Here is a 72,089-nt window from a genome sequence, read left to right as displayed (position 1 = left end):
GTACTTGGATGCAATCTCAAAAACGATGGAATGATCTCTGCTCATTTCCAAGGCAAACCATTCAATATCACAGTAATCCAAGCCTATGCCCCAACCAGTAAAGCAAAGAAGCTGAAGTCGAATGGTTCTATGAAGACCTACAAGACCTTCTAGGACTAACACCCAAAAAAGATGTCCTGTTCATCATAGGGGGCTGGAATGCAAAAGTAGGAAGTCAAGAAACACCTGGAGTAACAGGCAAAATAGGCCTTGGAGTACTGAATGAAGCAGGGCAAAAGCTAAGAGTTTTGCCAAGAGAACGCACTGGTCATAGCAAACACCCTCTTCTGACAATACAAGAGAAGACTACATATGGACATCACCAGATGATCAACACTGAAATCACATTGATTATATTTTTTGTAGCCAAAGATAGAGAAGCTCTATACAGTCAGCAAAAACAAGACCAGGAGTTGACTGTAGCTCAGATCACAAACTCCTTATTGCCAAATTCGAACTTAAATTGAAGAAAGTAGGGAAAACCACTAGACCATTCAGGTATGACCTAAATCAAATCCCTTATGATTATACAGTGGAAGTGAGAAATAGATTTAAGGGACTAGATCTGATAGAGTGCCTGATGAACTATGGACAGAGTTTGGTGATATTGTACAGGAGACAGAGATCAAGACCATCCCCATGGAAAAGAAACGCAAAAAAAAAAAAAGGCTGTCTGAGGAGGCCTTTCAAATAGCTGTGAAAAGAAGAAAAGCAAAAAGCAAAGGAGAAAAGGAAAGATATAAACATCTTAATGCATAGTTCCAAAGAATAGCAAGGAGAGATAAGAAAGTCTTCCTCAGTGTCAATGCAAGGAAATAAAGGAAAACAACAGAATGGGAAAGACTAGAGATCTCTTCAAGAAAATTAGAGATACCAAAGGAACATTTCATGCAAAGATGGGCTCGATAAAGGACAGAAATGGTATGGACCTAACAGAAGCAGAAGATATTAAGAAGAGGTGGCAAGAATACACAGAAGAACTGTACAAAATGATCTTCATGACCCAGATAATCACGATGGTGTGATCACTGACCTAGAGCCAGACATCCTGGAATGTGAAGTCAAGTGGGCCTTAGAAAGCATCACTATGAACAAAGCTAGTGGAGGTGATGGAATTCCAGTGGAGCTATTCCAAATCCTGAAAGATGATGCTGTGAAAGTGCTGCACTCAATATGCCAGCAAATTTGGAAAACTCAGCAGTGGCCACAGGACAGGAGAAGGTCAGTTTTCATTCCAATCCCAAAGAGAGGCAATGCCAAAGAATGCTCAAACTACTGCACAATTGCACTCATCTCGCACGCCAGTAAAGTAATCCTAAAATTCTCCAAGCCGGGCTTCAGCAATACATGAACCGTGAACTTACAGATTTTCAAACTGGTTTTAGAAAAGGCAGAGGAACCAGAGAACAAATTGCCAACATCCGCTGGATCATGGAAAATGCAAGAAAGTTCCAGAAAAACATCTATTTCTGATATATTGACTATGCCAAAACCTTCGACTGTGTGGATCACTATAAACTGTGGAAAATTCTGAAAGAGATGGAAATACCAAACCACTTGACCTGCCTCTTAAGAAACCTGTATGCAGCTCAGGAAGCAACAGTTAGAACTGGACATGGAACAACAGACTGGTTCCAAATCGGAAAAGGAGTACAGCAAGTACAGTATATTGTTACCCTGCTTATTTTACTTATATCTAGAGTACCTCATGAGAAACGCTGGGTTGGAGGTAGCACAAGCTGGAATCAAGATTGCTGGGAGAAATATCAGTAACCTCAGATATGCAGATGACACCCCCCTTATTGCAGAAAGTGAAGAAGAACTAAAAAGCCTCTTGATAAAAGTGAAAGAGGAGAGTTATAAAGTTGGCTTAAAGCTCAACATTCAGAAAACGAAGATCATGGCATCCGGTCCCATCACTTCTTGGGAAATAGATGGGGAAACAGTGTCAGACTTCATATTTGGGGCCTCCAAAATCACTGCAGATGGTAATTGCAGCCATGAAAGTAAAAGACGTTTACTCTTTGGAAGAAAAGTTATAACCAACCTAGATAGCATATTAAAAAGCAGAGACATTACTTTGCCAACAAAGGTCTGTCTAGTCAAGGCTATGGTTTTTCTAGTGGTCATGTATGGATGTGAGAGTTGGACTGTGAAGAAAGCTGAGCGCCAAAGAATTGATGCTTTTGAACTGTGGTGTTGGAGAAGACTCTTGAGAGTCCCTTGGACTGCAAGGAGATCCAACTAGTCCATCCTAAAGGAGTTCAGTCCTGAATATTCATTGGAAGGACTGATACTGCAGCTGAAACTCCAATACTTTGGCCACGTCATGCAAAGAGTTGAGTCATTGGAAAGGACCCTGGTGCTGGGAGGGATTGTGGGCAGGAGGAGAAGGTGACGACAGAGGATGAAATGGCTGGATGGCATCACGAACTCAATGGACATGAGCCTGGGTGAACTCTGGGAGTTGGTGATGGACAGGGAGGCCTGGTATGCTGCGATTCATGGGGTCACAAAGAGTCGTACATGACTGAGCGACTGAACTGAAGTGAGCATGACCCCATCCATCAGAATAAGACCCAGTTTCCCCTTTAGTCTTTCCCATCAGGAAGCTTCCATAAGCCCCTTATTCTCATCCATCTGAGGGCAGACAGAATGAAAATCACAATCACAGAAAACTAATCAAACTGATCACATGGACTACAGCCTTGTCTAATTTAATGATACTGGGGAAGGGAATGGCAAAGCACTTAAGTATTCCTGCTTTGAAAATCCCATAAACAATTTTTTAAAAAAGCAGAAAGATAGGATGCTGAAAGATGAACTCCCCAGGTCGTTAGGTGCCCAGTATGCTACTGGAGATCAGTGGACAAATAACTCCAGAAAGAATGAAGAGATGGAGCCAAAGCAAAAACAATACCCAGTTGTGAATGTGAGTGGTGATGGAAGTAAAGTCCAATACTGTAAAGAACAATGTTGAATAGGAACCTGGAATATTAGGTCCATGAATCAAGGCAAATTGGAAGTGGTCAAACAGGAGATGGCAAGAGTGAACATTGACATTTTAGGAATCAGTGAACTAAAATGCACTGCAATGCGTGAATTTAACTCAGATGACCATTGTATCTACTACTGTGGACAAGAATCCCTTAGAAGAAATTGAGTAGCCCTCATAGTCAACAAGAGAGTCCAAAATGCAGTACTTGGGTGCAATCTCAAAAACAACAGAACGATCTCTATTCGTTTCCAAGACAAATGATTCAATATCACAGTAATCCAAGTCTATGCCCTAACCAGTAATGCTGAAGAATCTGAAGTTGAATGGTTCTATGTAGACCTACATAAATATAGTACTAAATAAATAAATAAATGGTGCAGCCACTATGGAACATAGTATGCGTGCCAGTGTGCTCAGTTGTGTCCAACTCTGCAACCCCATGAGCTACAGACCACAAGGCTCTTCTGTCTATAGAATTTTACAGGCAAGGCTACTAGCATTGATTGTCATTTCCTACTCCAGGAAAGACTCCACTGAGCCACCAGGGAAGCCTCAGAGCAAAATTCAGAGGTTCCTTAAAAAAATTAAAAATAGAGCTACCATATGATCCTGCAACCCTACTCTTAGGCATATATCCAGAAGATGAAAACCCTAACTGAAAAAGATACATTCACGACAATGTTCATAGTAGCACTGCTTAAAATAGCCAAGACATGGAAACAACCTAAGTGTCCATCAACAGATGAATGGATAAAGATGACGTGGTACATATATACAATGGAATATTCAGTTCAGTTCAGTCTCTCAGTTGTGTCTGACTCTTTGCGATGCCATGAATTGCAGCATGCCAGGCCTCCCTGTCCATCACCAACTCCCAGAGTTCACTCAAGCTCGTGTCCATCGAGTTGGTGATGCCATCCAGCCATCTCATCCTCTGTCGTCCCCTTCTCCTCCTGCCCCCAATCCCTCCCAGCATCAGAGTCTTTTCCAGTGAGTCAACTCTTCACATGAGGTGGCCAAAGTATTGGAGTTTCAGCTTTAGCATGAGTCCTTCCAAAGAACATCCAGGACTGATCTCCTTCAGAATGGACTGGTTGGATCTCCTTGCAGTCCAAGGGACTCTCAAGAGTCTTCTCCAACACCACAGTTCAAAAGCATCAATGGAATATTAGCCATAAAAAGAATGAAATAATATCATTTGCAACAACATGAAAAGACTTAGAGATTATCATACTGAGGTTAGCTAGATAGATAGATAAAGACAAACACCATGTGATATCACTTATTTGTGGAATCTAAAAAATAATAATACAAATGAACTTACATACAAAACAGAAACAGATCCTCAGACACAGAAAGCAAACTTATGGCTACCAAAGGGGAGAGGGGTGGAGAGGGATAAATTTTTTTTGTATTAACATATACAGACTATTTTATATAAAATAGGTAACCAACAAGGACTTCCTGTATAGCACAAGGAACTATACTCATATTTTCAATATTTTAAATTAACCTATAATGGAAAAGAATCTGAAAAAGTATACATTGAGTTGGCAAAAAAGTTGGTTTGGGAATTCCACTGGATTATATATATGGTTCAGATGGTATAGAATCTGCCTGAAATTCAGGAAACACAAGTTCGATCCCTGGGTTAGGAATATCCCGTGGAGAAGGAAATGGTTACTCACTCCAGTATTCTTGCCTGGGGAATTTCATGGACAGAGGAGCCTGGCAGGCTATGGTCCATGGGGAAGCAAAGAGTCAGATACAACTGAGTGACTGGCACACCCACACAACAGAACAAATTGTGGTAAAGCCAAGTTACTCATTAACAGGAAGCATCTGAGACCTTCTCTATGAGTGCAGAAGGGAAAAGGCAGGCTGATGAATGCAGTTGAAGGGGAGATAACATAAGGTGGAGTGTAGACACATCTAACACAAGATCATAGCTGTCCATACACAGGACCCCATCAGAGAAAAAAGGTAGTGCATTCAAAGATATAATAGAAAATATTTTCCTGAACTTGAAAAAAAAAAAAGTCTGCAAACCTAAAGGGAAAGCTATTACACTCCAAAACTAGCGCAAAATTATCTACGTAGACACAGAAAACAGCTGAGATTAGTGTAAAGTAATTAACCTCCAATTAAAATAAATAAATTTATATTTAAAAAAAAGGAAACCATTCTTCATCCATTCTTGATGTAACGAAACAAATAACAGATAAGGACAGAGACAAGGCAACAACCTGCCTTGGATCTCCCTCAGAAAGCAACAAAAGCATTTTCATGTTATATGCTGCAGGAAAGAAACTTGGACACAGGAAATCACATAAAAGAGGCTGTAGCTTAAATATATGTCATGAGGTGGAAGAGCTCATGTTAGGAAATAGATCAGGAGTATATTAGCATAGCCCATTGTTGGTTAAAAAAAAAACACACACACACACAACAACTTGAATATGGATATCCAAATGATGAAAGAAATACCAGTAAATGGAGTGGCAGTAAAGAGGAAAATATTTCAGTAGAAGTTTAGACAATATTCTGAAGACAAATTGGTTCCAGAAGGTATATTTGAAGAACCTCAAAAAAGTAAAACTCACTCCAAAGTCAGCAGGATCAAAGCAGGAAGAAGACAATGTAAGGGCAGCCATTTCTTCATCTGTCACAGCACCGAGTGGGTAAGCCAAGAAAAGGAACCTCTGAGTTTTACTTGGAGTTGTGAAAGGAACCACCAAAAGGACTAAAAATAAGTGGAAAACCAAGAAAAGTCTGGAGGTGGAGGGAAGAGAGAGGAAGTGGGAGAGTGGTAATTTTCTTAGTCATAACAGAGGCAACAGATGCTCTGTAAGAGTTCTAAATTCAGGAGCAGAAGGCTAAGTGTGATATAAAGAATTAAAAAAAGAACCACTACAAAACCCAAAAGCAGAATCTATGAATTCCACATCGCTAACAGATGGACCCACACGTACACATATTCATACATAAAACAATCCTAAAATTACAAAGGTAAGGCTAAATAGCAAAAGATAGAAAAAAAAGGAAACAAAATCAGAAGAGATATTAAGACCATATATATGTTACATTAATATTGTAAAATAGGAAAATCTCATATATAAAAATATAACTAAATTCTAAGTTCAGATGTGTAGGTATGCTAGGTCATTTCAGTCATGTGTGACTCTGTGAAACCCTATGGACTTTAGCCCACTAGGCTCCTCTGTCCATGAGATTCTCCAGGCAACAGTACTGCAGTGGGGTGCTGTGCCCTCCTCCAGGGGATTTTCCCAACCCAGGGATCAAACCTGTGTTTCTTCTGTCTCCTGCATTGGCAAGCAGGTACTTTACCACTAGACAGCATATTAAAAAGCAGAGACATTACTTTACTGACAAGGGCCTGTCTAGTCAAAGCTATGTTTTTTCAGTAGTCATGTATGGATGTGAGAGTTGGACTATAAAGAAAGCTCAGCACTGAAGAATTGATGATTTTGAACTGTGGTGTTGGAGAAGACTCTTGAGAGTCCCTTGGACTGCAAGGAGATCAAACCAGTCACTCCTAGAGGAAATATACAGAAACATATAATGTTGCTGGAGACTCAAAAATAAGAAATGAACAAGAGGAAAGGATAAAAATTCTTTTCATAGACATACCAATTTTACAAAAACTAATACAAAATGAAGCTGAATTCTGAAGTAGAACTTCTAGTTTCTAAACATGGTAGACAAAGTCATTTAGAGTAATCATCCAATGGAAACCAATTTTTAAAAGTGGGTAAAATTTTTAATTTTTTTTTTTTTAGAAATGTTTAAATTTCCTAAGACTTTAGGAAATTGAAGGGGAAAAAGTGAAATATGGAATTCAGAGATGCCAGCACACAAATTCAGGAGACATGCAGAGGCTAAGTAAGATATGAATTTTGAAGTGGGTGTGCAGGGGACCAGGCGTGTAAATGCAGATATATTCACAAACACAGAAGTAAACAAGGATGATGTGTGTGTGAAGCATAGGGGAAATCAGAAGATAAACAGTACCTGTCATCATGGTTTCTCTGCATGAAAGAAGGGCCTGAACTGGAAGGAAGGGAAAGATCAGGGGAAGGGAAGAACCAGACCAAAAATGCAGAGGAGAGAATTAATGAATCACAGTTGTTCAAGAAGCTTGTTCCTGTGTGTAAAATTATGCCTGTATGTTTATATGTAAGGGAAGTAAAGTCAATTAATGCCACAGAGGAAATAAATCAATATCCAACAGTATGTTATTTCTTGCTGGCAGTTCTACCAAAGTTTATAAACAAAAGGATCTAGGAACACATAGTAGAAAATCCCAAGAAAAACAGAGGTAGGGTTTGTGATATTAAAATCTAATAAGCTTGGACTGAAGGCAGAAGCTGTTAAGACAAGGAATCATGACAAAAGTTATGCTCAGTAATAAAGTCACTCTTATAAAAATCCTCAGGGACAAGAAATGAAGGAGAGATGAATTTAAACACAACAGTAAGAGAGATGGGGAGATCGTTAACTGTCAGACTTTGTGTCCGACAGACACAAACAAGTGAGAAGACAGACATTCTGAAGAAACTAATGAGTGTGTTTCCAGCATTCATGAAATAGTGACAAAATTGAACCATGTAGATCACAAAGAAAAATCCAATAAAATCAAATGAAGGGAATCCTAACTATACAAATTACATTCTCTGATCTGTGAAATAACCAGAAAGCAATCACAAAAAATGAATAAAGAATGGTTAGGTATTTTTGAATAGGTAAAAGTCGAGTCAAGAAAGAGATAAAAATCTAGAAAACAATTATAAAGAAAATAAAATATTAAATCTTACAAGATATGCTAAAACTGTGCTCAGAAGAAAATTCTTAAAACACTTTTATAGCTAAGAACTTTCTTATGAGATGAAGGAGACTACTAAAATTCAACCTTAAATATAGCTCAAAATGTTTAACTAAACAAAAGAAACAGAAAGAAGTTAAGAAAAACAAAAGTTTTAAACTTATATATTGAAAAAGAGTAAAATACACAAGGCAAGGCCAAGCTTGATGGATTCATCTGATAAAGAAACAAGCCCTTTTTTAGGTTCAAGCTGTTTATTTCTCACATTGGCAGTGAAAGCAAAGGTGAGCCAGGTGCTGCTTCCTAGCCCTTGCACAGGGCTGCATGGAAACGAGTCAGATGACAGCAAGTGGATGAGAGTCTCTGTTGCTGAGGAACCAAAGACATGCTTTACTAGTCAGTTTTACAGCATGCAGCTGTAATCTGAGGTCAACAGGCAGAGACTGACCCTTGTCAGGACCCAGCTGGCAGTAAGAAACTATGTCATGCCAGCCTCTTCATAGACCAGGAAACATATGAGAAATGGTTTTATAGGAGCAACTTACAAGGCTCCCATCCTCTTACGTTCTCGTACGCTCACAAAATGTTCTGTCTGGACTCCTACCAACCGTGGGTCAATCTTTGCTTAAGTGGTCTTTGTGAATATACACCTGTAAGATCATCAAGGCACCAGCACAAAACTGTTTCCTCCAAATAACAGTGCAGTTCAGGACCTACATCCAGAAAAGAAAAAAATTTTAAGATAATCACAAGTTTGCTTAACTGAGGAGGCAAATATCACCAAATTTGAAAAAAAAAAAAAAAAACTGAGAAACCTCAGAAATAAAATTTAAGAATAATAAAAATTTAATGGGTAAATATAGGTGCAAGCACATTTAAAAATTTAGATAAATGGCTAAATTTCTGGGAGGAAATGTTAACATTATTGTCCTCAAAAGAGTCGTAAAATTCCAACAGAAAAAACCCAGAATTTAAAACCTTGATATCACTGTGAAAAAGCTACCCCATAATCTAGCAAAAAAACAATAACAAGGAGGTGTATATATGGAACTGATCCAGATAATTTCATTGAAGTCTCTCAATCTTTCAGGTTATAGGCACTTAGATTACAAGATATTAAAATCTTATTATTTTATAACAATACAAAGAAGAAAAAATCACAAAAACAAAGAAAGCATAAAATGTAACATGAAATAAACATAAACCTTAAAACAATGAATTTTTTACAAAGTAAATAATTTTCAAATAAATTTCCTTTATTTTTGGCCCTTTGTATTTTCATATAAACTTTACAATTATAACTTGTCAAGTTCCATGTGTGCATATATACACAGTCACACAAACTTTTGGAGTTTTTTAAGAGTATACCACATACATCAGCTTTGGAGAGAACAGACATCTTTACAACAGTGAGTCTTTCAATCCACTAATTCTGTACTTTCTTCCACATATATACCTTCTTCAGTTTCTCTCAAGAGTGCTTTAAATTTTTCAGGGGAGAGATCTTACATAACTTTTTTTTTAGATTTATTACTATGTATTTGATTATTTTGAAATCACAACAATGAAAAAATACTTATTAAAATTTGTTTTCAATTTGTTTATTGCTGATGTGAGAAAACATTTTTATATATGACCTTATATGCAGAGATTTTGCTTTGATATTATTTAATTATAATACTTTACTTATAGATCCTGTTGCATTTCTACTTAAAGGACAAAACTTACACTATTATTTATCAAGATCTTTTACAAAACCAATTAAATCTTACAAGGTTAATTAAAAGAAGTAACAATAATGTGGTATTATTGCAAGGATTACAAACTCACCAAAGGGAAAAACAGAGTTCAGAAGCAGATTCCTGTTTATGATACTGCAATGCAGTGAAGAAGAAGAGCCTTTCCAATAAATCATCCTGGGCCATGTAAGTACCAATATGAAAAATATTAAATCTTAATCCCTGCCTGACACATAAAGAAAAGCAATTAGAGATGGATTGCTGTTCTCAATATAAAAGGCAAAAAATAATTCATTTTAATGAACTTAGGTTAAGATTTCTTATTAAGGACACACACACAAAATAGTAACTCTAAGGAAAAAAATGACCAATTGAAATATCTTAATATCTTAAATTCAATGAAGGTCCGTCTAGTCAGGGCTATGGTTTTTCCAGTGGTCATGTATGGATGTGAGAGTTGGACTGTGAAGAAGGCTGAGAGCCTAAGAATTGATGCTTTTGAACTGTGGTGTTGGAGAAGACTCTTGAGAGTCCCTTGGACTGCAAGGAGATCCAACCAGTCCATTCTGAAGGAGATCAGCCCTGGGATTTCTTTGGAAGGAATGATGCTAAAGCTGAAACTCCAGTACTTTGGCCACCTCATTCGAAGAGTTGACTCATTGGAAAGGACTCTGATGCTGGGAGGGATTGGGGGCAGGAGGAGAAGGGGACGACAGAGGATGAGATGGCTGGATGGCATTACCGACTCGATGGACATGAGTCTGAGTGAACTCCAGGAGTTGGTGATGGACAGGGAGGCCTGGCGTGCTGAGATTCATGGGGTCGCAAAGAGTCGGACACAACTGAGCAATTGAACTGAACTGAACTGAAGTTCAAAAATTACGTCCAAAAAACCACTATAAGACAGAAAAAGATCAGGATACCAAATGGAAGAAGATATTTGCAATGCATATATCTGACAATGGAAAGAATATATAAATAATATAAGCAACTCCTAAATTCAGTTAGGGCTTCCCTGCTGGCTCAGTGGTAAAGAATCTGCCTGCAGTGCAGGAGACGTGGGTTCAATTCCCGGGTCTGGAAGATTCCCTGGAGAAGGAAATAGCAACTCACTCCTATATTCTTGCCTGGGAAATCCTATGGGCAGAGGAGCCTGGCAGGCTACAGTCCAAGGGATCACAAAAGTCAGACACAATTTAAGAACTAAACCACCACCATATTCAATAAGAAAAGACAGACAACCAAGTAAGACACAGGCAAGAAAATAAAGATATCTATATGGCAGAGAAACATATGAACTCTAAGAAAAACATGCACTCCCACTCGTCTCATCAAGAAAATTCAAATTAAAACCTCAATTTAGCCAGTAAAATCACTAAAATTGAAAAATCAATGATCTGAAGCATCTATGAGGATTTAGAATATTTGAAACTCAGGTACATTGACCAGTTCAGTTCAGTCGCTCAGTCACTTCGACTCTTTGAGACACCATGGACTGCAGCATGCCAGGCCTCCCTGTCCATCAACTCCTGGAGTTTACTCAAACTCATGTCCGTTGAGTCTGTGATGCCATCTAACCATTTCATCCTCTGTTGTCCCCTTCTCCTCCCACCTTCAATGTTTCCCAACATCAAGGTCTTTTACACTGAGTCAATTCTTTGCATCAGGTGGCCAAAGTGTTGGAGTTTCAGCTTCAGCATCAGTCTTTCCAATGAATATTCAGGACTGATTTCCTTTAGGATGGACTGGTTGGATTTCCTCACTGTTCAAGGGACTGTCAAGAGTGTTCTCCAACACCACAGTTCAAAAGCATCAATTCTTCAGTGCTCAGCTTTCTTTATAGTCCAACTCTCACATACATACATGACCACAGGAAAAACCATAGCTTTGACTAGATAGACTTTTGTTGGCAAAGCAATGTCTCTGCTTTTTAATATGCTGTCTAGGTTGTCATAACTTTTCTTCCAAGGAGGAAGCATCTTTTAATTTCATGGCTGCAGTCACCATCTGCAGTGATTTTGGAACCTAAAAAAATAAAGTCTGCCACTGTCTATTGCTTCCCATCTATTTGCCATCAAGTGATGGGACCAGATGCCATGATCTTAGTTTTCTGAATATTGAGTTTTAAGCCAACTTTGCACTCTCCTCTTTCACTTTTGTCAAGAGGCTTTTTAGTTCTTCTTCACTTTCTGTCATAAGGGTAGTGTCATCTGCATATCTGAGGTTATTGATATTTCTCCTGGCAATCTTGATTCCAGCTTGTGCTTCCTCCAGCCCAGCATTTCGCATGATGTACTCTGCATATAAGTTAAATAAGCAGGGTGACAATATATAGCCTTGATGTACTCCTTTCCCAATTTTAAACCAGTCTGTTGTTTCGTGTCCAGTTCTAACTGTTGCTTCCTGATCTGGATACAGATTTCTCAAGAGGCAGGCAGATGGTCTGCTATTGCCATCTCTTTAAGAATTTTCCACAGTTTGTTGTGATCCACATGGTCAAAGGCTTTGTCATAGTCAACAAAGCAGGCGCAGATGTTTTTCTGAAACTCTTGCTTTTCAAATGTTGGTACATTGATTGTTGGAGTATAAATTAGTACAATCTCATTGGAAAACTGAAAGTCTCTGTCTCTATTACAACCAATTGTATGCATAGCCAACAATTCCATGTTCAATAGGAATGTATGTGTAACCCCATGGCTGATTCATGTGAATGTATGGCAAAAACCACAATATTGTAAAGTAATTAGCCTCCAATTAAAAAAAAAAAAAAAAGAAATGCATGTGTAAGTTTAACAAAAGGCATTTACAAGAATGCTTATAATAGCACTGCTTATAATAGATATACACTGGAAACTGTCCAGATGCCCATCAACAGTAGGATGGATATACAAACTGTGGTGTATTCATGAGGTGGAATACTATGCAACTATGAGAACAGAAGCACTATAATGCACACAATATGATGGATGAATATCCAAACATGTCAAGTGAAAAATCCAGATACACAAGTGTATAATTTTCTCCAATTCTATTTGTATAAAGTTGACAGCTGGGGGGGAAGAAACAGTCTATAGTATTAGTAGTCAGAGTAGTGGTTGCCCTAAGGAAAAAAATATTTTGGAGAGGAGGGACAAGGATGTCTGAGGAACTGACAAAGGTAAGTTACTTACTTTGGACCTGGTTGCATAGATGTGTTCTTTTTGTAAAAATTCATTGAGTTGTATACTTATAACTGTGATCTTTGCCTACATATCTTTTCATGAGGAAGTTTTAAAATTTATAAATACAAATGAATGCATCAGAAGCATATATGATAAAGAAATGGGCTTCATGTCAGCCCAAAGGACCAATGTTTTGGAAAAAAAGATATAAAAATGAATCTCTACACCATGATTTATTTAAAAATAAATTATAAATAGATCAGCAATTTAAAGGTAACAGAAAAAAAAACATGATTGTTTTATCAGAAAGAATTGGTGATTTTATGTCTTAAGGTGAAGAAGGTCAAAAGGAAAATATTTCTAACATTGAAATTATGAAAATTTGAACATTTATATAGCTAAAGAATTTCCACATCTAAGTCAAATAATAAAAACAATGGAAAAATCTCACACGAGAGTTGAGAAGTTGTTTCCTAAACTTGCATGGGTAAAAATGCCCATGCATATTAATGTTTAAAAGACTGAAAACTCAATAAGAAAATGAGTAACAAAAATAAATAGGGAATTTATTTTTGAAAAGAAGACAGAAAAATATAATAGGTCCACACATACATATGGGATGGCTAGGATAGACTATAATTAAAGAAATAAAATTTAAAATAACTCTGCATAATTTTGACTTTGGTATAATAGGAAAATTTGTAAAAACATTATGCGATGCCCAATCTACCCCAAATAGCCAAAACAATCTTAAAGAACAATAGAAAAAAATCGGAAGGCTCATAATTTCTAATTTCAAAATAGTAATCAAGACAGTATGGTACTTCCAGGTGTACTTTTAGCTTCTAAACAATTGAGTAAAACTTAATTCCAGTGGTAGCGAGACAGAAGGTGTTCCAGGTGGTGCTAGTGAAAAAGAACCTGCCTGCCAATACTGGAGACATAAGAGACGAGGGATCAATCCCTGGGTCGGGAAGACACCCTGGAGGAGGGCATGGCAAACCACCCAATATTCTTGATTGGAGAATCCCAAGGACAGCGGATCCTGGTGGGCCACAGTCCATAGGGTCACAAAGAGTTGGACACAACTGAAGCAACTTAGCATGTATGCATGCATATACTTGCCTACAGAAATGAAGACGTCATAATGGTGACACTTGCCATGGCATGAAAAAGCAAGGAAGGGGGCAATGGAGCTGTTTCTTTTTCTTTTATTTTTCATAAATATCTTTTAAATATTAAAAAAAATACAGCATGTTACTGGCCTATGAATAGACATATTGATCCTTAGACTAGAATTGATAGCCAAGAAATAAACTAACCTGTTTGTAGTTAATTGATTTTTGACAAGGGGGCCAAGATGATTCAATGGAGAAAGAACAGTCTTTTCATCAAATGCTGGGAGAACTGAATGTCCACATGCAAAAAGAATGAATTTGGGCCTTTTCCTCACTGTGTATATAAAAATTAACACAAAGTAGATCAAAGACCTAAATATAAGAGCCCAAACTCTAAAATTCTTAAGAGAAAACTTAGCTGTAAATCATGACCTAAGATTTGACAATAGTTTCCTAGATATAATACCAAAAGTTTAAGTTACAAAGGAGAAAATTGGACTTAATCAAAAATTAAAAGTTGGAGTCATCAAAGGATACTATCAGAGAGTGAAGAGACAACCCACAGAGTGAAAGAAAATAATTTAAAATCACATATCTGATAAATGCCTAGTATCCAGAAAGTATGAAGAACTTTTAAAACTCAACAACTAAAGACAACCCAATTTTTAAAATATGAAAAGGACCTGGATAAACATTTCTCCAAAGAAGATACGCCAAGAAATACACAAATAGCCAAGAAACACACAAAAATGTTCACCATCACTAATCATTAGAGAAATACAAATAAAAATCACAATGACAAATCATTTCATACCCTCCTGGAGAATCCTACGGATGCGGGAGCCTGGTGGGCTGCCATCTATGGGGTCTCACAGAGTCGGACACGACTGAAGCGACTTAGCAGCAGCAGCAGCAGCAGCAGCAGCAGGATGACCATAATCTACAAAATGGAAAATAACAAATGTTGGTGAGGATATGAATAAATCAAAACCTTCATAAATTGCTGGTGGTAATATAAAATAGTACAGCCATCATAGAAAACATTTTGATGGCTCTTCAATAAAATAAACACACCGATTCCATTTCTAGCCATATTCCCAGAATATTTTGGTCAAACAGGAGTTAAAAACTTGTACACAACTGTTCCTAACAGCCCTATTCACAGTAACCAAAATGTAGAAACAACCCAGTGCCCATCAGCTGATGAATAAAGAATGTGTTCTACCCAAACAATAGAATATTTTTAGCCATAGAAAGAAGAGAGGTACTGATACATGCTATTAACAAATCATGGATGAACCTTGAAAACATGCTATGTAAAGGAAACTGATTCCATTTATATGCAATATGCGTAATAAATAAATCCAAAGATTAGAAAGCAGATTTGTGTTACCCAGGACCTGGAGGGAGAGAGGAATGGGGAGTGGCTGTTAATGGACAGGAATGGGGAGCGACTACTAATGGGCAAGTGACTGTTAACCATCACCCAACATTTTCCCTCTTGGATGACGAAAACTTTCTAACACTGGATAGTAGTGATGATTCCAAGTATCCTGAACTTACTTAATACTGCTGCTGCTGCTACTGCTACTAAGTCGCTTCAGTTGTGTCCAACTCTGTGCGACCCCATAGACGGCAGCTCACCAGGCTTCCCTGTCCCTGGGATTCTCTAGGCAAGAACACTGGAGTGGGTTGCCATTTCCTTCTCCAATGCATGAAAGTGAAAAGAGAAAGTGAAGTCTCTCAGTCATGTCCAACTCTTCCCAACCCCATAGACTGCAGCCTACCAGGCTCCTCTGTCCATGGGATTTTCCAGGCAAGAGTACTGGAGTGGGGTGCCATTGCCTTCTCCTTACTTAATACTACTAATTGTTAAATCATAAAATGGCTACAGTTGTAAATTTTATGTGATGTATATTTATATTTAGCATAATAAGATAATGTGGGGAGCTATGTTCCACAGTTAGCAAAAGCTTGCTTTCCTTAAAAGGAATTAGGCAAGGGGATCTCCTTGGCAGTCCAGTGGTTAAGAGTTTGCACTTCCAATGCAGGAGGCATGGCTTTGATCCCTGTTTGGGGAACTAAGATCCCACATGGTGAGCCCCTAAAAAATAAAAATTGAAATAAAAGGGCTATGAACTCTCAATATAAAAGAAATCAGGCAATGCTGTTATATTGTTATGTATACAAATACTTTCAGGTATCAACTTCACGTAGACATTTACCTTAAGATGTTTCTGGTATGGTATGAATTTAAGTTTTTTCATTGTTGTTAATTTAATTAAGCATTAAAAAGACGTCGATTACAAATGTACCATAAAGAACCTTATTTTTTTATTATTATGGTACAATGATATAATGATCACCATGTGTCCCATTAAAAATAACATGATAAACCTATCTGTGCTGCTATAGGGAAATTTTGTAAAATACGTTATTAAAGGAAAAACATGAAGAATATATAGTATAACCCCTTTGTGTAATTAAAAATCAAATATATATTTTAAAGTTTGTTTATTCCACAAAAACATTATTGAACACTTAGAGCAGAGCCGTTACTACTCTAGACCCTGACTGCATGTGTACTCAACTGTGTCTGACTCTTTGTGACCCCATGGACTGCAGGCCACCAGATTCCTCCCTCCATGGGATTTCCCAGGCAAGAATACTGGAGTGGATTGCCATTTCCTCCTCCTGGGGATCTTCCTGACCCAGGGATCAAACTTGCATCTCCTGTGTCTCCTGCATTGTGGTGGCTCAGTAGTTAAGATCCTGGCTATTCAGTGGTAAAAACCATCTACACCATTGCTGGTCAGGAGAGTTCAGTTCTTACAGGCAGCAGTGCAACAGAAAATACAACCAGTTCTCTCAACACCATTTTCATCCCCTGAAGTTGACCTTCCTTAGCAGAATCTAGGACATCAGTATCCACTTCGCAGACTCTCTTACAGCTAGGTTCTGCATCATGAAGACCTGGGAGGTGAAGTGAGTTTCAGGGGGCCAAGCCCTGTGTTTTTCATGATGAACAGGCCTGGATGTATTGTTTATCATTGCTGAGAATCTTAGGTTTGGTCTGTAGGTCTCTCAGTAACACATGACAGTGGCAGTGGGATCCATCTTATGGATGAGTAGTTTTCTACATAGGTTTCTTCTTGGTGTGTAACAACCAAACTTTGTTTCCTAAACCTCTCTGAGATTCTGTAAACCAAAGTATGCAAAGCAAACAAATAAAGCCAAAAAAAAAAAAAACCCCACTATTTTTGCTTAAAAATGGTAAAGTCATTGCCTACAGTGGAGACATAACCAATAAAGGAAACAAGTACCTAAACAATCTAATTTCAGATTGGAATCAGTGCTTAGAAAAAAAAATAAAATTTAGTATTGGAACAAGGCATAGTTGGAAAAAAAATGTTTTGGAGGAGGATGGGAGATGAGCTAAGACCTCAGTAAAAAGAGGGAGGTAGCAGAGAGAAGAATAGGAGTGTAGTTTCAGGTCAGAGGAAATATCAGCCTCGAATGTGATGCAAATTTTAATAAGGGGAAGAAGGTCAACTGGCTAGAGTTTGGATAAAAGAGACATAGGGAGATAGAAAGACACTAGGAATGGTGTCAGATGAATTATTCAGCGGGGTAACTGAGTAGAATTTATTAGACACTATTTGCAAAGGTATGGTCAAAGTCAAGGAAAACTAGAAAGTGGGAGTTTGAAATATCAGGGAACCAACCCCAACTGCAGGCTTCAGGGGCATGGGCAGGGAGAAGGAAATAGAAGAATGGACCCCACGTGGCACCGACAACCTCTCTCCTTGACTGAACTCTAGCAGGCCAGCTTAGCAATAGTGCCCCGCCCTTGATATTTACTCTTAGTCATCTTCCATCCACTGACCCTCAAGCTGCTCCTTGGCTATAAAGCCTTGCTCACACTTGATGTATTAGGAGTTGGGCCTCATTTCTGCTTCCCTACTGCAACACTCTTGACACCAACTGTGATAATCCTGAATGAAGTCTTTCTTACCATGTTCACAAGTGTCAGAACTTCTTCTTTAACAGCTTCTCTTTGGACAAATTTCTGGGGGAATCAATTTCCTGATTATTTGTCCTCCTTCCCCAAGTCTCCTGCCAGTCCTTCCCACTAAGGGGACACATACGGGAACCAGAGTGTGGGGACCCTGTTTACAGGTTCCTACAATCAGCTCCCAGAACACAGAGCAGGGTGGAAAGAAATGGTGGAATAAATACGAGGGGTGATTTGGAAAATATCTGACAAGATCTAGTTTATTTGCTACTGGTTTGCACCCTTGTTGTTTGGGGGAAAAGTCGGATGCAGGTGAGATCCCTGGGCTTACCTTACACAACTGGGGATGTTAGCCAGGACATCCTCATTAGTCACCCTGAGGATTCCCCAGTTGCATTAGTATAAAACACAGATAGCCCCATCTGACACTGGCCCTGAGGTCTAAATCCATAATCATGTTTCTCTTCTCCCATGACTGAGTCTATATACCCCTTATATTTTAAAGCCAAGGCTTTAAAAACCAGCTGATACAAAGTATGAACGCAGACAAACCTGTTCCATGGTGTTCAAAGTGGCTCTCTCTGGAAGGAGTAGTGAACAGAAGCAGAAATGTAGAAAGTGAGGGCTATAGGGGCTGCTCATGCTTTGCGTTTTTCCTTTGAAATTCTATGTATTAAATACAAACTCATAAATATTCCATTAGAAATTTAAAATGTTTCCAATTAAGGGCATTAGTAATGAGGCTAATAATAAAAATACTAGCAATTACAATAAACACTTAAAAATCATGCAGTCTACCAATGATCAGTAAGATTTGCTGTAAAGAGCAGTATTCCCAGAGATGAAAAGTTCCAGTGACTGAACTCGGTAGACTCTTTTGCATATTATTTGATTTCAATAAATTTCACAAAATTTGAATGAAGGCTGCATTTGTATCTTTGCCTGGGCAGAAGGAATCTCCTCTTCCAGAACTCTGACCCTAGAAATTTCACACATAAGACCACGATTTATCTTAGAAAAGCAGAGTTCTGAGTCTTAATAGACATTTCTGATATGAATTTAAGACTAAATATCTGTGTCATCTATTATAAATATATTACATATTTTACCATCCATTCACTTTTCTTAAAGTGACTAGTAAGTATATATTTAAACATTTAGTAGAATGCTATGTGTTAGATGCTTCTGTTTCTCTTTCTTAACACCAAAGCTATGAGCAAGTGTTCCTGCTTCCTCACAGCTGTTTTCTTAGTTCAATAGTTACGTTAATATCTTTGTTTACATTCGGCAGCCAAATACCCATTACGTCAAGGTGTTTTTCAAGAGGGCTTTTTTTTTTTCCTCTCTCTGGCATTATAAAAGGGAGCTGTTTTTCTCTGACTATTCTCACAATTTTTTTGAAAGATTAAATGTTAAAAGCTGAGGAAACAAAAGTCACTTAGATAAAAAATAGCCTCCTATGATACCCTCCGTGTCATAAGCTTACATGTGTTTATTTAGAGTAAATGAAAAAGAGGTTGATAATGTTGCCTCTTTAAAACTCGTATGCTGCTTTTGAAGGCCAATAATACATATATTTTAAAATTATTTATTCTCAAAACCTTGAACATGTGTTAAAATTCTCTATAAACTTTTTGATAATGCTAAGGAATTTTATGATGGCTTACTGCAATATCTATTCAGAAACCTATATCAGTGGTAACATTTCTGAATTAAATATTTATGTATGGAGTATATTTTAATAAGATATTTATTTAATTAATTGGGATAATAAGACAAAAAAGTAAAAAATTGGAACAACAAGTAAATATACAGATTAAGGGCTCCACAGGGGGCGCTAGTGGAAACGGCTCCATCTGCCCTTGCAGGAGACACAAAAGAGGCAGGTTGGATCTCTGGGTCGGGAAAATTCCCTGGAGTATTAAATGGCAACCTGCTCCAGTATTCTTTCCTGGAAAATATCATGTACAGAAGAACCTGGAGGGCTACGGTGTATGGGGCCATAGTGAGTCAGACACCCCTGAGCGACCAAGTACGTATAGTTTAAAGACTGAAATATTACAAGCTTGAATACCCAGGACTCTTTGGAGCTGCCTGAATTGCTTATTCTTTCCCCACAGTTTGCTAGTAGCGTAAACACTGTCCTCGGTCATAAGCAATCAGATGGGCTGCAAAACTTAACTCCTTTGAACTGACTAAGCCATAACCTGCATTCTTGGGAGAGATCATTGCCACAATTATACTTAACAGGTTTTCAAAAATATATATTCCTTTACATATCTGTGTTCACATTGAGTGTTGACTATTAACTAAGGTTCTTGACATATAGTATGCAATAGATTTAGCTATAAAATAGAATTAAACTATAAAATATAATAAATTACACTTTAATAACTTTGCCAAGGGAATCTGTTAAAAAGATATATCTGATGTCATGCTTTCATTTGCATAGAAGTATTTTATTGCTTCCCATTGCCTTTAGGAATCACTTTAAAATTTGAAATATTTCTTGTAGACCAAGCCCCAAAACTCCAATACCTTCCAGTCATGCTTGTTTTCTTTCTATGCCTCACATGAATCATGCTAATAACTCAAGGGGCTTCATTAGTAATCTATTTTAAGCACATGACATGTTTTATCTTATTCAACCTTCCTAACAGCCACATAAAGTATTGTTAGTTTCATTTTATAGAAAGAGAAACTTAAGAGGGAAAGAAGGTAAATAACTCATCCATTAGTCCCTCAGCTAGAAAATGGGATAGCCAGGATCCAAACACAGTTCCTGTCTAGGGCAAGTCTTCCCTCTTAAAATTCCTTCCTCCATTTTACAAAATAAATGTAATAGCAAAGCCAACAAATAGAAAATACACAAATGCTCAGAGAAAAGATTTTTAAACATTACATAATTCATTGCAAAAATACTTCTGGGTATGAAAGATTAAAACACTTAGAATTATTAATATATGGGGTTACACCCTTTTGCAATCCTCCAGTCTCACACTCTCCATCAAGAATATCTGACGCCAGGTGACAAGTGTATCCTTTCCATACATTCATCACTACACTGAAACACTGACTTTTATACATGCAACATAATATGTATAGCACGGTCTATAACGTGGTATACATACTCTGTGTGTGTGTGTGTACATATGTGTGTGTGTGTGTATGAATTCAGTTTGGCTCCCTGAATTATTAATTTGCTTTTATCTTGCTTTTTATCATTTTATTTTCTTACGTGTCTCATGATATGTGCTGAGCGAGCACTTCCATTTTTGTTTTCCCATAATTTATTTAGCTAATCTTCGATATTTTCTCCTTTCTATGAAGTTAAAAGTTAACTTGTCAAGTTGCATAAAAATGTCTTGAAATTTTTATTAGAATGACATTAAATTTATCAGTTTGGGGAGAATTGCCAGATCGAGTGTACCCTTTAGAAATATCATCATCTTGACTTGTTTATATCTTTTTTATATCCTCGGATAAGAATTTCCTTTTTTTTTTTTTCATTTAGTACAGATTAATTATCATAATTTGGCAAACTCAGACAACTGAGTTGGACAACTTTTCTTTCAATTTATAGACCTGCTTTATGACATAGGATATAGCTCTTTCTTAAAAAAGTCATAGTGCTCATCTTTTAAACTGGATCTGATTCATTTTCAGTAGAGTTCTTAGACTACTTTTACAATTTCACTTAATGTATTTTATCACTTGAGTTAATTTTGGCCATATTTTCTGAAGACAGTACCTACTTCATGGTTATCTTCTAACTCATTAGCCAAATCCTTTGCAGTAGTTTCGTACTTACAGCTCTGTAAAGAGAATGAAAGCTTTAATTCTTTACAGACTCTCTTCTGGCCAATTCTTGAAGCCCACTGACTTGATCACTGATTATCCCAGATGTGGCTGACTTCTGGGTACCAAGTATTAGGAGCTAACAACTGTTTGTTGCCATCACAGAAGGAATTGGCAGTGGGGACGTCTCAAGATGATTCCAAATGTCCACACTCATTTGACAAGTCTGTATACAGTCTACTCAGCCCTCTCTGGAAGCAGCTGAACTTCACTTAAGAGCTGTCCTCTTATCCCTTCTCTGTGAGCTACCAGTTACTCTTGGTAGGCTCTACGAAACACACCTCCATTTTTTGTGTGTCCCTTTTCATTTCACGGTCTCCCAACTGCCTAGAGGGTGGAGCTATACCAAAAGCCACAAACAGCATAAAGGCTGTGAGCAGCAAGGAGATGGTGGAGTGTGTATGGAGGAGCAGCTGCCCGCCCAACGGTGAGAGTCTGCAGGCATAAATCCACAAAGCTACTTGTACAGTTAACAATAGTGACTTCTAGCTTATCACTAATGTGCCCGGCACCAGTTACTGCTGCTGCTGCTGCTAAGTCACTTCAGTCGTGTCCAACTCTGTGCAACCCCAGAGACGGCAGCCCACTAGGCTCCCCCGTCCCTGGGATTCTCCAGGCAAGAACACTGGAGTCGGTTGCCATTTCCTTCTCCAAAGCATGAAAGTGAAAATTGAAAGTGAAGTCGCTAAGTTGTGTCTGACTCTTAGTGACCCCATGGACTGCAGCCTACCAGGGTCCTCCATCCATGGGATTTTCCAGGCAAGAGTACTGGAGTGGGGTGCCATCACCTTCTCCACCAGTTACTGTGTGTTGTTCAGTTCAGTTCAGTGGCTCAATAGTGTCCAACTCTTTGTGTGTTGACGTGACTGTAATTCTCACAACAGTCATACGTTATGACACTCTTTATTATCTCCATTTTATGATTGGAGAAGCAAAAGCTCATATGGATTATATAACTTTGCTAACAAAGCTAGAAGCAGAGTCACAATCCAACATTTTTGGCAAAACTGATATCTGACTTTTGGACATCAACAAAGAGCCCAGAGATTTTGAAAGAAAAAATAAATCAAGTCTATAAATTAATAACTGTCATTTAGTCATTTGCAAAGTTTCCCATTCCTCTGTATCAGGAAGTGAGAGAAAGTGTGAACATTTTTGTCATAAATATCACTGGGAAGATAGCATCTGTAAGATTCTGTTGGTGTTTGAGAAATCACTTCTTTATATCAATACCTGGGAACACTGAGTATATGGGAAACTATAAGGTCATCATTCTACATGAAAGTGATGAATATTCAGTAGCTTTCTACAAAAATCTGAAGTTGGTCTATGGTTCCAAAAATTAACTTTTTTTGTAAATGAGAGATTTCAAATTATAGTTTGTGAACAAGAAACCCATAGAAACAAATTGGGCACCACCTATGCTAAGAATGGACTGATCTCAACAAAATCAGCAAACATGGAGAGTTAGACATCATCACCTCTGCCACTCCTTTACATGGACGCTTCCCTATAGCCCACTGTTGAGAATTCCAGATTACCTGATGGAGAAATTAAGAAGGCAGCCTCTGGGTTCAAATCAGGCAAGGTACTGGCAATGCGCCCTGCCTGAGTAACTTCTGCATCTCTCAAAAGGATATAATGATTGTATCTTCCTCACAGGGTCATGGAGAGAGTTTAACATGATAATGCTTGTGAGGTACTTAGCCCTATGCTTGGCATACAGCAAGTACTAGCTTATAGAAGCAATTATCTATTTCTAATCATCATTAATCAGAGAAGGTAGGGATGGAAAGCAGAGGGACTGAACACTACAAAGACTTGAATGGCAGCCTCCATTCCAGACAGGCATTGGTTCCCAGACTGACTAGAGCAGCTGAAGGATGGACATCGAATTCAAATGCTTTTAAATAAAAGGGAGGGGTCATTATCTGATACTACCATACTTTAGAAAAGAGGTTCCTACCTTACCAACAACCGTAAACCCTCAAGAACCTCAGGCCTCACTCCATATTCTATGAGTCTCTCCCCTCCTCAGCTTCATCTCCCCAGGCTGCTTCTCCTTCAGGAAGGACCATGACTGCCAGCAGCTAACAGCTTCCTCATCGCAGGCTTGAAGCTACAGACAAGCAAGATTCCTCTCTCCACAGTACAGTGAGAAAAGTCCTGGAAAGGTCACAACAGGTCTTGAGTGGGTCTTAAACCCACTTCTGGAAGGTGAATCTCATTACCAGAAGAAGGAAAAATAGAATGGAAAGAATTATGAAAACAATATATACATTTAAAATACTTCCGATCAAAAATATGGTTCAATTTGGCACATTAGTATGTGTCTGGGTCTACAAATACCCTCAGAAAGAATTTATATAATTATAACTATAAATTTAACAACAGCAACAACAACAAAAAAACTGCTTGCCAGATCTGAAAAGACTGCCATGTCTATGTCCTCAGAAAGTCATTTTCTCATGAGAAGCAACACAATATTTAAGAGGAAAATTAGTAATAATGAATGTGTGAAATGACCTTGAATAAAAATAAATTTATAAGGATAACTCAACAGAAGTGTTTTCACTGCTTGTAATTTATAATCTGCCTGATAATTCACCTCACAGGGTTGTTGTTTTTTTTTTGTAAAATTCTATGTCCAGCTGAGGATTCTTCACTCCAAGATTAGCTTAGGTGAAATTCTCACCACATTTAAAATTGACTTTCACTCCTACAGAGAGGCACTGATGAGTCCTTCTCCATAATGCCATCAAATAATACAAGTATAAGAGCCACGCTGAGTAAACAAGGTTTTTCTGCAAGTTCCTGTTGGGTCTGGCAGGAGATGGCGAGTGCCTTGGGCAGGAAGAGGCATGCAGGAGATGCTAATTAACAGTGACAGCCATGACAGTAGCTTCCCTACCCCCACATCTATTTAGAGCACAAAAGGGAACCCAGCCCTCGGAAAAGAAGAGTATCTGTAATGACTTTTAAGAGATAACTTAATGAGGGTGTTAAGAGACATTGCTTCTTAACAGTTAGTTATTAAAAACTGTCATTGATGATTTTGCTTTTTCTCATTTCTGCTCAGGCAACAACATAAGCTTTTATGCTAGAATAATTCACTTAGAGTCAGGCAATCAACTCAACGGTATCAGCAGCCACAGGCTGCCCTTATTTGGAAGGCTTTTAATATTTTAAATCTTTTTAAGGAAGTTCATAAGAAATGATCATAGACATTTCTGTGATTTTTAGAATAATCTGTGTTTTGAACTTTATTATAAAATGTAACTTAATACCAATTATACTGTCTGATGTTAGATGGGGGTTATTTAGAAATCCCTGTTTTGATTATGATTTAAAAGACTCACTGTTTAATAATGAAATAAATCAAGATGACACATATTCATTCATTCAATACTTATATTGCCCTCTGTTGTTTAAAAGCTGTCATCCATTTTAAGCATCTTAGGTTGGTCACGAGAGGAGTCTGTACTTCCAGGAAGAAACAGTGGCCAGTGCCTGGCACTGAGGAACTTGGAGTGTTTCAACCCAGTTCCATTCATCAGTGTCACAGCATCTTATACTACCTTCATTACTGGTTTATTTCTTAGTATAGAAGACAAAACACTTTTTTATGGGGTAAAATGACTAGTCTTCATTTGCCTTAGAAACACAAGAGGAAAGGTTCTGAAAGATGTATATCTTTTTTACTTTCTAACTTTTAGGGAATAGTTTACATGTCTACTCTTTTCATAGCCAGATTCTAGTTTCTCTGATTTATGGGAAACCTAGATTCTGGATGGAAAGTCTAGGCTTCATAACTTTCTGGATTATTCCTAGTTTTGTGTACTTCTCACTGTTAGAGAAATAACGTTTCCTCTTGGTGTAGATGTAAGAATAAATTGAATGAGTTGTACTTTTATATGGAGTTAATAATACAAAGGATATAACACTAGTATAATGCTGCTGCTGCTACTGCTGCTAAGTCACTTCAGTCGTGTCCAACTCTGTGCGACCCCATAGACGGCAGCCCGCCAGGCTCCTCTGTCCCTGGGATTCTCCAAGCAAGAGTATAATACTAGATACTAATCATAAAGACTCGTTGGTTGGTGGAGTTGGTACAGTGTAAACAGAAAGTAGAATCCTGAGTAGCAGACACTACAATGCCGTGATGGTCAATTTGAGAGAATCCTCAGAGACTGAGTGAAAATTTGAGATTTTACCCATCTCAAAAATCTAAGAAAAAAAGTAAGAAGATTAAAGAGTGATAGAAAGAAATATTTCCTTAAGAGACCTAGCCAGAGGATAAATCTGTGATTATATGAAAACCTTCAGTGGTCTTGTTATTTCCTACTCAGATGACTGGATGCCCCCAACAGGAAATTTGTTCTGATGACTTCTAATTCTTAAGATGAAAAAGTCTTGTAAAAAAAATAATTGCTTTGAGAGTTTAAGAATGTATAAGATTTTAATGCTGAGAAATAGTTTAATTGACTTTTTAAAAATCTGAATTAATTCATGTCTTGAAACCATCTGTTGTTTTGGCCTCGGTAATGATGACAGCTGGTAATCATCTACACTATGTGATTCCCAAGCACTGCAATATAAAGGCTTCATTCTAAAATGAAAATAAAAGGTAATTCAAAGCATGTATGGTGACAAAAATCTACTATGAGTTAGTGAGACATTAATTAGAATGTGCTATTATTTATGAAGAACGAAGGACACAAATGTGTGAAAAATGTTATTTCTGCAGACAATGCTTACTTAGTTTTATGTGAATTCATGGGGATTTTTATAATTTTCAGAGGGTCTCCAGGGCTCTCTGGATTATAGATAGGTAGTCATTTCTTCTGGGTTACTTGTTCCCAGCAAACATAAAAAAATGTGATAGCTTCATACACGTGCCTAGAAATTTGGCTTTCAGAATAAATAAGAATGAGTGATAACTACTTGATATTCAGGTTCATACAGGGTAAATTTTGCACATCTTCAACAGAAGCTGACAATGGAAAAACCAAGGAGGAAAAAAGAAACAGAATTTGCTCCTTGCACATGAATTTCTCATAGATGTGACTGGATTGCCTATCCATTCACTAGACTTGCATTCTCACAGAGCACATAGCTAGACTGTATTTTCATTCTCCCTTTGCAATGAGACATATCCATGTGACTGTGTTCTAGAAAGTGGAATGTCAGTAAAAGTGGTGTGTGCTCCCTCCAGTCCCAGCACCTTCAAGCTCACCAGGTGTGATTCTCCAAGCTGTTTTCCCCTCCAGCAGGCTGGGATGGAGACAACATGGCATGTGGCCTTGAAAATGGCAGAGCCACCAGTGGAATTATTGTTACCTGAATGGACACTTCAAAGGGATCTACCCACCAATCAAGAACATCAATTTGGAAATTATGTGAATCATAAATGAGTTTTTATTGCATTCAAGTCATTATGTGTTTCAAATTTTCTTATGTTTGTGACCTTAACTAATATACTATGTGATAAATATTGAATTATTCTTAACTAGTGACGACTCTCATGCCTTTGTGATTTTGTGAAGTCTAGGGCATGATGAGTAAAATTAACCTCTTCTACACATCTTCTGTATAAAATTTGCAGTCTCTGGGTAATATTAGGGTATCTTCTATGTGAGGCGTAATATGCATACATTTTGCATATATTAGCTCCTGTGTTTTTAAATATTTTTACTGAAGGAAGATGTATAGGCAAATTTGTAACAAAATTAGGCATATAATACAATGAGTTTCTGTTAAATATTTTTAATCATATAACCAAAATGAAGAACATTCCCATCATCCCCCAAAGATCCCACGTGCTGCTTTCCAGTCTACCTCAAGCCACCCTTCCTCCCATAGGCAACCACTATGGATTCTATCAATACAGATTAATTCTCTCTGCTTTTGAACTTTAGGTGAAATGGAATTATACTACTATACTCTAATGTAGTTTTGGTTTCTTTTGCATAGTGTAGTTTTTGAGTTTCTTCCATGTTGTTTGTCTATCAGCAGTGAATTCTTTTTTATTACTAAGTAGTATTTCATTAAGATGAATATACCACAATAATTTATTCATCCTTTTATTGATGGATAATTGTGTTTTTTCTAGCTCCGAGCTATTATAAATACTCTTGTGCAAGTTTTTTTTAAACATATATGTTTTATTTCTCTTGGGTATTTTCCAGTTGAGTTATTTCAAATCCTGAAAGATGATGCTGTGAAAGTGCTGCACTCAATATGCCAGCAAATTTGGAAAACTCAGCAGTGGCCACAGGACTGGAGAAGGTCAGTTTGCATTCCAATCCATAAGAAAGGCAATGCCAAAGAATGCTCAAACTACCGCACAATTGCACTCATCTCACACGCTAGTAAGGTAATGCTCAAAATTCTCCAAGCCAGGCTTCAGCAATATGTGAACCGTGAACTTTCTGATGTTCAAGCTGGTTTTAGAAAAGGCAGAGGGACCAGAGATCAAATTGCCAACATCTGCTGGATCATGGAAAGAGCAAGAGAGTTCCAGAAAAACATCTATTTCTGCTTTATTGACTATGCCAAAGCCTTTGACTGTGTGGATCACAATAAACTGTGGAAAATTCTGAAAGAGATGGGAATACCAGACCACCTGACCTGCCTCTTGAGAAATCTGTATGCAGGTCAGGAAGCAACAGTTAGAACTGGACATGGAACAACAGACTGGTTCCAAATAGGAAAAGGAGTACATCAAGGCTATATATTGTCACCCTGTTTATTTAACTTATATGCAGAGTACATCATGAGAAACGCTGGACTGGTAGAAACACAAGCTGGAATCAAGATTGCTGGGAGAAATATCAATAACCTCAGCTATGCAGATGACACCACCCTTATGGCAGAAAGTGAAGAGGAACTAAAAAGCCTCTTGATGAAAGTGAAAGTGGAGAGTGAAAAAGTTGACTTAAAGCTCAACATTCAGAAAACGAAGATCATGGCATCCGGTCCCACCACTTCATGGGAAATAGATGGGGAAACAGTGGAAACAGTGTCAGACTTTATTTTTCTGGACTCCAAAATCACTGCAGATGGTGACTGCAGTCATGAAATTAAAAGACACTTACTCCTTGGAAGGAAAGTTATGACCAACCTAGATAGCATATTCAAAAGCAGAGACATTACTTTGCCAACAAAGGTTCGTCTAGTCAAGGCTATGGTTTTTCCTGTGGTCATGTATGGATGTGAGAGTTAGATTGTGAAGAAGGCTGAGCACTGAAGAATTGATGCTTTTGATCTGTGGTGTTGGAGAAGACTCTTGAGAGTCCCTTGAACTGCAAGGAGATCCAACCAGTCCATTCTGAAGGAGATCAGCCCTGGGATTTCTTTGGAAGGAATGATGCTAAAGCTGAAACTCCAGTACTTTGGTCACCTCATGCGAAGAGTTGAGTCATTGGAAAAGACCCTGATGCTGGGAGGGATTGGGGGCAAGAGGAGAAGGGGATGCCAGAGGATGAGATGGCTGGATGGCATCACTGACTCAATGGACATGAGTCTCAGTGAACTCTGGGAGTTTGTGATGGACAGGGAGGCCTGGCGTGCTGCCATTCATGGGGTCACAAAGCATCAGACACGACTCAGCGACTGAACTGATCTGATCTGATCTGGGTATATTCCTTAGTAGACTTGCTACATCAAAGCATAGACATTATGCTTCACATTTTAGAAAGATATTTCCAAAGTGCAATAACTCAAGATTCTAGTTATTCCATGTGTTTACCAATAGTTGGTGTTGTGAACTTCTTTATATTTTGGCTATTCTGGATGTGGAACTATGTATCATTTTAGTTTTCCTTTGCATTTAGCTAATACTTAATACTAATACTAATATTTCCACTTGATTACTGATCATTAATATATGATCTTCTGCAAAGTTCAAATATTTTAACCATTTTTGGAGTTTTTTGTCTTTTTATTATGAATTAGTAAATAGCATTAGTATATTGGATATTGGATATAAATCATTTGTATATGTAACAAGAATATTGTTTTCAGTATATGCTTTGTCTTTTTGTTTTCTTTTCATGATGTATTTGATAAACAGGATATTCTAGCATTGATGATGATCAGTCTATCATTATAAAAGTTTTTATATTTAGTGCTTTTCTGTATATATCCTATTTGCAAAATTTCTGCCTTTTCCCAAATCATGAAGATATACTCTTACTTTCTTTTAGCAACTTTATAGTTAAGTTTAGGTCTACTTTCTGCTTCAAATTAATTTTCTATATGGTGTGACATGGGGTTAAAATTTACTTTTTCCTGTAAAGTTATATAGTTGGTCCATGACCTTTCTTTAAAAGCATCTCATTTTCTATTAAATAGCTTCAACATGTTTGTCAAAAAAAATTGACCAAAAATATGAAGGTCTGTTTATCTTTTTACCTATTCTTACCCCAATACCGATTCCAATGGTTATTAAGACTGTAATTAGTTTCTAAATCAGGAAGTGTAAATTCCATAATTTTGTTCTTATTTTTCAAGATTTCTTGAACTATTTTATTTCTTTTTTCTGTATTCCAGTTCCTGAAAAGCATTGCTTGACATATTTGTCCAGTTTCATATTTACACCTTCTTGACTGGAATCAGAAGTCCCTTCTCTTGGGCTATTTTTTCTAACTTAAATAATTGTTTTGTAAAAATATGACTCCCCATTGCCACCCACATCTTCCTAGGTTGCATTCCCATTGCAGCCTCTTTTCTTTCGAGACTCACTGGGAAGCTGGATTAGAAGACTCTCCCGATCATTATCATTTGGTACAATATGCCATTAAATTTATGATTCCATTAGGAATAGAGATGTGAATTTTAAAATGTAAGCCTATTACTGTCAACGGTCTAGAGAATGTATCAAGAGATCAGTGAACAGCAGAGTTCCCCAAATAAGTTATTTTTAGCAGTAACAGGCTATCATGGACTTAGTCATTTAAACTATTCCAGAGAAATAAATTACTATTTTATTCAGTTCAGTACAGTTCAGTCGCTCAGTCGTGTCCGACTCTTTGCGACCCCATGAACTGCAGCACACCAGGCCTCCCTGTCCATCACCAACTCCCAGAGTTTACCCAAACCCGTGTCCATTGAGTCAGTGATGCCATCCAACCATCTCATCCTCTGTCGTTCCCTTCTCCTCATGCCCTCAATCTTTTCCAGCATCAGGGTCTTTTCAAATGAGTCAGCTCTTCACATCAGGTAGCCAAAGGATTGCAGTTTCAGCTTCAGCATCAGTCCTTCCAATGAACACCCAGGACTAATTTCCTTAGGATGGACTAGTGGGATATCCTTGTAATCCAAGGGACTCTCAAGAGTCTTCTTCAACACCACAGTTCAAAAGCATCAATTCTTGGGCACTCAGCCTTCTTTATAGTCCAACTCTCACGTCCATACATGACCACTGGAAAAACCATAGCCTTCACATGATGGACCTTTGTTGGCAAAGTAATGTCTCTGCTTTTTAATATGCTGTCTAGGTTGGTCATAACTTTCCTTCCAAGGAGTAAGCATCTTTTTTTTTTATATATATATATATATAAATTCATTTATTTTAATTGGAGGCTAATTACTTTACAATATTGTATTGGTTTTGCCATACATCAACATGAATCTGCCACGGGTATATTTCATGGCTGCAATCACCATCTGCAGTGATTTTGGAGCCCAGAAAAATAAAGTCAGCCACTGTTTCCACTGTTTCCCCATCTATTTGCCATGAAGTAATGGGACCAGATGCCATGATCTTCGTTTTCTGAATATTGAGCTTTAAGCCAACTTTCTCAGTCTCCTTTTTCACTTTCATCAAGAAGCTCTTTAGTTCTTCTTCACTTTCTGCCATAAGGGTGGTGTCACCTGCATATCTGAGGTTATTGATATTTCTCCTGGCAATCTTGATTCCAGCTTGTTCTTCCAGCCCAGCATTTCTCATGATGTACTCTGCATATAAGTTAATAAGCAGGGTGACAATATACAGCCTTGACGTACTCCTTTTCCTATTTGGAACCAGTCTGTTGTTCCATGTCCAGTTCTAACTGTTGCTTCCTGACCTGCATACAGGTTTCTCAAGAGGCAGGTCAGGTGGTCTGGTATTCCCATTTTATTTTATTACACTAGATTTTAACATTGTAAAATATTCAAATAAATTTTCTGAATTATCCCAGTAACTTCATCTAAAAACTAACCAAAATATCTCATCCCATAGTTTCAAAACCAGATTGCCTATTGTCATAGTTCACATGGAAATAAGGAAATAAATAATAACTACCACACATAAGTCTTTCAAAAATTGTATTGTTTAGTACCCGACCTCACCCTAACATCCTCATCCTCAAACAAACTTAGACAAACCAAAGTTTCTAAATTTAATGTAGTCCAATTTATTAAAAATCTTTTATATTCTTTTGGTGTACTGTTGACTTATTTTGGGGTCCAATATGTTAATTTTAAAAAATTTAAGGGTAGTTTTTTTATGTTTTAAGAAATGTTACTCTACATAAGTTTGAAAAGAAATTATTCTATATTACCTTTTAAAATCCCAGTATTTTCTTAAATATTTTCACTTACAATTGACTTGGTATTTAGATTTCTATATAGTGGACCAAGGTCAACATTCAGCACCACTGCTACCCATGGCTCTGAAGTGTTGCCTTGTCATATATTATGTTTCAATATTATCTGCTCTATATTTCTAAAATTTCTATTCTCTTTGTCTGTATGTGCACTAATACCACATTCTGTTATTGGGACTTTATAATCAATATTGATAGCTAATAGAGTGAGTCCACCATTTCCTCTGCTTCAAAATTATCCAAATGCTATTTGCCCTTTACACTTTCATATAAATTTTAAAACCAATTTGTGTATGTTCACAAATACTAGTCCTACAGTAATTTACATCCTTCATTAAGTTTATTCTTAGGCATCTTTTAATGCCATTATAAATATATGATTTTTAAACAAAATTTTGAAGCATAATTGACATACAGAGGACTGCACACATTTAAAGTAAACAATTTAATAAATTTTTATGTATGTATGTATTCACCAAAAAAATCACTAGAATCAAAATATTTAATCTATCCATTACTCCCAAAAGCTTTTTAAGGACTCTGTAATCTCATCCCACCCTGTTGCCTCATCACCAAAAACCCACTAATTTGCTTTCTGCCCCTATAAGCTAATTTACATTTTCTAAAAATGTATGTGACTTCAGTTATACAGTATGTATACTTTTTGTCCAAATTCTTCCTCAGGATAAATTATTTTTAGATACAATTACATGTAGCAGATATCAATGCTTCATTCCTTCCTTTTTCCCCCATTTAAGTGTTTACAAAGACACATTCTTTCATTTCCTTGCATAAAAAATGGATTTCTAGGACTATAATGATTAAATAATGATAAAATATTTTTAAATATTCAATTTTTAAAGAATATACTAAACATTTTTTTCAAACTTGTTATAATTCCCACCAATGTGTATATGAGTTTCAGTTTCTCTATATCCTTGCCAACACTAGATATGTCAGTGACCTTAATTTCAGTCACTCTAGCAAGTGTATAGTAACATCACAGTGTTTTAATTTGTATTTCCCACATGCTTAATTGATTTTAAGCATCTTTACATGGGTTTATTTTCTACATGTAATCTTCTTTAATAAAGTATATGCTCAAAATTTTTGCTCAATTTTATTGGTTTATTTGTTTTCTTATTAAATACTGTGTGTGTTTCTTATTCTGGATATAAGTATTTTTTCACATATATATGCCTTGCAAATATTTTCTTTCAGTACATGGCTTATCTTTATTATCATGTTGTTGTTCAGTCACTAAATCGTATCCAATTCTGAGACCCTATGGACTGCAGTGCACCAATCTCCTCTGTTCTTCACTATCTCCTGGAGTTTGTTCAAATTCATATCCATTGAGTCAGTGACACTATCTAACCATCTCATCCTCTGCTATCCCCTTTCCCTTCTGCCTTCAGTCTTTCTCAGCATCAGGGCTTTTCCAATGAGTTGGCTCTTCACATCAGGTGGCCAAAGTATTGGAGTTTCAGCTTCAACATCAGTCCTTCCAATGAATATTCAGGACTGATTTATTTTAGGATGCACTAGTTGGATCTCCTTGCAGTCCAAGGGACTCTCAAGAGTTCCCACAGTTCAAAAGCATCAATTCTTCAGCGCTCAGCTTTCCTTATAGTCCAACTTTCACATCCATACAACACTACTAGAAAAACCATAGCCTTAACTAGATGGACCTTTGTTGGCAAAGTAATGTCTCTGCTTTTTAATATGCAGTCTAGGTTGGTCATAACTTTTCTTCCAAGGGGTAACCATCTTTTAATTTCACGGCTGCAGTCACCATCTGCAGTGATTTTGCAGCCCCCAGAAATAAAGTCTTCACTGTTTCTCCATCTATTTGCCATGAAGTGATGGGACCGGATGCCATGATCTTAGTTTTCTGAATGTTGAGCTTTAAGCCAACTTTCTCACTCTCCTCTTTCACTTTCATCAAGAGGCTCTTTAGTTTTTCCTCACTTTCTGCCATAAGGGTGGTCATCTGTGTATCTGAGGTTATTGATATTTCTTCCTGCAATCTTGATTCCAGCTTGTGCTTCTTCCAGCCCAGCATTTCTCATGATGTACTCTGCATATAAGTTAAATAAGCAGGGTGACAATATACAGCCTTGATGTACTCCTTTTCCTATTTGGAACCAGTCTGTTGTTCCATATCCAGCTCTAACTGTTGCTTCCTGACCTGCATACAAATTTCTCAAGAGGCAGGTCAGGTGGTCTGGTATTCCCACCTCTTTCAGAATTTTCCACAGTTTATTGTGATCCACACAGTCAAAGGCTTTGGCATAGTCAATAAAGCAGAAATAGATGTTTTTCTGGAACTCTGTTGCTTTTTCCATGATCCAGCGGATGTTGGCAATTTGATCTCTGCTTTCTGCCTTTTCTAAAACCAGCTTAAACATCTGGAAGTTCATGGTTCACATATTGCTGAAGGCTGGCTTGGAGAATTTTGAGCATCACTTTGCTAGCGTGTGAGATGAGTGCATTTGTGTGGTAGTTTGAGCATTCTTTGGCAATGCCTTCCTTTGGGATTGGAATGAAAACTGACCTTTTCCAGTTTTGTGGCCACTGCTGTTTTCCAAATTTGCTGGCATATGGAGTGCAACACTTTCACAGCATCATCTTTTAGGATTTGAAATAGCTCGAATGGAATTCCTTCACCTCCACTAGCTTTCTTCATAGTGATGCTTCCTAAGGCCCACTTGACTTCACATTCCAGGATGTCTGGCTCTGGGTGAGTGATCACACCATCGTGATTATCTGGGTCGTGAAGATCTTTTTTGTACAGTTCTTCTGTGTATTCTTGCCACCTCTTCTTATTATCTTCTGCTTCTGTTAGGTCCATTCCATTTCTGTCCTTTATCGAGCCCATCTTTGCCTGAAATGTTCCCTTGGTATCTCTAATTTTCTTGAAGAGATCCCTAGTCTTTCCCATTCTATTATTTTCCTCTATTTCTTTGCACTGATCACTGAGGCTTTCTTATCTCTCCTTGCTATTCTTTGGAACTCTGCATTCAAATGCTTATATCTTTCCTTTTCTCCTTTGCTTTTCACTTCTCTTCTTTTCACAGCTATTTTTATGGCCTCCTCAGATAACCATTTTGCTTTTTTGAATTTCTTTTTCTTGGGGAATAGTGAGAAATTTCCCTCTAAGTTTAGATATAGGCAAGAATGTCCTCTGTAACCATCCGTTTTCAATACCACACGGGAAGTCCTTGCTGCTGCTGCTGCTTCACAGTCGCTTCAGTTGTATCCAACTGTGCGACCCCATAGACGGCAGCCCACCAGGCTCCCCCATCCCTGGGATTCTCCAGGCAAGAACACTGGAGTGGGTTGCCATTTCCTTCTCCAATGCATGAAAGCAAAAAGTGAAAGTCGTGTCCGACTCTTAGCGACCCCATGGACTGCAGCCTACCAGGCTCCTCCGTCCATGGGATTTTCCAGGCAAGAGTACTGGAGTGGGGTGCCATTGCCTTCTCCGGGAAGTCCTTGCTAATGCAACAAGAAAAGAAAAGGCATACAGACTAGAGGAAAGAAAATTGCCTTTGTTCACAGATGATATGATCATCTATGTAAAAAGTCTAAAAGAATTGCCAAAACACTCCTGGAACTAATAAATTATAATTGAAAGTTTGTGGGATACAAGGTTAATCAATGAAAGTCAACTTATTCCCTATGTACCAGTATGAGCAAATGGAACTGAAAAGCATGATACTATTTACATTAGCACCACAAAAAATACTTAAATATAAATCTAACAAACTATGTACAAGATCTATAGGAGGAAAAGTACAAAACTCTGATGAACAAATCAACAAAAGAAATAAAGGGAGACAAAATACATGTTGATGGAAAAGAAGACTCAATATTGTTAAGAGGCCAGAACTTCTCAATCTGATCCATATATCCAGTACAATACCAAGTAAAATCCCAGCAAGTTATTTTATTTATATCCACAATGGCAATACATTGGAGGAAAGATAATCTTTTCAACAAATGGTATTGGAACAACTGGGCATCAAAATGCAAAAAATATAAATCTAAACATAGATCTTACCCCCTGTATAAAAATTAACTCAAAATGGATAATTAGCCCGAATGTAAAATATGAAACTATAAAACTCCTAGAAAATAGCATAAGGGAAACCTAGGTAATGGCATTGACTTTTTAGATTCAGCGAAGAAGAATTACATGAAAAAATAATTGGTGAGTTGAATTTGACTAAAACTTCTGTTCTTAAAAAAATAATCTGAAGAAAAGGAGAAAACAAGTCACAAACTAGGGGAAAATATTTGCAATAGACACATCTGACAAAGGATTATTATATGAAATATACCACAAATTCTTAAACTCAGCAGTAAGAAAACAACCTGAATATGAAATGTGCCAAAGACTTTAACAGATAGCTCATCAAAGAAGATGTGCAGATGAAAAATAAACATATGAAAAGATACTTCACATCCTGTGTTATCAGAAAAACACAAATCAAAGCAACAGTGAGATACCATTACAGATGTATTAGAGTGGTCAAACTCCAAAGCACTGACAAGATCAAATGTTAGTGAGGATATGGAGCAAAAGGAAGCCTTATCCATTGCTAGATGGGAAGACAAAATGGTATAGCCACTTTGAACAATAGTTTTGTGTATTTTTATAAAACTAAACATACTCTTAACCATGTGATCCAACATTACACTCCTTGATATTTACTCAAAACAGTTGAAAGTGTGTGCCCATATAAAACTCTGCACAGTTATGTTTATAGCCACTTTATTCATAATTTCCAAAATTTGGAAGAACAAAGATGTCTTTCAAAAAGTAGTTAGATAAATAACCTGGGGCACATTCAGACAATGGAATATTATCTAATGCTGAACACATTGATCATGAGCTATCAAGCTATGAAAAGACATGGAGAAAATTTCAATGCATCTTACTAAATGAGAGAAACCAATATGAAGAGGCTAACTATTATATGATTCCAATCATACTACATTCTGGATTTTGTAGAACTATGGAGATAATTAGTGCTTGTGAGGGTCAGGAAGTGGGGAGACAAATGGGAAGAGCACAAAGGATTTTTAGGGCAGTGTAAACACTTCGTATGATCCTATAATGATGAATATTATCATTATATCCATATATTTACACAAAACCATAGAACATAAAACTCTAAGGGAGAAAGCTAAGGTAAATAATGGAGTTAGGGCAATTATGATGGGTCAACGCAGGTTTATCCTTGATTACAAAAAAGGTAACACCCTGGTCAGTATATTGATAATGGAGGAAATTATGCATGTGTGGAGGCAGAAAAATATGGGAAATCTTGTACTGAACTTATAGTTTTGTTGTACACTCACAATTACTCTAAAAAAAATTGTTTTCAAAACAAGAAAGACAGTTTCTCCAAATTTTGTGGCACAGGATATAAACCTACTGATTCAAGAAGGTAAGTGAACTCCAAAAAGGCATAAGTCCAAAGAAATCCACACAAAACACATAATATTAAACTTCTGAATACTAAAGACAAAGGAAAAATGCAAAATAGTCACAAAAAAATGATAGCTTGCAATAGAGGGAAAAATCATAATGACAACACATTTTTCATCACAAATCCTGGAAGCCAGAAGAAATTAGCAAAACATTGTTTCAAGTACTGAAATAAAAGACCTGTTAATCCAGAATTCTGCCTCCAGTGGAAATATTCTTCAAGAAGGAAGAAGAATCAAAGCATTTTCAGAGGGCCTGGTGGTCCAGTGGTTAAGACTTCACCTTCCAATGCAGGAAGTATGGATTCAATCCCTGGTCAGAGAGCTAAAATCCTATATGCCTCATAATGAAAGAAACAAAAATGTAAAACAGAAGCAACATTGTAATAAATGCAGTAAAACCTTTAAAAAAATGGTCCACATCAAAAATAAATCTTAAAAAAGAACAATTTCAGATAAAGGAATATTAAGGGAATTGTCAACAGCAGACCTACTCTTATAAAAATGACCGAAAGAAATACCTAAGTGGAGGGAAATAATATAAGAAGGAATTTTGAAACATCAAGAAGGAAAAAAAAAATGGGGTGTGTAAAATACAATACACAATCCTCTTGAGTTTTCTAAATTATACTTGATTAAAGCAGAAATTATTACACATATATATGGTTCTAAATGTATATAAAATAAATATTTATGACAATTATATTATAAATAGGGCAGGATAATGAAAGATGTGTGTGTATGTGTGTGAGTTAGTCGCTCAGTCCTGTCTGATGCTTTGTGACCCATGGACTATAGCCCACCAGGGGGGTTGCCATTACCTTCTCCAGGGGATCTTCCCAACCTAGGGATTGAACCCAGGTCTCTTACTTTGCAGGCAGATTCTTTACTGTCTGAGCCACCAGGGAAGCCAAATGAGACATAACTAAGGCTAAATTATAAAATAAGGTGATTTAGGTACCCATTTGCTTATCTTTACTTTGAAACATTTGAGATTTTTCCCATAAAACCAAATCAAAACCATCAGAGAAAATGTCAACCATAATATTAAAGATAGATGCCCTACCATCGAACAAACATACAGACTGTGTTCTTGAATACCGTATTTTTAATCATTGTTATTGTTTTCTTATTTAAATTCTGCAAATTTTGATTGAGCTCTTCCTTCCATCATGTTCTATGCTATACTCATAAAGAACCACAGTTCAATAATGGAGACACGTTAACAGTTGCATGGTAATAGGGGAGTATATCAAGATACCAAGAGTCATGATCTGCTGTAGGATGGGGAATCCATGAAGAGAAGAATCAGATAGTTTGCCAAAACTATATTCACTAAGCTAGAGTTTTGTGTGTTTTTTTTTTAATTGAGCACCATTGGTTCACGGTATTCATGTGTTCGAGCAAAGAACAAGGAAATCTAGTAGTGCTGTTAACATCTTCATGAAAAATCTTATTTGCAATGTTTTCATTACTACCAAAGGATACAAATAACAATGAACGTGACTGAGACCAAAAGAGTGAGGTAAACAGATCTGATTTGGCTTAGCCAGGTAGGTAATGAAACATTTTCATGTCGTAATTGATACTGTCTCTGTTTGTCACCATCTCAGTATTCAATGAGGATGACTCTGTACTTTCTAATTTTACTCAAATCTATCTATATTCTGCTTAATAAAAGGAACCACAAACTTTATTCTTCAATAAATTGCATTTCCTCATGGCCCTTTTGAGAAATGTCATTGTCATTTTGAGTTTGATATGAAATGATGACACGAGTCAGTTAAAATACTAATTAAACATTTATAAAACATAACATACATCCTAAATGGCAGAATAGCAGAAAGAGAAGGAAAAAATCTAAGAGAGAGTACCATAATATATTCATACAGCAGCATGATAAAAGAAATTAGCAATTTAACTATTTAAAGCACTTATTGATTTATATCTTGCTTTAACTAAAAGTATAAAATATTGTATATGAGACACAAAGTGTACTAGGGGTTCTGATATATCTATTTTCTTGCATCTTGTAATAGTCTGTGGTTATATCCCCTTTGTAGGGATAAGATGATTTCACATGAATACACATGAATTTTGCAATTTATTTATTTCTTCTGAAACACATTCTAGTGGATACCATAAATTTATCAGAATCCTGGCAAGAAAGAGATGGCACTCAAATTGGTAGGATAATGTTGTACCCCAAAGCTACCAATTGTGGGGTGCTATTTCTACTACTGAGTTAAGCCTGGAGGGGTGAAATGGGGTGGGCTAATTGAACTCAGAGAGAGAGAATGTTGTGTGGAAGGACTGCCTGGCACGAGTTGTGAACATTCACCCAGACACTAACAAGTTTGGTGTCTCTGCAGGAAGGAAGGAAGTACCATAACCTTACTTTTTACCTCTCCCCTCATCTGTTGCTGAGCTCCATTGACCAAACCCAACTTAAATTCCAAGGGGCATGTAAGATGGGGAAGAGTGAGGAAGAACCTAGAGGGATAAATGAAATAAATCTAGCTTGTTTCCCTGTTTTTTCAATAGTCTATAGAGAGAAGAACACAGTCTTTGAAGTTCAACTACTTTTAGATTCATGACTTGGATGCATTTACCTGACCTAAATGAGCAATAATTTTCTTACAAAAATGGGAATAAAAACTGTGCTAACCTTATGAGTTTATCCTGAGTATGTTTGTAATATAGGACAGAAATGGCAAGGACCTAACAGAAGCAGAAAATATGAAGAATAGAATACATAGAAGAACTGTATAAAAAAGTTCTTAATGACCTGGATAACCCCAATGGTGTGGTCACTCACCGAGAGCCTCACATCCTGGAGTATGATGTCAAGTGGTCCTTTGAAAGCATCACTACAAACAAAGCTAGTGGAGGAGACGGAATTTCAGCTGAACTATTTAAAATCCTGAAAGATGATGCTGTTGAAGTGCTTGCACTCATTTTGCCAGCAAATTTAGAAAACACAGCAATGGCCACAGAACAGGAAAAGGTCAGTTTTCATTCCAATCTCAAAAAAGGCAATGCCAAAGAATATTCAAATTACCGTATGATTTTACTCTTCACATGTTAGCAAGATACTGCTCAAAATCCTTCAAACTGGGCTTCAGTAGTACGTGAACCAAGAACTTCCAGATGTTCAAGCTGGATTTAGAAAAGGCAGAGGAACCAGAGATCAAATTGCCAACATTCACTGAATCATAAAAAAAAGCAAAGGGATTCCAAAAAAACACCTACTTCTCCTTCATTGACTAAGTTAAAGCCTTTGAGTCTGTGGATCACAAGAGATTGGAATACCAGACCACCTTATTTGCCTCCTGAGAAACCTGTATGCAGGACATGGAACAACGGACTTGTTCAAAATTGGGAAAGGAGTACATCCAGGCTGTACATTGTCACCTTGCTTATTTAACTTATATGCAGAGTACATGTGAAATGCCGCACTGGATGACTCATAAGCTAGAATAAAGATTGAGTTCCAGCAAACTCAGGGAGATAGTGAAGGACAGGGAAGCCTGACATGCTGCAGTTCATGGGGTTACAGAGTTGGACACAACTTGGCTACTGAACAACAACAATGTGCATAGTAAGTGCCTGTATCTACTTTGTTCTCAGTGAAAGTTATTATATTTATTAGACTGCAACTTTTACAACCTTTTTTTTATGATCGCAATTTATAAAGGGTAGCAAACACATCTATTGAGTTAAACATGCATATGCTACAATGTGAGTTTTTAAAATCCTGGCTTCATGTTTACAAATCAGGAAAATAAAAGATACATTTTGAGTGTTGGATATCAAAAGATAGTGAAAAGAACCAACAATGGATCTGTACCTTTATAATCTCTTGAATGTGGGAAATATTTCTGTCTCTCTAGCTCACCCTAGTTGGCAATGAAAAAAAAAAGCTGCAATTACTCACATGCCTGCTCTGTTGCTAAGTCATGTCCAACTATTGGAGACCTCATGGACTGCAGCCCACCAAGCTCCTCTGTCCATGGGATTTTACAGGCAAGAATACTGGAGTGGGTAGCCATTTCCTCGTCCAGGAGATAGTCCCGACCCAGGGATCAAACCTGTGTCTCCTCAGTTCTTAAAATTTTTATTTCCTGCCTATACAAGAAGTTAGGATGCTTCATGGGGCCTCCTAACAGAGAAGAAAAGAAAAGCATCTTAAATCTATCTAGGACTTCATAGATTGCAGCTATTAAAGTATTTTCTACAGATTATCTCTTTAATTCAGCTTTGAAGTTCCAGCTGGCTCCAGAATTCATAGGAATTTAATCCAGGGAAAATAAATCAGAGATGAGGACCTAATGCAGAAGTTGCCTTGTCAGCAGTCCTTAAGTTTTACTGAGAGACTGGAGGTTTGGGGGATGTTGAAATAAGGTTATAGTTGCTTTAGGAGCTGTGACTGTAGCTATCACGCTGAATCGAGCGACAGATACAATCTTTTTAGATGTTTGGCATCTTTTTGATATATAGCATGTGATAGTTGCTTTTTTTGTTGCCTAATGAAGCAGATAATGATTAAAATATGGAGTGCTTGACAAGTTATCTCCAGGAATTGAGAAGTAAGCTAGTGATACATTGTTTCTCATAAATTTATTTTGTTCTTTTCAGTAGAAGCTTTTAGGATGGATGATGAGGTTCACTGAGTATCCATCATTACCTGAAGACTTCCAAAATTAAAGTTTGCCCTGTTTCATTTTATTCTTAAAAATATTGATTTGGCCAAAAAGTTCATTTAGGTTTTCCCTAAGATATGGAGAAACCTGAATGAACATTTTGACCAACCCCAATAAATTGTGCACCTTACTATGATTTAAACAGTGATTCTTGTGATGGCTGACTCTATAAACATGAAAGAATGAACAGTACTTAAAGTAAAATACAATACAGGTTCCTATACCAAAATATTCTGTGAGATAAAAGAATCTTATTAAAGATTGTACATTTGAAAATACTTGTGAACTTCATACCTATAAAAGAGAAGTCACTAAAAATTAAACTCAATGAATGACTCAACAATATTGATTATAAATTGCATACCTGGCTCTTTACGAGGTCTATGGACCACATGAAAGAAGTGTAATCAATATCTCCTCGCAGGATTTCAGTCCTGAGTGTGTATACAGGAAATGTACATAATGAATGTCAGGACTGCCAATGGTAGAGGCATAATGTATGGACCAATGAGGAGAAGAAACAAAGCAATAAGAATAGGAATCTTGTTCAGGCTGATGTTAGAGAACTCAGAGAAGAATTCAGAATGGAATCTGACTTAAGGAGTAGAAGCTGAAGGAGAGAATCTGCGTGTCACACTAACAAGCTTGATGCAGAAACAAGCATGTCGCATTGTGGATAGTCACAAGAACTTCCTGTCTGAAGTGGAAAAAATAATTTTAGAGGAGCTAGAATAAAAGTGATTAAATCTGACAAGCAAAGAGAGGTTTCATTATGCACTGAACACCAAGGTGAGCTCATGTGAAAAAAAAAAATTTCAAATAAGTGTTTTGTAAAGAGCTAAAAAGTACAGTAAGAACTAATGCTTATTCATCACTAAATATATACTAGATACTGTTTAAGACCTTCACATGTTATCCTATTTGATCCTCAGATACAGATATTAAATGTTTAATGTCTGCCATTATTATTATCAATTATAATTATTTCTAATTTTTCTTTGACACCTGAATTATAGAGGGGTAAAAAGCAAGATGATGTTTTTAGAAGGAGGACTTGAAGGCAAGAAAACAATAAAGGGCCTGAAGCACTAGCTCTAGATTTTGGCACTGGGATCAGTAAATTTTCATTGTAGCCATGAGGAAAATCTTCTGGAAATGTTATCTCAATCGGGAAAATTTTTGCTGGATAGTGTGATCTTGCTGAATCTCCTGCTAATTTCAAGAGCTTGGAATGTCAATGGATTTTCCAAGCAAAAGCAATCTTGACCTGAGCCTCTGACTCATTTAAATATATCTATCATATACAAAGTCTATACATGTAATAGGGAAATACTTCTTATTGCCTACAGCATCCAAAGAAAATGTGCATTTGCTCAGATATGAACAAAAATGGGTTTTTAAGAGTTTCTTCTTTCTCTATGTCAACTATATCCTTCAATCATTATTCCCAAGCAATGGGTCTATTCTTTCTTTGCATTTCATGCTCTAAACATAGCTTCTTTGTCATGAATAAGAGTAAAAAGTAGTAATAATATTATCTCTTCAAAGAATAAGTATCCCTGCAAGCTATCAGGTCTTTATCATTACAAAAAACTAACAAATGGAAAAAGAGGATAAAATTACTAAATCAATAAATAACCCGAAGTTGCCACACAAAATTCAGTGTCCGACAAATACAACTTTTCACATGACTCCTGAGCTAACAAATTTATATAGAGAGCAAGTTTCCTTTTCAAGAGCCATCCTTTAAGTGATAAGTGGAAGTAAGATTATCAGGACTTGTAAATATCAGGAACTCATTTCAACAATGTTGCTAGAAGTGAAGGAGCATTGCTTTCTTTCATACTGACCTTCTTGAATATTCAGGAAAATGTTCCTAAAATGTTCATAACCAGATGACATTAAAATATATATTACTCATGGCAATGAGTCACTCAGGAGAAAATGTTGACAAATATGATAATTTCACATCAGTCCATTTGCCTTCAGCATTTTGCATGGAGGAAGTCTAGAAGTCCAATTAGAACTTGGTATATTACATAGCTGTGCCTTATATTTTATTTTAAATATAGGACTCACTTTCCTAATTCTAACATTCTTTCAAGTGAATTCTTACTGAATATGTTGTATATTGTGACAGCAATCAGCAACAAGAATGTAGATTTTTCTTCCAATCAAAATATCCTTTATAAGTTGATATCACAACCAATAGCTAGAGAATAGTTCAAAGTTTCCAAGCAATGCCACAAGTTGACTTCCAGCACCAGAGTGTGCACCCTAGAACCCTCTAATCTGGGATTTATAGCTCAGAGCAACATGTCAAATTTTTCCTCTAGGTTTAGATCATAAACACAAACCAAAAGTCTCCAGCAGTGCACACATGGGGACATCATTCAGAGTGAACACTGTTTAGAAAAATGCTGTGGAGAATCTGGGATAACAGTCAAAGTACAATTATTGTGGTAACAGTAAAATACTATGAGTCATGTCATAATCACCAGATTTCTTGGCCAATTTATCAACAGTTCTGCTCTGTAGAAGATATTTCACTGGAGTAATAAACAACAAATGACTCAGAGATACATGGTTTTTTGACTGAGAGCACTAGCCCAGGTTGAGAAGGGAAAGGCTACCCACTCCAGTATTCTGGCCTGGAGAATTCCATGGACTGTACAGTGCATAGGGTCACAAGGAGTCAGACACAACTGAGTGACTTGCACTTTCACTTTCACTAGCCCAGAAAGTTTCATTACAAGCCAAAAAGTGCTGAATGTCATGAAAACTCAAACTGTGAAGAACAGCTTTTTCCTACGGACAATGATGTGGTTTATCAATGGCTGACTCTGTCTACCAAGTGAAAATATGGTAGAAGATAATTGGCTCAAAGTGTGAGTTGCTCAGTCATGTCTGACTCTTTGTGACCCACCGACTGTATGTACCCCGCCAGTCCATGGAATTTTCCAGGCAAGAATACTGGAGCAGGTAGCCATTCCCTTCTCCAGGTAATCTCCCAACCAGGGATTAAACCCATGTCCCTGCTTTGCAAGCTGATTCTTTACCATCTGAGCCACAGGGAAGCTCTAATTGGCTCAAAGAGGCCTTGAATGTCATGTTCTCTGAGAGTGGAGATCTCATAGCTGCCTGAACCTTAGTTTCAGTGGCATGTACATCAAAACCATTGAAAGTGACAGACTATGAAGATAACATGTGTACATGATCTTATTTTAGAGGGCATTTGCATCTCAGAAAATTGATTGATAAAACATTGGAAATTAAATTTCTTATATTTGTAATTCAAGAAATAAAAATTCTTAATAATTTTCTTTTAACTTTCTTATAAGTTAAATTTTCCCTGTGTGATCCAAAAAAAAAATGTGCTGTTTTTGATCATTTCATTGCATTATTTTGGAGATGCAAGCCAGTTCAGTAGGGCAAAAAAAAGTAACATAAGGTGCAAACATATGAATAAAAAAATAAACAGTCCTTATTAACAGATATATCATTTCACACGCAGTTAAGCTAAAGTAAAGTGTATATAACCAGCTTTCCTGGTGACTCAGATAGTAAAGAATCTGTCTGCAATACAGGAGATCTGGGTTTGATCCCTGAGTCGGGAAGGCCATCCTGGAGAAGGAAATGTATATAGAAACCATCGGAATTATTAAAAAGCTTCTTAAAGTTACTAAATACAAATGCAATGTTCCAAATTCAATTGCATTTCCATATACCAACAATAAAGAACTAAAAAGTTGAGGTATTTTAAAAGGGATTTATTTTGCAATAGTGCAACAGAAAGTACCTAGGATTATCAAAGAAATCACAAACAAATTAGAAAAGACCCTGATGCTGGGAAAGATTGAAGGCAGGAGAAGAAGGGGAGGACAAAGGATGAGATGGTTGGATGGCATCACCGACTCAATGGATGTTAATTTGAGCGAGCTCCAGGAGATGGTGAAGGACAGGAAAGTCTGGTGTGCTGCAGTTCATGGAGTCTCAAAGAGTCAGACAAGACTGAGCAACTGAACAGAAAATAGAATGAAAGGGAAAATAACAGATATATGTTTTTAAAAATATTTTGAACAAGTAAACATTTAACCTATATGAAATGGATAATTTTCCAAGAAAATATAAAATGACAAAATTGTCACAGGATGAAAATTTCCTTAAAATTCATATAAGTCAATATATTTTAATGAAATTGAATTTAATTATAAACCTCCCAAATTCCAGGTACTAGAAGATCACAGGTAAGTTCTGCCTGCCTTTGAAACAGATAGAAAATCCTTCTTATCTTCAAGTTGCTCCAGAAAAGAGAAAGAGAATGAATTGTCCAAGTGCTTTTAAAATATCAGAGTAACTAGATAAGGCTACTTGGTAAAAAATGGCCATCAGGTCAACTTCTTTGATCCTGCCTGAGAGAATTTGATAAAGTTATAGTTGTCAACAGAAGCCATAGATTTTCTTTAGGAATTTAATGGAAAACCTCTCAATAATAGATTGATGATACAAATGTTTTTAAAATATATTTTACTAAACTGGACATTATATCATATTATATCAGTTCAGTTCAGTTCAGTTGCTCAGTCATGTCCAACCCTTTGCAACCCCATGGACTGCAGCATGCCAGGCCTCCCTGTTCATCACCAACTCCCAGAGTTTACCCAAACTCATGTCTATTGAGTCAGTGATGCCATCCAACCATCTCATCCTCTGTTGTTCCCTTCTTCTCCTGCCTTCAGTCTTTCATATTAGACACCTGCTGACCTGGGGAGTTCATCTTTCAGTGTCCTATCTTTTTGCCTTTCATACTGTTCATGGGGTTCTCAAGGCAAGAATACTGAAGTGGTTTGCCATTCCCTTCTCCAGTGGACCAAGATGACAGTGAACAGTGAAGCATATTTATAAGAATTTTACATTGGATGCATAAAAATACAATAGCATATAAACGGGTAGAAGTCTTTTCTTGTCATATTTATAATTATTGCATTATGAAGAAATTGTATCCTGATAAGTTTTTTCCAGTTATCCTCTGACATGCTAGCTGTTTCTTTTCTTTCTTTTTTTTTTTTTTTCAGTCTAAAAGTTTTGTTTGGCTCAATCTGTGTATCTTCTTATTGAAAACCACATTTACTTATTGTATTTATTAGAAAATTAAAGATTATCTAAATTTCAATATACATCCCAGGGCTATGATGACTTTTTCTCTAAAATCTCAGTAATTTCATTTTATAGTGTCAGAGTTATACACAGGAGCTTCCATGGTGGCTCAGATGGTAAAGAATCTGGCTGCAATGCAAGAGACCTGGGTTCAATCCCTGGGTCAGAAAAATCCCCTGGAGAAGGGAATGGCTGCTTACTCCAGTATTCTTGCCTGGAGAATTCCATGGACAGAGGAGCCTAGTGGGCTACAGTCCATAGGGTCACAAAGAGTTGCATATGACTGACCGACTAAGCTATAGGGTTCCCAAGTGGCTCAATGGTAAAGAATCCACCTGCCAATGCAGGAGATGTAAGAGACATGAGTCCAATCCCTGGGTTGGGAAAATCCCCTTGAATAGGTAATGGTGTGCATGTTATGTAGCTCCAGTATTTGTACTATTAAGCAGGTAGAGGGAATGAATTAAAGCCCCAGTTCTCAAGTGTGGTCTGAGGACCCTAGAAATTCCAAGAGATCATTTCAGAGAGTTTGAGGCCAATGCTACTTTCATAATAATATGAGGGTATTATTTGCTTTTTCCCACTGCACTAATATTTGCAATGATGGCACAAAGCAAACTGGGATAAAGCAGCTACAGCCTTAGCACAAATCAAACAATGGCAACAAATTATATGCGTGGTCATTACACTCAACACTACCATATCTGCATGTTTAAGTGTAAGTTTGCTTAATATCCTTGATGAAATAATAAAAATAATCCTTTTGATTTTATTAAACCTTGACCCATAGGTACACCTCTTTAATATCATGTGTGATGAAATGGGAAGTACCTACAAAACTTCCCTGCTGTTCACTGAGGCATGAGAGTTAGTTCAAGGACATCACCTGTGCAGTTATTTGAGTTACAAGTTCAAATAGTCTCATTTTTCATTGAACATCCTTTGTACTTCACAGAACTGAAAGAAAAGCTATGGTTATCAGAATTAGATTTTGGCAGACATATTCTCAAAAAGGAACAAAGTGAACCTATCAATTTAAGGAAAATTTGTTATTCAGTCTCTAAATCTGAGCATTCACACACATAATGCAAAATTGCAGTTGGGAAGGTCTATAGAGGAAGCTCTCATGTCGTACTTTTCAGCGTCAATTGTTGTTGTTATTCAGTCACTAAGTCAGGTCCAACTCCTTGCAACCCCATGGACTGCAGCATGCCAGGCCTCGTTGCCCTTCACTATTTCCTGGAGTTTGATGCCATCCAACCATCTCATTCTCTCTTGCCCCCTTCTCCTGCCTTCAATCTTTTCCATCATCAGGGTCTTTTACAATGAGTCAGCACTTTGTATCAGGTGGTCAAAGTCCTGGAGCTTCAGCTTCAGCATCAGTCCTTCCAATGAATATTCAGAGTTGATATCCTTTAGGATTGAATGATTTGATCTCCTTGCTGTCCAAGGGACTCTCAAGAATCTTCTCCAGCACCAGTTTGAAAGCATCAATTCTTGGACTTTCAGTCTCTTTATGGTCCAGCTCTCACATCTGTACATGACTACTGGAAAAACCATAGCATTGACTATACAGACTTGTCTATAAGATGATATTGGCTTTCTAATACACTGTCTAGGTTTGTCATAGCTATTCTTCCAAGGAGCAAATGTCTTTAAATTTCATGGCTGCAGTCACTGTCTGCATGATTCTGGAGACCAACAAAATGAAATCTGACACTGTTTCCACATTTTCCTCATCTATTTGCCATAAAGTGATAAAACTAGATGCCATAATCTTAGTTTTTTGCATGTTGAGTTTTAAGCCGGCTTTTTCACTTTCCTCTTTCATCTTCATCAAGTGGCTCTTTAGTTCCTCTTCACTTTCTGCTATTAAAGTAGTATCATCTTCATATCTGAGGCTATTGATATTTTCCCAGCAATCTTGATGCCAGCTTGTGATTCATCCAGCCCAGCATTTCACATGTACTGCACAGATAGGTTAAATAAAGAGGGTGACAGTATACAGCCTTGACATACTCCTTTCCCAATTTTGAACCAGTCTATTTTTCCATGTACAGTTCTAAGTGTTGCTTCTTTTCCTGCAATCAGGTTTCTCAGGAGGCAGGTAAGATGGTCTGGTATCCTCATCTCTTTAGGAAGATTCCACAGTGTGTTGTGATCCAAAAAGGCTTTAGCATAATCAGTGCCAGTAGAAGCAGATGGTTTTTCTGGAATCCCCTTGCTTTTTCTATGATCTAGCAGATGTTGGCAATTTGATCTCTGGTTCCTCTGCCTTTTCTAAACCGTTTGTACGTCTGGAAGTTCTAGGTTGACATACTGCTGAAGCCTAGCTTGAAGGATTTTGAACATAATCTTACTAGCATGTGAAGTGAGTGCAATCTTATGGTAATTTGAACATTCTTTGGCATTGCCTTTTTTGGAGATTGGAATGAAAACTAACCTTTTCCAGTCCTATGGCCATTGCTGTGTTTTTCAAGTTTTCTGGCATAATGAATGCAGCACTTTAACAACATCATCTTTTAGGATTTGAAAAAAGGAATATAATTGACATCATCTGTTCCCATTGGAAAGATCTGAACTTTCTATTAACACATAAACATGGAATCTGGGCTTCTCAGTTGGCATTACTGGTAAAGAATCTGCCTGCCAATGCAGGAGATGATAGTTTGATTCCTGGGACGGGAAGATCCCCTGGAGGAGGAATAGGCAACCTCTTCAGTATTCTTGCCTGGAAAATTCCATGGATAAAGGAGCTTGGGGGGCTGCAGTCCATGGTGTTGCAAGAGTCAGACACAACTGAGCATGCACATATACACATACATGCATACATGGAATCTAGAAACATAGTACTGATGAACTTATTTGCTGGGCAAGAATAGAGACACAGATGTAGAGAACAGCCTTATGGATAGAGCAGGGGAAGGCAAGTGTGGAACAAATCGAGACAGTATTAGTGAAATATACATTTTACCATATATAAAATAGATAGCTAGTGGGAAGGTGCTATATAACACAAGGAGCTCAACCTGGTGCTCTGTGACAAGCTAGAAGGGTGCAGAGGGGTAGGAGTTAGGAGAGAGGTTCAGAAGGAGGAGACATAAGTATACTTATGGCTGATTCATGTTGTTCAACAGAAATCAACACAGCACTGTAAAGAAATTATCCTCTAATTGAAAATAATAAAGAAAAAAGATTTTAACCTTCAAATGAAAATTGGAATTTTGGCATTTTGACATTTCTCAACACTTACAGACTTTCCTGATCATATGGGTGGTGATGATATGATATGAATGCTTTTCCGTATTATAGAATTACATGTATCAATATTAGGGAGATTTGCATTACTCAGTGAATATTTTTAAGTGATCAATGTGTCATGTTATAGCATTACACATGAGCAAAGGATCTATTCAAATAATAAATCAGACTAATGTATTTTAATGTAAATGAGTATGAAAAACTGACTGCAATGGTTTCAAATTTCACATGCAACTAACCTTTAAGAAATTGTTTCATCAAGTTTTGTCAAGTTTCACTGGAGTACCAAAGAAGGATATCTACAGTGAGCTGACAAAATTAATAGAATATTCCTTGCTTTTCTAGCCACATAAGTATTTGAGGCCAGAATCTCTTCTTGAATTTCAAATAAAACAATATACTGCAATAAATTGAATGCAGAATGTGAGAATTCGAATGTCTTCAGTAAGCCCAGTATTAAAGAGATTTGCAAAAACTTAAAACAATGTCACTCACTATTCTCAGTAGTATTTTACAGAATATATTAATGGTTATCTTTTATAAAAAATATGTCATAAGATATATATATATATTAATGTGAAATGTATTTTTATTATTTCAAATAAATTAATGAATATTTTTAATGTTCTTAATTTTAGTTTCAAATACAGTAACTATTGATAGATGTATTATCACAGTAAAATGAAGCTCTCTGAAATGCTCAATAATTTTTAACACTGTAAAGAGCTCTAAAGATCAAATAATTTGAGAACCATTGAACCTGATATAAACTTACAACAGATTTCATTTTTAAAACAAAAGAATAAAAGCCACAAAATGGAACAAAGTTTTAAATGCAACTGTAATCAAAATAATAATATATAATTATTTAACATGCATTATTTAATTATTTAACATGTTTAAAGTATATTACAATATAATAGTTAAAAGATGTTATTGATTAAATTAATAAACAAATAAATTAACTTATTATTGGTACAATAATACATTTTCTAACTGAACTGAACTGAAGGTGTATACACCTTATAGTTATATCAGACTGGGTGCCTCCTAAAGTAAAGGAAGTGGGAGAAGGGTATAACAAAAAGGAATTAGGGAAACCTATCATCCTTTTAGGGGGGTTGCAAATAGATCTACAAGTGTATTATCAGCCTAATGAAGAAAACATAAGAGAATAAAGAAACACAGATCTTTCATTTTCTTGAGTGATCAATTTTGATAAATTCAACTTTTCCTGGAATCTATGGAAGTTAGTGTCATTGGATTAGATCCACTTTGTAAGCTTTACATGAGTGCCTCACTAAATTTCCCCAGTACTCTGTGGTAAGTTGAACACTAAGTACCTACAGTGGTTTATTCCCTCTTTGATATGCACATATCCATATCTGTGTCCCTTCAGTAGGCAACTTAGGTGCTTTAGCCTCTCTTAGTTTATCACAACTATTAAAAAATTTGAGTAATTTGAAGATCTAATTGGCTTTATTTCATGGTTCATATATAGGGGAGCAACTCATCTGGCAAACAGTGGGATACTCCAAGGATTACAGAACATGAAAGGCTTTTATAGTTGAAGGGCAGGACAAGGAAAGGAAGTCTCAATAGGAAAACAATAGAAGCTCATTGGAGGAAAGTAAAAGTTCAGGTGATAACAGTTTCTCGTTGACTGAGCTACAGCATTTTCTATTGACTGGGCTTGTTGCTGGGCAAGAAAGAAATCTTCCTTCCTCTTCTGGGGTAGTAAAGTATTTGAATTTCCTATTTGGAAGTGCAGGGTTCCTTTCTTCCTGTTGGAGGCAGTAACTGACATTTTCCCATAGAAATAATTGACCATGTAGAGACATCACTTTTCCAACAAAGGTCCATCTAGTCAAAGCTATGGTTTTTCCAGCAGTCATGTACAGATGTGAGAGCTGGACCATAAAGAAGACTGAATGTGCAATAATTGACACTTCCAAACTATGATGCTGGAGAAGACTCTGGAGAGTCCCTTGGGCAGCAAGGAGATCAAACCAGTCAATTCTAAAGGAAATTAATCCTGAATATTCATTGGAAAGACTGATGCCGAAGCTAAAGATCCAATACTTTGGCCATCTGATGCGAAGAGCCAACTCACTGGAAAAGACCCAGATGCTGGGAAAGATTGAAGGCAGGAGGTGAAGGGGACAACAGAGGACAAGATGGTTGGATGGCATCACTGACTGAATGGACATGAGTTTGAGCATGCTCCAGGAGATTGTGATGGACAGGGAAGCCTGGCACACCACAGTCCATGGGGTTACAAAGAGATGGATATGATTGAGTGATTGAACAACAGAAACAACAGCAAGATAAATCAATTAAATAGGAAGTTTTAAACAGCAAGGATGCATTTTTGAGAAGATCCAATAGTTTGCTTCCCGTCTGAGCTTTTACCCCTGTAAGAGTGAGAACTAAAACAGTGTAGCCCCAGCAGATGGAAATCAAATGAGCTCTGTGTTACTGATTAATTTGGAAGGAGAACAGCTCAGACCAAGATAGATGGTCCTGCCAATTCACTCTCAAAGATAAACCTTGGGACAGTTTCCCAGAGGGAAAGTTCCAGTCACCAGGAAGACACACCTACCCATGTTATTACCACCCACCACTAAAGAAAGCTCCCCATCTTGTTGTTCTTTGACAGATTAGTTTCATCTAAGGGAGAAATGTGAAACAAAGGTTTCCAAGGATCCACCTGTATTATACTTCAAGTAGAGAATGAAGGCATGGGATAGGAGAGGCAACATGTTTAAGGGGAATCACCCCCCGCCAGCCCCCCGGGGGAGAAGGCAATGGCAACCCACTCCAGCACTCTTGCCTGGAAAATCCCATGGACTCAGGAGCCTGTGCAGTCCATGGGGTCGCGAAGAGTCCGACACGACTGAGCAACTTCACTTTCACTTTTCACTTTCCTGCATTGGAGAAGAAAATGGCAACCCACTCCAGTGTTCTTGCTGGAGAATCCCAGGGATGGCTGTGCCTGGTGGGCTGCCGTCTATGGGGTCACACAGAGTCGGACACGACTGAAGCGACAGCAGCAGCAGCAGCAACTCCCCCGGGAACCTAGAATAATGCTAGGGCTTTAGTCTACAGTGAAACCAACCAGGGTTCTTGGCCTTCCCCAATCAATAAAAATTGCCAGGAAACCAGTCAAAAAATTCAGGCAAGGCTTTACTGGGGCTCCTGTGGCCACAGAAGAGAATGAAAACAAGTAGCAGGTTCGCTTGCTCACTCCTCAAGGTGCGGGGTTTGAGCTGGTTGCGAGATGTCTTAGGTGGTATGCCCGCCCCTTTGGTGGTGATGAATGAAAGGGCGTGAGCACCTGACTCCCTGCACTCTCATGGACTGCAGCCTACCAGGCTCCTCTGTCCATGGGATTTTCCAGGCAAGAGTGCTGGAGTAGGGTGCCATTGCCTTCTCCCCCAGGTTTTGCTCTGAGCTCTTCAGAAGCGGCAGTTGGGATTTTTTTGGACATTTTGTCCAGAATTTACCCCAACTGCACATGCATGCAGCTATTAATTTTTTTCTTCATATTTTGTTGCTTGAGGAGATGGGTGTCCAGGTGCAAGGACTGTAGCACTGCAGCAAAGGGTCCCAGGTCTCAGCCTCTCTCAATAGGAATTATGATACTTAACAATGATAGCAAGCATTCATTTAGTAATTAAGATACCAGGAACTATTTTAAGTATATTAACATATTTTCATGTTTAATTCTCATCAAACTTACTTTTACTTTTGTCTTTATATATGTGTGAACCAAACCACAGACAGGTTAAATAAATATTCTGCAAGTCTAAGAGCTGTTATGGAGGGTTTGAATCTGTTTCCTTTCATTTTTTTTCATTCGAGGATAATTGCTTTTCAATGTTGTGTCAGTTTCTGCCATACAGCAGTGTCAATCAGTGATAATTATATATTTGAATCTTAACTGAAAGTTTCCCAGACATCTCTGAACTGACAGAATTTTTTTTAATTTAGCTCACAGCTAGGAAATGAAAGAAGTCTTGGAATTTATCAATAATATATATTTTTCCTTCATTTTGCAAATGCTGTGTTAGCTGAAATGTAGCACAGAATATAAAGAGTGCACATATGTTTAAATTTTATCATAGAGAACATAGTATCAATCATGTTTCAGTAGCTGTACCACAATAATCATGTTGTTTTTATGATATAAAATCAAATTTTCTTTATTTTCTTGCAGATTGTCTTTTAGCAAAACCAGTTACCCATCCTTTTATGTGGAGAAAGAGTTTGTAATAAGTCAACTTCTCATTTCTGATCCCTCCCCCCAACAACTAGAAGTTCGGAAGATAACAAAGGAGGCTGAGAGGCAATCCACAGCCAGAGGCATGCTCTTTCCCTTTGGAGATGATGAAGCCAAGCAGAGAAAGCACAGTGAATCAGTGTTTCTTGCCCACATGGTCATCACCATGGCAACTACAGTTGCCAGGTGGAGAATTCTATCACACATTGTAATTGCTATGTCCACTTTCAGCAGATTAGACAGGAAAATGTCCATAATTATGGCCTGAATTAAAATACTCTAAAGTAACTAACAGAGTATTGACATCATAACCAATAATGAACTATAATTATATGATACTTATTTCCATAAAAACTGTGTATTTGGACATAAGAATACTCAATATTATAAATAATACTTCTCACTAGATATATTTAATATCTTGATGTGTTACATCAGTTAGTGATGTGTTGCACACAGCAAAAATGAAGATTTTAACACACTTTAAGTAAAGAGAAAAGTCACAACAAAGTTAATTTTTTGAAAGAGTAGGATACTTATATACAGTTTCCCTGAATCAATATAATACAGAAAAAAGTATTACCAAATCCATCAGTAAAAATATTGGGTAGGAGTACGTCTATTCAATGTTTGTTAAATGTTTCTAAAATTTGCAAAGAATAAGAAACTCAGATAAATATCAAAGAAGTAAATAATAAACTACTTGCCTTATTAAAAATATTAAAAGTAACTAGAATTTATATTGTCTTTCTATTGAAATTCAGAGCTATTCTAAGTGATTTTTTTAAAACTGTATTGCCTTATTCCATCTACTAAAGTATCTGTATCAGAGTGTGAAACTGTGTAAGAATATACAAGCTTCTTCCATTTCATAGTGTTTGTTTGTTTTAATTTTTGTTTGTTTAGTTATTTTTGGCTGTGATGGGTCTTCACTGCTGCATGGGCCTCTCTCTGGTTGCAGAGAGTGGGAGCTACTCTCCGATAATGATGGTGCGTGGGCTTCCCATTGCAGTGGCTTTTCTTGGTGAGGAGCACAGGATCTAGAGTGCACACAGTTGTGGCAGGTGGGCTCAGTAGCTGTGGCTCCCAGGCTATAGAGCACAGGCTCAGTAGTGGTGGTGTATGGGCTTAGTTGCATGTGGGATGCTCCCAGATCAGGAATCGATCCCATGTCTCCTGCAGTGACAGGCAGATTCTTTACCATTGAGCCAATAGGGAATCCCTCAAAGTGTTTTTGATGCCAAATATTTTGATAAACTGTAGCATTAGCTCTGACAGTAAGATCCACATTTCCATTGCTCCCTTCTGGCTATCAGAATCCTAAGAATAAGTGTGAAAAACTTATTCTTAAATGTAAAAAACAAGTCTATGCCAATATCCTGCTGCCGTTATCACTAGTCTTCTGAAGCAACTCTTATTTTTCTGCTTTAGTACTAAGGGATATCAAAGTTTATTTTTTGAAATAGAAGGTATAATATAATCCCTCTAAAAGGAGAAGGTGTTAAAGAGTAGGACAAAACTCTGAGACGATCCTGCTAATGTTAATATGACACTGAGAAATATGAAATTCAAAGGAATCATTAGAAGATAAAGCAAACTACCTAATTATGGAGCTTCTTTTTAAGTAAAAAGGATAGATTTAGAGAGAAAAATTATCCTATGGAAAACCTATATGTGAAGAAAGATTTGAGTAGGCATTTCACAAAAGATGAAATCTGGTGCTGATTCCGGGAAAGATGGAGTAAGCACACTGCCTCATTAGTCATTAGGGACATGCAAATTAAAACTACAATAAGATAACACTACAGGCTGTAACATGTGCATAAAGGAAATACCAGAATAAAGAGAATTGGAGGAGAGAAACTGGAGCCAGAGTATAGATAATTCCAGAAATGTTCTTATTGCAGAGGGAATCAGATAATGAAGCTATTGTAGCAGGGGATGAACAGGGCCAAGAGTTTTGTTTTTACAGCTTGTTTTGTATTCCAATCCGGGAAAGGACGATGTGATGCTATAGGGGTGAGAGGAGATCCTTGCTGGAGCAATGTCCTCAAGGAGGCAAGGGAAGATGGGATCTAGAGGGACTGATCAAGGAACAAGGGACAGTAAGAAGGTAAACAATGAGGGCAGAACTGGCGGGCAGGTGTACGTGGTGGTGGTAACTTGTGGAATTTCTTTCCTGATTGCTTCTATTTTCGAGGTCATCAGTTTAGAGAAAAAGCTGGAGGAAGAAGGATTAGAGGCTTGAGGCATTATGAATTATGTCTCTTTAAGGAAACTGAATGGACTAGGTGAAAATAGTTGATGTTAAAGGCACTCTTGAGGTTCAAACTATTATGTTGTTTTATTTACCCATTATTTCATAACCTAGGATTCTATCACAATATATCTTATAGGAAACATGTATGCCTAACGAGCATCTCATCACAGTAAGGATTTAGTATTCAGGAAAGAGGCATCAGAAAACACTCCAGAGACTGATAGGGAATCAGGATTGCTAATTTATTGGGGCATCAGGGAAGATCTCTCTTCTCTCTCTGACTTTTGAGCAAAGACCTGAAGAAGTAAGGGCATAAGTTATAGATATATCAGTCAGTGTAGGGAAGTAGGTAGTGGGCTAGTCTCGTATATCCACCTGTACTATATAAACAGGCATATTTAATAGGAGAGGTAACCCCCATCTGGGCCTTCCCTCATAAAGGATCCACCTGTGAATGCAAGAGACTCAGGTTTGATCCCTGGGTTGGTAAGATCCCCTGGAGAAGGAAATGGCAACCCATCTAGTATTCTTGCTTAAGAAATCCCGTGGACAGAGCAGTCTGGCTGGCTAGGTAACACAGTTCAGTTCACTTCAGTTGCTCAGTTGGGTCCGACTCTTTGCAACCCCATGGACTACAGCACACCAGGCCTCCCGGTCCATCACCAAATCCCGGAGTTTTCTCAACCTCATGTCCATTGAGTTGGTGATGCCATCCAACCATCTCATCCTCTGTCATCCCCTTCTCCTCCCACCTTTAATCTTTCCCAGCATCAAGGGCTTTTCAAATCCATCAGTTCTTCCCATCAGGTGGCCAAAGTATTGGAGTTTCAGCTTCAACATCAGTCCTTCCAATGTATATCCAGGACTGATTTCCTTTAGGATGGACTGGTTGGATCTCCTTGCAGTCCAAGGGACTCTCAAGAGTTTTCTCCAACACCATAGTTCAAAAGCATCAATTCTTCAGTGCTCAGCTTTCTTTATAGTCCAACTCTCATGTCTATACATGACTACTGGAAAACCATAGCCTTGACTAGATGGACCTATGTTTACAAAGTAATGTCTCTGATTTTTGAAATGTTGTCTAGGTTGGTCATAGCTTTTCTTTGAAGGAGAAAGTGTTTTTTTAATTTCACAGCTGCAGTCATGATCTGCAGTGACTTTAGAGCCCAGGAAAATGAAATCAGCCACTGTTTCCACTGTTTCCCCCTCTATTTTCCATAAAGTGATGGGACCAGATGCCATGACCTTAGTTTCTAAATGTTGAGTTTTAAGCCAACTTTTTCACTCTCCTCTTTCACTTTGATCAAGAGGCTCTTTAGTTCTTCTTCACTTTCTGCCATAAGGGTGGTATCATCTGCATATATGAGGTTACTGATATTTCTCCCAGCAATCTTGATTCCAGCTGGTGCTTCTTCCAGCCCAGCATTTCTCATGATGTACTCTGCATATAAGTTAAATAAGCAGGGTGACAATATACAGCCTTGACGTACTCCTTTTCCTATTTGGAACCAGTCCGTTGTTCCATGTCCAGTTCTAGCTGTTGCTTCCTGACCTGCATACAGGTTTCTCAAGAAGCAGGTCAGGTGGTCTGGTATTCCCATCTCTTTCAGAATTTTACACAGTTTATTGTGATCCACACAGTCAAAGCTTTGGCATAGTCAATAAAGCAGAAATGGATGTTTTTCTGGAACTCTCTTCATTTTTTGATGGTCCAGTGGATGTTGGCAATATGACCTCTGGTTCCTCTGCCTTTTCTAAAACCAGCTTGAACATCTGGAAGTTCAAGGTTCACATACTGCTGAAGCCTGGCTTGGAGAATTTTGAGCATTACTTCACTATCATGTGAGATGAATGCAATTGTGTGGTAGTTTGAACATTCTTTGGCATTGCCTTTCTTCGGGATTGGAATGAAACTGATTTTTTTCCAGTCCTGTGGCCACTGCTGAGTTTTTTTTTTATTTGCTGGCATATTGAGTGCAGCACTTTCGTAGCATCATCTTTTAGGATTTGAAATAGCTCAACTGGAATTCCATTACCTCTACTAGCTCTGTTCATAATGATGCTTCCTAAGGCGCACTTGACATCACATTCCAGGATGTTTGTCTCTAGGTGAGTGATCAAACAGAACCTTGTGCTCACAAACAGAAGTGTTTGTGAGCACAAGGACCCAGGAGAAAGGAGCAGTGACCGCAAAAGAGACTGACCCAGACTTGCCTATGAGTGTCCAGAAGTCTCTGGCAGATGCATGGGTCGGCAGTGGCCTGTTACAGAGTCGGGGGCACTGAGTGCAGCAGTGTGTGCATGGGACGTTTTGAAAGAGGTCAGCGTTATTGTCATTACCTCCACCATAGTTTGGCTCCAGGGAAATAACAGGCAGGGAACACAGCCCCACCCATCAACAGAAAGTTGAATTAAAGATTTACTGAGCATGGCCCCACCCTACTGAACAAGATCCAGTTTACCCCTCTGTCAGTCTCTCCCATCAGGAAGCTTCCATAAGTCGTTTATTCTTCTCAATCATAGAGAAGACAGACTGAAAACCACAATCACAGAAAACTAACCAGTCTGATCACATGGACCACAGCCTTGTCTAACTCAATTAAACTATGAGCCATGCCGTATAGGGCCACCCAAGACCAACGGGTCATGGGGGAGAGTTCTGACAAAATGTGCTCCACTGGGGAAGGGAATGGCAAACTACTTCAGTATTCTTGCCTTGAGAACCCCATGAACAGTGTGAAAAGCCAAAAAGATAGGACACTGAAAGATGAACTCCCCAGGTCAGTAGATGCCCAATTTGCGACTGGAGATGAGTGGAGAAATAACTCCAGAAAGAATGTAGATTCAGAGCCAAACAAAAACAACACCCAGTTGTGGATGTGACTGGTGACGGAAGTAAAGTGCAATGCTGTAAAAAGCAATATTGCATAGGAATGTTAGGACTAACCTGGAATGTTAGGACTGTGAATCAAGGTAAATTGGAAGTGGTCAAACAGGAGATGGCAAGAGTGAACATCTACATTTTAGGAATCAGCAAACTAAAATGGACAGGAATGGGTGAATTTAATTCAGATGACCATTATATCTACTACTGTGGGCAAGAATCCCTTAGAAGAAATGGAGTAGCCCTCATAGTCAACAAAAGAGTCCAAAATGCAGTATTTGGATGCAGTCTCAAAAACAACAGGATGATCTCTGTTTGTTTCCAAGGCAAGCCATTCAACATCACAGTAATGGAATTCTATGCCCCGACCAGTAATGCTGAAGAAGTTGAAGTTGAACAGTGCTATGAAGACCTACAAGACCTTCTAGAACTAACACCCCCAAAGAGATGTTCTTTTCATTATAGGAGACTGGACTGCAAAAGTAGGAAGTCAAGAAATACCTGGAGTAACAGGAAAATCTGGCGTTGGAGTACAAAATGAAGCAGGGCAAACACTAATAGAATTTTGCCAAGTGAACGCACTGGTCATAGCTAACACCCTTTTCCAACAACACAAGAGAAGATTCTACACATGGACATCACCAGATGGTCAATACTAAAATCAGATTGATTATATTCTTTGCAGCCAAAGATGGAGTCAGCAAAAACAAGACTGGGAGCTGACTGTGGCTCAGATCATGAACTCCTTATTGCCAAATTCAGACTGAAATTGAAACAAGTAGGGAAAACCATTGGACCATTCAGGTATGACCTAAATCAAATCCTTTATGTTTATACAGTGGAAGTAACAAATAGATTCAAGGAATTAGATCTGATAGACAGAGTGCCTGGAGAACTATGGATGGAGGTTCGTGACATTGTACAGGAGGCAGGGATCAAAACCATCCCCAAGAAAAAGAGGTGCAAAAAGGAAAAACGGTTGTCTGAGAAGGCCTTACAAATAGCTGTGAAAAGAAGAGAGTCTAAAGGCAAAGGAGAAAAAGAAAGATATATCCATTTGAACGCACAGTTCCAAAGAATAGCAAGGAGAGATAAGAAAGCCTTCCTCAGTGATCAAAGCAAAGAAATAGAGGAAAACAATAGAATGAGAAAGACTAGAGATGTCTTCAAGAAAATGTGAGATACCAAGGGAAGATTTCATGCAAAGATGTGCACAATAAAGGACAGAAATGGTATGGACCTAACAGAAGCAGAAGATATTAATAAGAGGTGGCAAGAATACACAGAAGAACTGTACAAAAAAGGTCTTCATGACCCAGATAATCACGATGGTGTGATCAGTCACCTAGAGCCAGACATCCTGGAATGTGAAATCAAGTGGTCTATGTAGTACATGGGATCCCAAAAGAGTCAGACATGACTAAGTGAATAAACAACAGCATGCATGTAGAATTAGTAAGATGAAGAAAACTAGTAATACCAGTAATGAAAAGGATGTAAAGCAACTGGAACTCATGGATTCTATTTGTAGAAGCATCAAGTACTCAATTACTTTGGAAAGTTGTTCAATTTTATCTAGAATAATTGAAAGAATACATGTCTGAAGACTCTACCATGTTACTTGTAAAAGTGTACCCAAAAGAAATGGTACACATAGGTTCCAAGAAACATATTCAAGAATATTTACATCTGCACCATCTCTTATAGTTACCTAATGGGAACAACACAGATACACATCAGGAATAAATGTATTGTGTTATGATCTTACTGTGGAGTATGATACATCAATGAAAACAAATGTGTCCTCATATGAATCACTCCACAGCCACATGGATGAATATTGAGCAAAATAAACCAGACCGAAAAAAAAGTACATGTGATTTTATTCCATTAGTTTAGAGTTCAAAAACACAGAAAACTGATCTTGTACTGTTTCATGATGCTTACCCATGTGAACATGCTAAAAATAAAATCAAGAAAGTGATTGGTGTAATAGGAAATACACTGATCACATTTCTAGGTGATCAGTATATCACCTAGATTTCCATTCTAAGGAATGGTTGTTAAGGCTTCTACAGACTCACAGATATGGAAAGCAGGGAGGGGCAATATAGGGGTGTGTGTTAGTCAGTCTGTCATGTCCAGCTCTTTGTGATCCCATGGACTGTAGCTTGCCAGGCTCCTCTGTCCATGGGATTTCCCAGGCAAGAATACTGGAGTGGGTTGCCATTTCCTTTTCCAAATATCGGGGTAAAGGAAATTAAAAACAGGTTGTTATGAGATTATATGAAATCATGTATATGAAACTTTGGAAAATTGTAAAGCATTATGGAATCTAAAGAATTTTTCATTCAATGAAAAAAACTAAATAAAATGTTTTACTATAAAAGGAAAGAAGGAAATTAGGACTTCTAATGTTCTAGCAATGTTTTATATGGCTTGGCCTAAGTAAAAGTTACAAAAGTACTTTCTTAATAGTGACTTATTAAAATGTTCTTTATCAATTATGTTGTATGTGTTTTTTCTAAGTGTGTGATTTCACAATTTAAAAAAATACTAGAAAGTGAAAGAAAATATCATAGCTCTATTGAAGAAAAGATGAGTAAGTTTTAACAGTGAAAGTTAAACAAGAAATCTGAGCATAAGTTAGTAAGGAACAGATACAAAGTTTACATTTTAACACCAAATGTAAAGAAACCATTTCCTCTAGAAAGTATAATCCTTCTTAGACTCTTAATTGGCTCCTGAACTAGAGGACTAAGAACAGAATCATTATGTCTTAAGTCAGATGACAGTCTCTATCTGTACATTTGCATGATTTCCATCCAACGAGTAGAAGTATATACAAGATATATGATATTGTGAGATGATTCAGAGACCAGTCATAGTTAAGATTAGTGAATTAGGAAAGAATTCCTTATTTCCTGTGGCTGAGATGATTTTAAAGTGACTTAATAATGTTCAAACATAAATTGCACTATGAAGGAAGCAGGGAAAATGCACAAATAGTAAATGTTGTTAGAGCTCTGAGTTTCTGTGTGCCTGTGAAGGTTGTAGAATCAAGTCCTCCATTTGTCCTTAAAAATTGCCCAGTATCCCTTTTGAGGGATTGGAACTAGGTCAGACAGTTTCCTGAGGATCTGTTCAACTGATTACAACCTATAGGTCTGTGATAGACTATATGTGCAGACAATGAAATTTTATTCAGTACTTTTAAAAAGGAGATCCTGCCATTTGCAACAATAGAATATAATATTAAGTGAGTTAAGTCTGATAAAGATAATTATCATATGGTATCACTTATATATAGAATTCAAAATAGTCAACTTTATAGAGATAGAGAGTTGAATGGTGGTTGCCAGGAGCTAGAAAGAGTGGGACACCAGAAGGTGTTGACCAAAAGCTATAAAGTTTCAGTTAAGCAAGATAAATAAGTCCTAGGGATCTACCTACAGCAGAGTTCTCACTGATAACTCTACTACGTAGAATATTTTTAAATTTGCTGAAAGAGTGGATGTTATGTTTATGGTTCTTATTTAAAAAATAACAACAATAAAAGAGAGGTCAAGAAGAAACTTTTTTAGGAGATGCATAAGTTCGTAGTCTACATTGTAATAATGGTTCATGGATGTATACTTACCTCAAACTCATCAAATAGTATGTGTTAAATGTGTATACCTTTTTGTGTGTCAAAAAGAGAGAGACTGAAGTGTTACAAGAACTTTAATCAAGCAATAAGGCTCAAATTATTTTGAAGGATATCTCTTTCAAAACTCTCCAATTTGTCATCACCCCAAAATGGTTGTATTCACTGAGCATTCTTTCTGAAAGTTGTCAGAATAGAAGCAAATTTAACATTTACACATACATTGGGAGCAATGACTCCTTGTGGAAAACTATCAATCTCAAAATTGCTATTGTGAAAGAAAACACAAGAGTACAAGAAAATCCTGCTGGTGAGTGAGGATAAGGCTGCAGGTCAGTGGCTAATGTCAGGTGGCAGCTCCACGGTCCTGAGAAGGTGTTCTTGGTCGGCTGGACCTCTCAGAGCTTTCAGAGCTCTTAGCCAGGACTCCTGCAAGAATCCTCAGGGCCATGCTGGACTGAATTAGGCACCCTGGGAGACCTGCAATCTTATTAGTGAGTTTCCTTTTCTAGACTTCTATCAGAATTCCTGGTAGAGTTTAGGCTCAATCTCACATAGGTACATAAAGGATTGGGGATTAAACCTAAGACCCTCATCTGAAATATGAGAGAAGTCAAGACTCTAACACCCAGAGTTAGTACCAGTCTCTGCACTGTGAGGTCCCGTTCCCTTGCATTAAAGGTTTTCAATCATAAAAAGTGATTCACAGGTTCATTGCTGATCCCAGATGCTCTGAGTAGTGTGTGTCATCACATGAAATCTGTACTTAAGGAAGAAAGCACCTCTATTATTTCTTTGATTATTATGTTCCAATGACTGCTGGAACAGATTACCACAAAATTGGCACTTTAAACATCAGAGATTTATTCTCCTAAAGTTCTGTAGGCCAGAAGTGTGAAATCAGACTCAGCTCAAATCAAGGTGTCATAAGAGCTGATTCATTTTGGAGGTTCTAGGGAAAAGTCTGTTTCCTCATCCTTCTAGCTTCCAGACACTGCATGGATTCCTTGGCTCCTAATCCTTTCCTTGCAGCACCCCAACCTCTTTCTTCTGTCTCCTACTTCTGTAGTCAAACCTCCCTCTGCCTTTGTCTTACAAGGATATTTGGTGAAGTATTTAGGTCCCACTATGATAAGCAAAGGTAACCTCCCCACTGCAAAATAATTAATTACATCAGAAAATCACTTTTTAATACAAGGTAACATTTGCAAGTTCCAGAGATTAGGACTTGGTTGTCTTTGGAGGCCGTTATTTAGCTCACCACACTTGGTTTCTTAATCCAGAGAGTGTTACCTAGGTGGACCCCCAGCATGCATGGGATTCCCTCCCCTGCCTGCTCATGGAGTTGTCCAGAGAGAGAGAGAGAGAGAGAGGTGGTAGATATGAAAAATAGATAATACAGATAGATAGATACGTAGAGACATACATACACATATACACATGTATATATATATATAATATATATTATATGTGTGCAAATAGGGAAGAGTTTCCTTTTTCAAAAAACAAAGTTCTTAATGTTTAAAGATCATAAAGGTTTTCTCTCCTTCACCTAATCCTTCCTCATCCTAGTTCACCCCAATGTACTTGCTGACAGACTGTCAGAGACTGCTGTTTATAACGGACAACCATTTTCCATAACCATGTGTATTCAGAAATCATTATTTTTATGTAGTACCTTGGTGGGGGTTATCCCTTCTTAGGTGATAATGTAATGCTTTATTTCCTTTTCCTGCATTTCAATGATCAATTCCTCTGAACTGAGTGGAATTTTTGAATGAAAAACGTTCTTATTTTGAAGAAATAAAATCCACGAACCCTGCTGGTGTCTTTGTCCCTGTGTTGCGACGTGCCATTTCATTCAGATTGCACTTTTGGCCCAGTCCTTAATTGTTGTAGAACTAACTTGTCCCTTGAGAAAATGATGGCCATGTCCTGCTACTGGGGTTTGTGTGTTCTAAACCCGAATCCAATATTCTTCTCATAAAGCTCCTACCTCCTGGTCAGAATTGCTTAGCATTATGGCCAGCAACATGTGCTACCAGTTATTACTCAAGTAGGTGAGTTGCTTACCTCTTTCTCGTAATTAATTTCCTCCTGGGCTAAGGTTTTGATTCCCAGACATGGGAATTCTATATCTGAAATCTAGAATCGATAGACAGATACCATTATTCTTGGTTATATGTCCACGCTTGTCATCACACCTGAGATTCCCCTGACTGCCTACTTTGTCTCTAAGACATATTCAACTTCTGGGTCTTGGAAATCTACAAACTGGCCCACCTTGTCACGTCCTGAGGCCTGCTAATTCTGTAGCTCACAGTGGGTTATCAACCAAGACTTCTTTTCTTTCAACATTAGGTCCTCAATTTTTATTAAATAGAAGGAATGTAAGCTCTGTGCTTTGGGCACTAAGGCTTTCTGCCTCATTGGGAAAGGGCTGTGTCTGGATTTGACTTTGTGTGGAATCAGGAATAGGGCCATGGTGGCAGACCAGAGGCTGGGCAAGGAGGAGATCTGGGGCAGAGGGAGACATATGCTGAAGGAAACAAGTGTGGGATCTGCCAGAATGAGCACAGGATAAAGGTCAGGACCTTCGTGTTCATTTCAACCACTAACAGTGAGGACTGATAAATACTAATGGAAAATGACCCTCTGTTTTGGCCAGCTAGTCTGTTCATTGTCTACGATTAATCCATTATATATAAACGTTGTGTAGGAGAAAGTATTTTCTTTCTCTTCGGTATTTTCTTTCATAATTTTCCCACAAATCTTGAAAATGGAACCAATATCCAAAATTTTTACTGAATGCAAGCTCATACTACTTGCCTCAAGACAGGCCAATAAATTGAGAAAAGTTGTTGGGGCAAGGAATAGTGACTTTATCGGAAAGCCCATGGACCAAGAAGATGGTGGACTAGTGTCCCAAAAAAGTCTTAACCATGTGAGAATTCAGGATTCTGTTATACCAAAAAGGGAAATGTTATTATTGGTTGTTTCATGCTTCTTGGTCTCAGAATCCTTTGTTCTTGCAATAGTAGGTCAGGTTATAATGTTTCTGTAATCCTCCAACATGACAGAGTGTTATTCTCTGTTCTGCAACTTTTTGTCTCTCTATAAATGGAAAAGGGACCTTTAAAGATCAAAACCTTGAGTTGGTTCTGGTCAGAATCTTGAGCCTGCATATTTCAGGCTTTGGGCAGTGTTTTACCTAGTAGCAAAAATAATAGAATATAAAGATTAAAGTAAAAGAAACCAATCCAACATAGGGACAAATTGCTTCTTCCCTATTACAATATCATGAAAGCATGCACTGCAGGGTGAGTCCTAAATTCTTTCATCTCACTTGGTTCTGTAAGTGCACCAGGAAGCATAACTATTTCTCTTCTCCAGCTCATAGAGGTGTAAGGGTTATGGTAATATTTGTTAACTGTGAATTGCAGCACTGATGAGTCGCCACTAAGAAAAGGGATATTGGAGGGATTTCTCAAGCTTGGTCATGACCTAATGATGCAGTGATGCTGGAAGTCAGGCCCCCAGAAATTGGGTTCACAGAAGTTTAGCATTCTAGGAAACCCTGTACTATCTACACTACTATTGCTAAGGAAGACTGTCTCCCCAAGTCTTCATGTAGCTGGCACTACGCCAGGAGCATGGTGAGGACACAGGAGATGAGAATGTGAAAATTAATAAGGACAGGGAGGCCTGGCGTGCTGCAATTCATGGGGTCTCAAAGAATCGGACACGACTGAGCTACTGAACTGAACTGAACTGAACTGCAGAGGAATAATTGAATCAGAGGTCTGCATTTAAAGAATCAGTTAGGGGAAAACTGTAAAATTTCAACATCATTTTTTTTTTTACAAAGAACCTTGTGTGGTTCTTTATCAAGCAAAATAGACTTTTAAATCATTTTTGTCTGTGAAACTGGCTGTAAAGATTTTTAGTAACATAATCTTCCAATAAGGAAATCAGTTCAGTTGCTCAGTCATGTCCAACTATTTGAGATCCCATGGACTGTAGCACACCAGGCTTCCCTGTCTAACACTAACTCCCAGAGCTTGCTCAAACTCATGTCCATCAAGTCAGTTATGCCATCCAACCATCTCATAATCTGTCATCCCCTTTTCCTCCTGCCTTGAATCTTGCCCAGCATCAGGGTCTTTTCAAATGAGTCAGTTCTTCACATCAGATGGCCAAAGTATTGGAGCCTGAGCTTTAACATCAGTCCTTCCAATAAATATGCAAGGATTGAAAGAGAAAATAATTCAATTACAAATGAAAGGTGAAGTCATGGAAAGATGAACTGTTTCATCTTTAAAACAGGTGTTTAAAAGTAAAGTAAGAGTTTAATTTATTATTCTCTTAGTAACCTCAATTTCAGAGCTATAAAACATAACTAGTGAGCCATTAAAAACTCAAGAGAGTTGAAATAAAATTGAAATAAAATTCATATCCACATCTACATAATAAAAGGCAGTTGAAACAGTTCAAAAGTAAATAATTTGGAATATACAAATTGATAAATATTAATAATCTTAGAATACAAAAAAATCAAACAAATCATGAAGAAAAAGCCATCAAAAACCATCAACTGAATGAATGAGCAAAGATTACAAACAAAAATTACAAGGAAGGAAAACACTGATGACTAGTGAAGACAATGAAGATAATGGAAAATTGCTCAAAGCCAATAGTAATCACAGAAATAGGGGCAGAGGTATCCATTTGAGATATTGGTTTCATTTCCATTTTCTCCATAATCTCATTTTATAAGAGTACATGCATGATTGTGCAAAAATATCAGGAAATTTTACACACACACACATGCACATGTGTTTGTGTGTGTTCAACAGTATGTGAATTGAGAACTTCCAGATGTGCAAGCTGGATTTAGTAAAGACAGAGGAACCAGAGATCAAATTGTCAACATCCATTGGAGTCATAGAAAAAAACAAAGAGAATTCATTATTTTGGGGGGCTCCAAAATCACTGCAGATGGTGATTGCAGCCATGAAATTAAAAGACACTTACTCTTTGGAAGGAAAGTTATGACCAACCTAGATAGCATATTGAAAAGCAGAGACATTACTTTGCCAACAAAGGTCCTTCTAGTCAAGATTATGGTTTTTCCAGTGGTCATGTATGGATGTGAGAGTTGGACTGTGAAGAAGGCTGAGCACCAAAGAATTGATGCTTTTGAACTGTGGTGTTGGAGAAGACTCTTGAGAGTCCCTTGGACTGCAAGGAGATCCAACCAGTCCATTCTAAAGGAGATCATCCCTAGGTGTTCTTTGGAAGGAATGATGCTAAAGTTGAGACTCCAATACTTTGGCCGTCTCATGCGAAGAGTTGACTCACTGGAAAAGACTCTGATGCTGGGAGGGATTGGGGGCAGGAGGAGAAGGGGATGACAGAGGATGAGATGGCTGGATGGCATCACTGACTCGTTGGACGTGAGTTTGAGTGATCTCTGGGAGGTGGTGATGGACAGGGAGGCCTGGCATGCTGTGATTCATGGGGTCACAAAGAGTCGGACATGACTGAGTGACTGAACTGAACTGAATTGAACTGAAGCAAGAGAATAACAGAAAACATCTACTTCTGCTTTATTGATTACACCAAAGCCTTTGACTATGTGGATCACAACAAACTTTGGAAAATTCTTCAAGACGTGGAAATACCAGACCACCTTAACTGCCTCCTGAGAAACCTATATGCAAGTCAAGAATCAAGAGTTAGAATCGGACATGGAACAACAGACTGGTTCAAAATTGGGAAAGGAGTATGTCAAGGCTGTATATCGCCACTCTGCTTATTTAATTTCTGTGACAAGTACATCATGCAAAATGCTGGGCTGGATGAAGCACAAGCTGGAGTCAAGATTGCCAGGAGAAATATCAAAAGCCTCAGATATGCAGACAACACCACCCCTATGACAGAAAGCAGAGAGGAACTAAAGAACTTCCTGATGAATGTGAAAGAGGAGAGTGAAAAACTCAACATTCAAAAACCCAAGATCATGGCATCTGGTCCCATCATGTCATGGCAAACAGAAACAATGGAAACAGTGACTTACTTTATTTTCTTGGCCTCCAAAATCACTGAGGTGACTGTAGCCATGAAATTAAAAGACACTTGCTCCTTGGAAGAAAAGCTATAACAAACTTAGAAAGTGAAAGTGAAAGTCCCTCAGTCGTGTCCGACTCTTTGCAACCCCATGGACTGTATAGCCCATGGAATTCTCCAGGCCAGAATACTGGAGTGGATAACCTTTCCCTTCTCCATGGGATCTTGACAAACCTAGACAGCATATTAAAAAGCAGAGGCATTACTTTGCTGACAAAGGTCTGTACAGTCAAAACTATGGTTTCTCCAGTAATCATGTACATATGTTAAAGTTGGATCATGGAGAAGGCTCAGCACCAAAGAATTGATGTTTTCAAACTGTGGTGCTGGAGAAGACTCTTGAAAGTCTGCTGGACAGCAAGGAGCTCAACCCAGTCAGTCCCGAAGGAAATCAACCCTGAATATTCATTGAAAGGACTGATGTTGAAGCTGAAGCTCCAATACTTTGGCCACCTGATGAGAGGAGATGACTCATTGGGAAAGACCCTGATGCTGGGAAAGATTGAGGGCAGGAGGAGAAGGGGATGACAGGATGAGATGGTTGGATGGCATTACTGACTCAATAGACATGAGTTCGAGTAAACTTTGGGAGACGGAGAAAGACAGGGAAGACTGGCATTCTGCAGTCTGCTGCTGCTGCTGCTGCTAGGTCACTTCAGTCATGTCCGACTCTGTGCGACCCCATAGACGGCAGCCCACCAGGCTCCCCTATCCCCAGGATTCTCCAGGCAAGAACATTGGAGTGGGTTGCCATTTCCTTCTCCAATGCATGAAAGTGAAAAATGAAAGTGAAGTCGCTCAGTCGTGTCCGACCCTCAGCGACCCCATGGACTGCAGCCTACCAGTCTCCTCCATCCATGGGATTTTCCAGGCAAGAATACTGGAGTGGGTTGCCATTGCCTTCTCCTGCTGCAGTCTGTGGAGTGGCAAAAAGTCAGACATGCCCAAGCAACTGAACAACAAAAATAAATATATGCACATTTTCACAGAGAGAGAGTTTTAGGAATTGAAGGAGCTGGTTCATGTGACTATAATGGTTTGCTGAGTCCAAAATCTGATGAAGTAGGCATCAGGCTGGAAACACAGGAAATTTTACAGTTTAAGTAAAAAGGCAATATGCTGACAGAATTACTTCTTGCTCAGGGGAGGTCCGGAGAAGGCAATGGCAACCCACTCCAGTACTCTTGCTTGGAAAATCCCATGGATGGAGAAGCCTGGTAGGCTGCAGTCCATGGGGTCACTAAGAGTCAGACACGACTGAGCGACTTCACTTTTGCTTTTCACTTTCATGCATTGGAGAAGGAAATGGCAACCCACTCCAGTATTCTTGCCTGGAGAATCCCAGAGACGGCAGAGCCTGGTGGGCTGCCATCTATGGGGTCACACAGAATCGGACATGACTGAAGCGACTTAGTAGCAGCAGCAGCAGCAGCAGGGGAGGTCAGTCTTTATTCTATTAAGGCCATTAAATGATTGCAGGAGGCTTTACTTAAAGTCCATGGATTGAAATATGAATCTCATCCTAAACATCCGCAGAAACATGCACAATAATGTTTGACCCAATACAAATAACTGAGCACTGCAGCCCAGCCGAGTCAACACATAAAATTAACCATCACACTTGAGGACTAAGACTGGTTCGGATGTAAGCTAACTTTCTAACGTATATACTCTCTCTGTTTCTAATTAAAACAGCATTGAAGAAAGTACCCAACAATCCAGACCGCCCATTCTTGTGACAGGCTCCAGAGCAGGTTGCTTATCATGATTCGCCACAACCACCTCACAATCTCCTTGTCCAAAACTGAACTCATACTGTATCATTCCCACCCTCTAAAGCCCTGCTTTTTCCTATTGCCTCAACACCCTGCACCACTCGTCAAGAACTAAACCTGGGGAATCACT

This window comes from Bos grunniens, chromosome 8 (genome assembly GCF_055505025.1).
Source record: "Bos grunniens cultivar Pamir isolate PY7600 chromosome 8, Bosgru_T2T1.0, whole genome shotgun sequence".
Classification (NCBI taxonomy): Eukaryota; Metazoa; Chordata; class Mammalia; order Artiodactyla; family Bovidae; genus Bos; species Bos grunniens.
The sequence above is the reverse complement of the archived record's forward strand: the minus strand, read 5'-3'. Positions refer to the sequence as shown.